The 71,623-nt window shown below is 47.6% G+C and overlaps 3 protein-coding genes across 3 annotated transcripts; all 3 read left to right on the top strand.

Moving 5' to 3' along the window:
- Positions 1 to 15,464: 15,464 nt before the first annotated feature.
- On the top strand, positions 15,465 to 20,189 carry LOC144603127 (E3 ubiquitin-protein ligase TRIM39-like). Its single transcript, XM_078416277.1, has 6 exons — positions 15,465 to 15,872; positions 15,963 to 16,058; positions 16,809 to 17,042; positions 17,674 to 17,696; positions 17,784 to 17,902; positions 18,697 to 20,189. Exons 1-6 carry the CDS (start codon positions 15,465 to 15,467, stop codon positions 19,227 to 19,229), a joined length of 1,413 nt encoding a protein of 470 aa, XP_078272403.1. The 3' UTR covers positions 19,230 to 20,189.
- Positions 20,190 to 25,601: 5,412 nt separating this feature from the next.
- Positions 25,602 to 69,025, top strand: LOC144602836 (uncharacterized). The gene is made up of 14 exons (XM_078415956.1): positions 25,602 to 26,015; positions 26,106 to 26,201; positions 30,786 to 31,019; positions 32,396 to 32,418; positions 32,516 to 32,634; positions 35,974 to 36,656; positions 37,521 to 37,715; positions 40,548 to 40,695; positions 62,546 to 62,973; positions 63,065 to 63,160; positions 64,664 to 64,897; positions 66,089 to 66,111; positions 66,209 to 66,327; positions 68,193 to 69,025. The coding sequence occupies exons 1-14, from the start codon at positions 25,602 to 25,604 to the stop codon at positions 68,723 to 68,725; spliced, it is 3,345 nt and encodes a 1,114-aa protein (XP_078272082.1). The 3' UTR covers positions 68,726 to 69,025.
- Positions 51,574 to 59,900, top strand: LOC144603122 (nuclear factor 7, brain-like). Its single transcript, XM_078416271.1, has 6 exons — positions 51,574 to 51,984; positions 52,081 to 52,167; positions 56,001 to 56,234; positions 56,895 to 56,917; positions 57,005 to 57,123; positions 57,920 to 59,900. The coding sequence occupies exons 1-6, from the start codon at positions 51,574 to 51,576 to the stop codon at positions 58,450 to 58,452; spliced, it is 1,407 nt and encodes a 468-aa protein (XP_078272397.1). The 3' UTR covers positions 58,453 to 59,900.
- Positions 69,026 to 71,623: the final 2,598 nt, after the last annotated feature.

The raw sequence follows: 71,623 nt of genomic DNA, 5'->3' as shown, positions 1-71,623 counted from the left end.
TAAGTCACACCCACAAGCAGGCAAAAAAGACATAAACTAGAAATATTAAAACATAGTCATAACACAATGACAATAACTGAATTAAGCACAAATGGCTCCTACATACCGGCCCCTAATTGTTTTGCGTATATAACGAAGCAATTACTAATATCTATCAAAGGAGCAATAAAAGCTTACTATTCTTCCAATAACAAAACAATACGCATTACATATACATCAGCATACAAATTTATTTCGCAATTCTTCAATCTTCTCCTTCACCTTCCAGAAGCAGGCATATCTTGGTTATTGGTCTTACCAAAATATTGTCCTTAGTTTGAAGTCGTACCGTACGCACAAACCCTTTAACGTCCGGCATAATCTCCATTATCCTGCCCATCAACCAAGAAACTCGTGGTGCAGTAGATTCAACCACCAAAACGATATCACCTGGAATAAAATTTCTTCTCACTCTCAACCATCGTTGACGTTCCTGAATTAAAGGTAAATATTCTCGTGTCCACCGTTTCCAAAAAAGGTCCGCCATATACTGCACCTGCCTCCATTTGCGTCTAACATACAAATCGTCCTTTGGAAAGAGCCCAGATGGTAGCACTGGCATTTCTTTAAAATGGCCGTCATGATGGAGACCCTCGGGTCCTCTGGCTGGCGCCCCTCTTCCCAGACGAAAGCAGACATCGATGGTGAAATCCACCAGCTCCTACTGCGCGCCTGCACAACGTTTGGCCGTCTGAGGAGAAGATTGTTTGATGTGCGGATCTCCAAAGCTCCACAAATCTCGGTGAACGCTGCCCTGGGGATGAGAAGCACAGGTTAGGACCCCGACTGGAGAATCTGGTCTATTTCCCTTCACCAAACACAAGGAATGAATCGGGAGGCTTCGGGAAGTTGCAGGAGATATTTGCTGGAAAGTTTTTGGAGATGACGGGGTTCAGGTTCAGGATATGACCGGAGAAGAGTGTTTGCTTCTCCGGGGAACATAGATAGGGGCTTTCGGGAGATTTGACAGAGGGGTCCAATTTCGGATCCGGAGCAATGGGGGCCAATGATCTTCCCATCTGTGGCGGTCGGTGGGAGGAGCAAAGACCACACCGATTTCAACAGAGACGCAACCAGGTGACGAGTAAAGTTGGGCCGAAGGGCCTGTTTCCACGCTGCATCACTCCATGACTCTGTGACTCCAACAAGGGGAATATGATGGAAAATGACCTGCACTGACGTTGGAAATTCAACAAATTCGATCCGAGGCTTTAGATGCGGAATGTTCACCGGCCCCCACTGTCACTCGTGAGCGGACAAACCTAAATACTCTGGCATAAAGGTTAATGGATCCTATAACACAATTTATCAAGCGATGCGCCGCGTCTCCACCTATAGATTGACCTGGAGACTGGCGCACGAGAGACAGGTGCATTGTTGTGGATTAAAATAAGACCGGAGAGAGGTATCCGTCCATCCTGATCCCGGGCTGGGAACGGAGATGCGCGCGGCGGGTTCCACTGCCCAACGCCTTCTCAGTTACACCCGAGGCCTCGTTAGCACTGGGCCCCGACCATTTATCATCGAGTCCAACTGCACGGACGCAGGTCTTTCGGCCCAACTTGCTCGTATCGACCAATATGCCCCATCTACACTCGTCCCAGCAGCTCGCGTCTGGCCCATTTCCCTCTAAACCTTTCCCATCCCTGTACCTGCTCAAATGCCTTTTAAACATGGTTGTAATGGCAGTTCCTATACCATCTCGAAATCCCACTTCGATAGCCATTACTTCTCGGGGATGAAATGTGATTATAGCTTACGCACCCGTCGCACCCTGATATGACAAAACGAATCTTCCAAACTTCTTTCCTTCATTAATTGGATATATTAAAGTAGCACAAATCATAGAGTAATTCACCAGTTTCCGTACTTTATCAACTGTTCCTTCTTCAAACAATATCTATAAATTCTTGCAGTTATTACCGTATGGTTCTTACAAATATAGCTGGTGCGAGCGCATGGTACGAGCGCGTGGTAAAGAACTGTATGCTCACCATCCTCCGAGTCTAAACTGACCCACAACCTCTGTCAACACACTAACCTCCTCCCGTCTAGACACTCCCAATTACGCATTAAGTCACACCCACAAGCAGGCAAAAAAGACATAAACTAGAAATATTAAAACATAGTCATAACACAATGACAATAACTGAATTAAGCACAAATGGCTCCTACATACCGGCCCCTAATTGTTTTGCGTATATAACGAAGCAATTACTAATATCTATCAAAGGAGCAATAAAAGCTTACTATTCTTCCAATAACAAAACAATACGCATTACATATACATCAGCATACAAATTTATTTCGCAATTCTTCAATCTTCTCCTTCACCTTCCAGAAGCAGGCATATCTTGGTTATTGGTCTTACCAAAATATTGTCATTAGTTTGAAGTCGTACCGTACGCACAAACCCTTTAACGTCCGGCATAATCTCCATTATCCTGCCCATCAACCAAGAAACACGTGGTGCAGTAGATTCAACCACCAAAACGATATCACCTGGAATAAAATTTCTTCTCACTCTCAACCATCGTTGACGTTCCTGAATTAAAGGTAAATATTCTCGTGTCCACCGTTTCCAAAAAAGGTCCGCTATATACTGCACCTGCCTCCATTTGCGTCTAACATACAAATCGTCCTTAGGAAAGAGCCCAGATGGTAGCACTGGCATTTCTTTAAAATGGCCGTCATGATGGAGACCCTCGGGTCCTCTGGCTGGCGCCCCTCTTCCCAGACGAAAGCAGACATCGATGGTGAAATCCACCAGCTCCTACTGCGCGCCTGCACAACGTTTGGCCGTCGGAGGAGAAGATTGTTTGATGTGCGGATCTCCAAAGCTCCACAAATCTCGGTGAACGCTGCCCTGGGGATGAGAAGCACAGGTTAGGACCCCGACTGGAGAATCTGGTCTATTTCCCTTCACCAAACACAAGGAATGAATCGGGAGGCTTCGGGAAGTTGCAGGAGATATTTGCTGGAAAGGTTTTGGAGATGACGGGGTTCAGGTTCAGGATATGACCGGAGAAGAGTGTTTGCTTCTCCGGGGAACATAGATAGGGGCTTTCGGGAGATTTGACAGAGGGGTCCAATTTCGGATCCGGAGCAATGGGGGCCAATGATCTTCCCATCTGTGGCGGTCGGTGGGAGGAGCAAAGACCACACCGATTTCAACAGAGACGCAACCAGGTGACGAGTAAAGTTGGGCCGAAGGGCCTGTTTCCACGCTGCATCACTCCATGACTCTGTGACTCCAACAAGGGGAATATGATGGAAAATGACCTGCACTGACGTTGGAAATTCAACAAATTCGATCCGAGGCTTTAGATGCGGAATGTTCACCGGCCCCCACTGTCACTCGTGAGCGGACAAACCTAAATACTCTGGCATAAAGGTTAATGGATCCTATAACACAATTTATCAAGCGATGCGCCGCGTCTCCACCTATAGATTGACCTGGAGACTGGCGCACGAGAGACAGGTGCATTGTTGTGGATTAAAATAAGACCGGAGAGAGGTCTCCGTCCATCCTGATCCCGGGCTGGGAACGGAGATGCGCGCGGCGGGTTCCACTGCCCAACGCCTTCTCAGTTACACCCGAGGCCTCGTTAGCACTGGGCCCCGACCATTTATCATCGAGTCCAACTGCACGGACGCAGGTCTTTCGGCCCAACTTGCTCGTATCGACCAATATGCCCCATCTACACTCGTCCCAGCAGCTCGCGTCTGGCCCATTTCCCTCTAAACCTTTCCCATCCCTGTACCTGCTCAAATGCCTTTTAAACATGGTTGTAATGGCAGTTCCTATACCATCTCGAAATCCCACTTCGATAGCCATTACTTCTCCGGGATGAAATGTGATTATAGCTTACGCACCCGTCGCACCCTGATATGACAAAACGAATCTTCCAAACTTCTTTCCTTCATTAATTGGATATATTAAAGTAGCACAAATCATAGAGTAATTCACCAGTTTCCGTACTTTATCAACTGTTCCTTCTTCAAACAATATCTATAAATTCTTGCAGTTATTACCGTATGGTTCTTACAAATATAGCTGGTGCGAGCGCATGGTACGAGCGCGTGGTAAAGAACTGTATGCTCACCATCCTCCGAGTCTAAACTGACCCACAACCTCTGTCAACACACTAACCTCCTCCCGTCTAGACACTCCCAATTACGCATTAAGTCACACCCACAAGCAGGCAAAAAAGACATAAACTAGAAATATTAAAACATAGTCATAACACAATGACAATAACTGAATTAAGCACAAATGGCTCCTACATACCGGCCCCTAATTGTTTTGCGTATATAACGAAGCAATTACCAATATCTATCAAAGGAGCAATAAAAGCTTACTATTCTTCCAATAACAAAACAATACGCATTACATATACATCAGCGTACAAATTTATTTCGCAATTCTTCAATCTTCTCCTTCACCTTCCAGAAGCAGGCATATCTTGGTTATTGGTCTTACCAAAATATTGTCCTTAGTTTGAAGTCGTACCGTACGCACAAAACCTTTAACGTCCGGCATAATCTCCAGTATCCTGCCCATCAACCAAGAACCTCGTGGTGCAGTAGAATCAACCACCAAAACGATATCACCTGGAATAAAATTTCTTCTCACTCTCAACCATCGTTGACGTTCCTGAATTAAAGGTAAATATTCTCGTGTCCAACGTTTCCAAAAAAGGTCCGCCATATACTGCACCTGCCTCCATCTGCGTCTAACATACAAATCGTCCTTTGCAAAGAGTCCAGATGGTAGCACTGGCCTAGTTTTCAATAAAAGAATATGATTTGGAGTAAACGCTTCCAAGTCGTTCGGGTCATCAGAACTCTTGGTGATAGGTTGGTCATTCAAAATTGCCTCAATTTTGCAAAACAAGGTTTGCAATCCTTCTTCATCCGTAGTCTGTTGTTTAAGAACCGAACGCAGCACATTTCGGATCATACGAATCAATCGTTCCCAAACACCACCATGGTGGGATCCCGCTGGGGGATTAAAGTACCATCGTATGCCTTGCCGAAGCATATCATTCTGGATCTTGTTCTGATTCAAGCCTTTAAGCGCTTCTCTCAACTCCCTTTCCGCTCCAACAAAATTTGTACCATTATCAGATCTTATTGAAAGAACCTGACCTCGTAGACAAATAAATCTTCGCAGTGCGTGAATACAGGAATCTGTGTCCAGTGTACATGCCATCTCAAGATGCACCGCTCTACCTGCCATGCAAGTGAAGATCACACCATTCCTTTTCACCAGACATCGTCCTCTCTTAACCTCAACAGGACCGAAATAATCAACTCCTACCTCTGTAAATGGAGGATTATCAGGTCGAATCCTTTCCAGAGGCAAGTCTGCCATCTTTTGTTCACCAAATCTTCCTCGCTGACGCTGGCATGCAACACAATTCTTTATAACCTTTCTTGCAGCGGAGTTACCTTTGACAATCCAATATTTCCTACTAAGTCTCGACAACATGTGATTTCTTCCTCCATGTCCGATCTGTTCATGAATATGCCGTAATAGCAACGTTGAAATAAAAAAGTCCTTTGAGAGAATAATAGGATGCTTAGCTTCTTCAGGCATCGATAGTTTACTTAGGCGACCCCCTACTCTCAGAAGTCCTTTATCCAGCATCGGGTCAAGCCTGTATAAATGACTACTTCTTTTAACACCATGCTCACCAGCTTGTAATGCTGATAGCTTATCCTTATATTCTTGTCTTTGACAAAAAGAAATAATAGCATTTTCTGCATTGAAAAGATCATCTGAACATAAGCACTGTCCCCAGTATGCTACCTTAAAAACTTGCATCTCTTTGTCCACCTTGACTTTCAACTTGTCAGGATCCGTTTCCAAACTACTCAGAGCAGTCCGAATCTCCTTTCTCTTACGAGACCACTGCAAAAGCATTGTTCTTAATTTATGAAACCAAGCCACCACAGTCTTCAATCTATTCCATGGTGAAAAGTAAGTACTTAGATAGTTTGTGGAATCTAGCGGATCCTTACTAATGACATTCACTACAATGTCTTGTTTGACCTCCGGATCATTGGTAAGGGTTTCAGTTTCCAGCTTAAACTTTGGCCATTCACTGTCTGGTCTACAGAGAAACTCTGGCCCGCTGATCCATCTCTTATTACTTAAGAAGCGGTCCGCTGTTAATCCTCTAGACGCCTCATCCGCAGGATTCTCCTTGGTATTAATATACTTCCACTGTGATACCTTAGTAGCATCCCTTATTAAAGAGACCCTGTTTGCTACAAAGGTTAGGAAACGTTTGTTTTCATTATTAATGTACTTAAGCACTGTCATGCTATCAGTCCAAAAAGTAGACTCCACCAGCTCAAGCTGCAGCTCCTTATGCAGCAATATGTCAATTCTAACGGCTAAGACTGCGGCTGCAAGCTCCATCCTGGGAATCGTCATTTGCTTCAATGGTGCCACTCTGGCCTTTCCCATTAAGAACGCAGTATGTACTTCACTGTCATCATTTTCCAATCTCAAATACGAAACAGCACCATAACCACTTTCACTTGCGTCAGAAAAGTGATGCAACTGTGCAAATCTGATTCGACCAAAGTTTGTCGGCTTCATACACCGGTCCACTCTGAACTCCGAGATCTTGTTGAGATCTTGTAACCACTCTGTCCATCGCTGAGAGACGATTTGCGTTATACTCTCATCCCATCCAAGTTACTTCTCACAGAGATCCTGCAAAATTAACTTGGCTGGTAGTGTAAATGGTGCAAGAAATCCCAAAGGGTCGTAAACAGAACCAATCACAGACAGGATGCCCCGTCTTGTACATGGTCGATCCTGAATCGAGATTCTGAACTTGAACACATCTGTTTCAACGCACCAGTGCAATCCCAGTGCTCTTTCCATGGGCAGATCGTCCATATCCAAGTCCAACTCCCGAGTCTCCTTAGCTCTGTCCTCCAGTGGAATAGTTTCCAGCACAGCACGGCTGTTGCTGATCCATTTCATTAGCCTGAACCCTCCCTTATTGCAAAGGGAAGTCAAGTGTTTGACCATTTGAATCGCTTCTTCTTCCGTCGTCATAGATTTTAAACAATCGGCCACATAGAAATTGCTCTTTAATGTGTTTGTCACCTCTTCTGAAAAGTAAGCTTTATTATCCTCAGCGGTTTTCCTCAATGCGAAGTTTGCACAACTCGGCGATGACACTGCTCCGAAGAGATGTACCTTCATCCTATATTCAACGAGATCTTGTTGTGCATTACCGTCCGGCCACCATAGGAATCGCAAGTAGTCAAAGTGTTTTTCCGAGACCTTGACCTGATAAAACATTGCGTTGATATCTGCCATCAAGGCTACCAGCTCTTGTCTGAATTTGATAAGAACTCCGATGAGTGAGTTCGTTAAGTCTGGACCCTGTAACAGCTGACAGTTGTGATTTACCCTTGAAAACCGCAGCACATTCGAAGACCACTCTTAATGTTCGCTTCTTTGAATGATACACCCCATGATGTGGGATATACCAAAGTTCTCCATCACTTCTATTCAGCTGGTCTTCCGGCACTCTTTCTGCATAACCATTATTAATAATTTCTGAGAGGAAAGATGTATATTCATCATGAAATTGAGTATTCTTACCAAACTTGCGTTTCAGATTCTGAATACGTTGTTCTGCAATGCATCGGTTATTCGGCAGACTAAGACCTTCTTGTTTAAAGGGTAGATCCAGGCAATAGAGACCTTCTATCATCTTTACTGAGCGACCCAAAATTTCCAAGAATTTCACTTCTTCTCTGGACATTTCTTCTGATTCCTTGCCGGCTCTTTCATTGAAGTCATGATTATATTGCTTAGTCAACAACTCCTCTAGGTTTACGATAGATATCCGGTTGACAGCAGCAGCAGTATAATTATTCCCTTTTCTGCCTTTATTATTCTTTCTCGGGGAGTCACAGATAACCCATCCGAGAATGGTTTTCACAGCAAACGGACCATCTTCTTGACTGGTAATAACCCTTCTAGGTTCTAATGCTTTAGACGCATTCGTTCCGATAAGTAGGTCAATACGAGTTTATTTTGAGTAATTTTACATCCTTCAAGTAAGGCCACTTTTCCAAGTCCTCTTGCTTAGGTATGTTCGAATGAGAGACGGGTATAGTCTCTTGTGTAAACACATCAGATATCTGTATAAAGTTGTCTTCCTCCAGACTAGCTATCTCCATGCTTATGATATGATAACTATCGTAGTATTTTGAGCCATTTATGGTGTTCAAGAGAAGCTTAACCCTTTCTCCTGTAATATCCAGTTTCCTCATCAAGCTTTCTGTGCATAAGGTAGCGGAACTTCCACTGTCCAAAAAGGCATATGTTTGCAACACTGTATTCTCTTCACTGCTTCTTACCTGTACTGGCAGGATGGCGAAAGTACAGGCTTCTACCCCACCCCAATATGTGCAGTTAACTGAGGGGGGGCAACAACGTCACTCGTGGCCGGCTTCTCCGTTTGTTCCAGTTGCTCCGGCATCGCGTCCGTATTCCTCTGTTCGATGTGAAGCAATTCAGGATGATCTTGTTTACATTTGTTACAAATGATCTTATTCCTGCAGTCCTTGACCATGTGTCCTTTCTTCAGACATCCATAGCAGATTCCTTTCTCCTTCAAGAAGTCAATCTTTTTTTTATAATCCCGTTTCTTGAATTTCCGACACCATCTTAATAGTATGGCCAACTTCATTACAGGAAATGCAAAACACCTTGTGGTTTATAATAATAATAATAATAATAATAATAATATATTTATTTTATATAGCGCCTTATCACATGCTCAAAGCGCTTTACAAATACAATTAACATAGAGACAAACTATCCTGACGGAAAAGCGGCGAATACTCAACGCCAGCGTCCTCTCACGTCAGGGTCCGGCAGCAGACATCAAAAAGCACAAGACACACAGATACAATTTTTTACACAAAACAGCCATCACAGTGATTGCTCTAGGCATACCCTCACTGTGATGGAAGGCAAAGTCTTATCTTATTTAACAGTAGATACCTCTTCTTTCACTCCGCCCTTCTTTTCTACATGTATTACAGTGGCAGCAAAACTGCTTTCCTTAGGTCCTAGTCTTCCGAGAATGGTTTTCACAGCAAACGGACCACCTTCTTGACTGGTAATAACCCTTCTAGGTTCTAATGCTTCAAAAGCATTCGTTCCGATAAGTAGGTCAATACTTGAGTTTATTTTGGGTAATTTTACAACCTTCAAGTAAGGCCACTTTTCCAAGTCCTCTTGCTTAGGTATGTTCAAATGAGAGACTGCTTTCCTTAGGTCCTAGTCTTCCACTGCCCTTAGTAAATGTAGAGCCTTTAACAGTTGCTGATTTGGGATCTTGAATATTCCCATAGCGTAGGTTTGACATTAACTTTGTACTTCTCTTTCCATGAAATTCACCAGGTCAGGAAGCATGGCCTTTCTATCGTCAACCTCCTGTATCAGGCCTTCTTTGTCTCTCCATTTCTCTCTGAGCCCATAGGGCAGTTTCAGGACGATAGCCTTCATATTACTAACAACGTTCATCTCTTCCATGTGGCTGCCATTTCTCATGGAATCACAACAACCACTGAGAAACATTGCAAACTCATGCAACGCCTTCACATCCTCCGCCTGAATAACTGGCCAAGCAAAGGCCTTTTTCATGTATGCGTTAGGAATCTTCTGTTGTCACCAAAATGCTCTCCAAGCAATCTTCTTGCCTTTCGATAGCCCGCATCCGCAGGCAAATATCAGCAACTCTTAACAAGCTGCTTCGCGTATCCACTCGTGTTTTGCTCCAGAAATCGCAGACGATCTCTGAAACTCATGGTTTTCATTTCCACTCCTTCTTCGAACGCCGCTATGAAAGCCTCATATTGTAAGGGATCACCATCATAATGAGGAATTTCCATTGGGGGTAAGGTAGCAGAAAGATTTTGTTGGACCATGAGCTCGCTGAGTCTCGTTTGGTTCCTTACTAATTCGTAGAACTCATTTTGAGGTCCCTGGCTTGGTTCAGGGCGATCCTGGTAAACTCTGCCATGAGCCCCATAGTCAGTTGTCTGTCTCTGTCTGGGTGTTGGTAGCTGACGAGCGGGCCTCTGAAAAGAGTATTGGGTTGGCTCATCCCGAGCCGTAACAGGCATCCCAAAGGTAGGTTGCTTCGGTCTAGCACCCGGTTGCTTTGTTAAAGTTTCGTCGACCATCCACTTACTCAGTGCCAGTTCAGCGTCACGAGACCAGGCTGGCCCTGGCTGTGGGTTGGCCTCAGCATTTGGTTCCTACTTAGTAGCTCTTTCTTGGATTAAGGAACCCTTCTTCTGGGAAACTCTCGAGCTGGCCTTAGACCTTCGGCCCTCCAGTACGTCCCTCCTTGCCTCTGCAGCTGCCGGCTTTGTGGCTATTTCCAGCCGTTCCTTCTCTCTCTTCAGCTGTTCTACTTGTCTTTTCAGTTGCACTTCTTGTCTCACAGCCTCTCTCTTCAGCTGTTCTTCTTGTCTCTCTCTTCAGCTGTTCTTCTTGTCTCTCATAGCTGATCCTCGTAGCTGAACTGGCTACAGAACTGGATTTATGTCTAGATCTTCGCGTTGAGACGTTTGAGACACTATCCTGAGGTGTAATCTCTTCTTCCACCTCTACACCTTGTCGCAGCGCACCTTCCACTGTAGGGTGCGATGTTTGAGCCATGGCTTCAGGCATCCATTTATCCACGTCAGCCACGAAACCGTCAAAAATCTTTTTCCTCTCTTGGAACCACTGAGTGTGTCATTCGAGTTGTCCTTCTGGTAATTGCAAACACAATATCGAGTGTTGTTTTTCTCCAATCTCTTGGTGAAGGTTAAGCAGGTAATCCATATTAGATCGTACAGTGTTCGCATTCCCATCTGACTCCATCAGTTCCTTCTGACATTCAATCGATTTGATGACCTTCCTCCACAGCTTGTCTCTCTCCTTCTGGCATTTTTCCAGATCGGCCGCCAGTCCTTTTTCTGAAAGTTGAATGTCTCTTTTTTCATATCTTCTTGCCTTTTGCTCCACATTTCCCTCTTCGTACTTACCTGATGGAAGATCCATGATAATTGGTGCTTATCACAATGTTCCAGCAACACCAGAAGAATTCAAAACAGAATGAGCCTTTTTTCAAAACACATCATTAATTTCAAGGCTGAAAGTCTTCGGCAAGCACCTATGGTAAACAATCGCTGGCTGAGCACTTTATCTTTCAGAAGTTCATAACATCATTCATTTCAAGGTCATGCTCAGCAAGTTGGGCTTCCTTATCCTGTCGTAGCAAAACAAGCTTCTTGTATCAAAATAGTACTTCTACAGAAATTTCCCACAGGCTTTAAAATTTTTTTTTCAACTTCTTAACTTCAAATTACGACTAAACAGTCGTCTACTCACGGTACCCGGTCAATGAAGTCTTCAATCTTCCGAGGATCCAGGGGTAGACCGTGTGAGTTTGCCTTCGACCGGCAGGTTCTTTGTTCCAGGATTTCAGCTCCAATCTCTGGCAGAGATTCAGCGTCTTCTCCAATTCCACTGTAGAATCGGATTTTGTTTGTAGAACAAGTCTTTCTTAAATTCCTTTTACTTTAGTCCATTCAGAGCAAGTTCTTCACTCTAATGTAATCGCAGTTTCTATACCATCTCGTAATCCCACTTCGATAGCCATTACTTCTCGGGGATGAAATGTAGTTATAGCTTACGCACACGTCGCACCCTGATATGACAAAATTAATCTTCCAAACTCCTTTTCTTCATTAATTGGTTTTATTAAAGTACCACAAATCATAGAGTAATTAATCAGTTTCCGTACTTTATCAACTGTTTCTTCTACAAACAATATCTTGAAATTCTTGCAGTTATTACCGTACGGTTCTCACAAATATAGCTGGTACGAGCGTATGGTAAAGAATTGTATGCTTACCATCCTCCGAGTCTAAACTGACCCACAACCTCTGTCGACACACTAGCCTCCTCCCATCTAGACACTCCCAATTACGCATTAAGTCACACCCACAAGCAGGCAAAAGAGACATAAACTAGAAATATTAAAACATAGCCATACCACAATGACAATAACTGAATTAAGCATAAATGGCTCCTACATATTCATTCATTCGTTCATTCATTTATTCATTCATTCATTCATTCATTCATTCATTCACTAACACGCTGACAACAACATGGTGATATTGGTCTCCTTTGATTTATGATTTCACGTGCACCGAGGTACAGTGAAAAGCTTTGCATATGCGCTGTCCATTCAAATCATACTGTATACGAGTACAATCTAGATGTACCAAGTCATACCAGCGGGGAAATTCAAGTTCTGAAAGTGAAATTCTGTAAAGGCTCGTTCTTTTTTACGCACGATTTAATAGACGGGAAGCCAATCGTCCATCAAGCCTGAGGATCACGAGTGGAAACATGAAACATCCATGTCCCTCCACAGATGCTGCCTCACCCGTTGAGTCGACCGGATTTATTTATGTTTTGAGATTCCAGCAACTCCTGGCTCTTGTGAATCAACTCTCTGCTGCTATCCGAGTTATACTATCCGAGCAGATTTGTGTTGATGTGTTAGAAAGACCTGCAGATGCTAGTTGAAATCGAAGGTAGACACAAAATACAGGAGTAACTCAGCGGGACAGGCAGCATCTCTGGAGAGACGGAATGGGTGACGTTTCGGGTCGAGAAGCACCAAGCACATGTTCTAATAAACACAAACTTCCTATTCGGTTCTTGTGAATCTTACTAGTCGTGCAAATTATCCAAATTCAACCAGAGGGTATTTCATTTATCTATTGCACGAACCTATTAATATGTAATAATGTAAGTGGGTATGACTTTTTAATTATCATTAAAAGACAGGTGGGAGACCAAGTTCCTCGTAGAGGGTGAACAGGGAAGGGGAGAGGGTGTGACCGCGGAGCCCTGGATCCAAAGCCTCTCCCCACCCCCCACTTTCAAATATCCCCTCACCCCCACCGTTCCTTCCCCCCCACCCACACTCTCTCATCCCCCCACCATTACCCCCCTCCCCCACCCCTGCTGTCCACTTCCCCCCAACCTCTTCTCCCCACCCCCACTCTTCCCTCCTCCCCACCCACACTCTCCCCACCCCGATTCACCACCACCCCCTTTCCCCCACATTCCTCCCCCACCCCCATTCTCTCCTCCCCCAGCACCACTCTCACTCTCCCCCCTCTCTCCTCCACCCCGCCTCCCCGCTCCCTCCTCCCCCCACCGTCACCCCCTCCTACTCCCACCCTCACCTCCACCCACCCGCTCCACCCCCATTCTCACTGTCCCCCTTCCCCCCACCCCCACTCTCCCCTCTTCCCCACCCCAAACTCTTCCCTGACCCCCACTGTCCCCCTTCCCCACCACCACTCTCTCTTCCCCCCACCACTAACCCCCCTCCCCCGCTGTCCCCCTCCCCAGTCCAACTCTCCCTCCCACCCGCACTCTCTGCTCCTCCCAACCTCCCCCCCACTCTCCCCTCTTCCATGACCCCCACTGTCCCCCTTCCCCCACCACCACTGTCTCTTCCCCCCACCACCACCCCCCCCTCCCCCCACTGTCCCCCTCCCCAGTCCCACTCTCCCTCCCACCCCACTCTCTGCTCCTCCCTCTCCCCCTCCCCCCATTCTCACCTCCCCAGCCCCACTCTCACTCTCCCCATCCCCCCTCTATCCTCCACCCCTCCTCCCCCACCCCCACTACTCACCTCCCCCACCCTCAGCCCCTCCTCCCACCACCCCTCCCCAACACACACTCGCCCCAGCCCCTTCTCACTGTCCCCCCCCTACCCCCACTGTCCCCTCTTTCCCACCCCTACTGTCCCCTATTCCCCACCCCCACTATCCCCATCCCCATCCCACTCTCTCCCCACTCTCTTCCCACCACCACCACCCCCTTCCCCCTACACCCCCTCTCTCTCCTCCAGACTCCCCCTCCTCCCCCACCCCTCCCTCCTCCCACACCCCCTCCTCCCCTTTCACTCTCACTATCCCCTTCCCACCACCCACCTTCCCCCGTTCCCTCCCCTCCACTCTTCGCTGACCCCCACTTTTCCCCTTCCCTCCCACCCCACGCTCTCTTCCCCCAACCACCCCATACACCCCCACTGCCCCCACCCCAGTCCCACTCTACTTCCCACCCCCACTCTCTGCTCCTCCCACCCTCCCCCCACTCTCCCCTCTTCCCTGATCCCCACTGTTCCCCTTACACCCACCCCCACTCTCTCTTCCCCCAACCACCCCCTCCCCCGCTGTCCCCCTCCCCCACTGTCCCCCTCCCCAGTCCCACTCACCCTCCCCCCACTCTCTCCTCCCCACCCCCACTCTCTCTCAACCCCCCCCTTCCCCACCCCCCCTTTACCCCACTCTTTCCTCCCCCCCCATTCTCTCCTCCCCAGCTCCACTCTCACTCTGCCCCGCCCCCTGTCTCCTCCCCTACCCCCCGCCTCCCCCATTCTCTCCTCCCCCCACGATCAACCCCCTCCTAACCCCTACCCTTCCCTCCGCCCACTCGGCCTCCACGTCCACACCCCTCCGTGGAGCCGTTGGCGGGCAGTGCGGGGAGGAGGAGGAGGGAGCACCGGACTACTCGAGTCGGGCAACGGAGGTGGGACTATTCGAGGCGAGCGGCGGCGGGTCTGGGAGAGTGGGGATTGGAATGGATTCACTTTCCAAAACGTCACCATAGAAACGGCGAAACGTAGAAAATAATTGCACGAGTAGGCCATTCGACCTTTTGACGAATCTCTGACGATGTGAGGCAGCAACTCTATCGCTACCACCCCTTAATCTTTTGAACGTTGTTTTTGAGTTGTCCTTTCTGCAAATTGGCGACTGCATTTCCTACACCTTCAACAGTGGCAGGTTTTCATTGACAGGGAGGTGGTGGTTGAGAGGAACCCGTGAACCACTTGCCCTGCGGTTGACAGCAGGGGAACCCCCCACCCCACCCTTGTTGGCGCCGCAGGTGCAATTGTCCAATTTCTTAAAAGTGGTCGCCATGATTGTGGCCCTCGGGTCCTATGCCCGACGACCCTCTGAGACCGACGTTCCATCTTGATCCCGGGCTGTGAACGGAGATGCGGGCGGCGGGTTCCACTGCCCAACACGTGCAACGCCTCCTCAGTTACACCTCCTTAGCGCTGGTCCCTGTCCCTTTCTGTCCTGCCTTACACAATTCCAGGGCAATCTCTCAGCTTTCATCTATATTCAGGCCGGTTTAATATCCAACTGACCCCTCCCTCGAGTGATTAGTTGGAAGTGGCCAGGATACCTTCACACTGAACATTTGCAGCCAAATAAGGTCATTGCCGGAGACGGCAGCGCGCGCAGTGGAAAACACTGGACCAGGAAGAGGCGGAGTTACAATGGCTGCGAAAGACCCGGTCGAGAGTTTAACCGAGGAGGCAGTTTGTCCCATCTGCATGGATTTCTTCACCGATCCGGTGGCACTGGAGTGTGGCCACTACTTCTGCCGCCCCTGTATCACACAGAGATGGGACAGGGAGGAGAGAAACTCCTGCCCGGAATGTAGAGAGGAGTTTGAAGAACGCACCCTCAGGGTTAGTCGGGCCTTGGCGAGAATCGCTGAGAAAGCTCGGAAACTGAGCCTGAATCGGACAAAGGGAAGTAAACTTCACTGCGAGAAACATCAGGAAGAACTGAAGCTGTTTTGTGAAACGGACAAGAAACTGATCTGTGTGGTTTGTGCAGCTGCGCGGGAACACACGTCTCACAGCTTCATGCTGATAGAAGAAGCTGTTGAAATCTACAAGGTAAAAGCAAACCGATTCTGATCACTTCATTATGTCACGTCTTGTTTATTTTCTGACAATTTTATTCTCTGATTTAAAACCCAACCCTAGGGTCAGGTGAAATCTACCTTCGAATCTCTCAGAAACAAAGAATCAGAGATCGGGCGAACGGAGGAGGAACAGAAAGAGAGCTTTTCTGAAGTTCAGGTTTGTACTGTCGATTTAATGTTCTTGTGTACATTTCATCTTGCGATGTGTGTAATAATTTGGCACCTCTATAGAGCTCAGTAGTCGAGGGCCAAAACTCTTGGGAGAGGTTGAGCAGCCAAGGACGTTACTACCTGGAGTGCAGTAGTCTGAAGAATGGACTGTGGCAGGTGTATAATACCACGAAACGGAATGATACGTTGGATGGTCAGTCTTAGTAGGAGGATCGGGAAAGTGAGGGTGTAGGTTTTAGGTGAGAGGGAAAAGATTTCAAATGAACATGAAGGACAAATTTGGTAGTGTGTACATGGAAAGAGCTGCTAGATGAGGTCGTTGAGTCAGGTACCAAAACAACATTTAAAAGGTATAGTGCAGATGGGGCGTCTTGGTCGGTATGACCCCTTGCTGTATGACTCTGTGAAGTCTGACATTCTAAGTGGTGCTGCTGTCTGATAGTTCTGGTGACCCGGTTCTGTCCAGTGAGGGTTAATGGAGAAATTAAATGGAACATGTGCAGAGAATTGAATTGGGGAAATGGGAATGATGTGCTTGTACATTACTTTCACAAAATATTCCAGAATTATCATGATGAGCTCTTTAATTGCCAAGGTAATGAAAGCTATGGTTTAAATACATGTAAATGGGATTTGTGTAGATACATATGAAGCCCAGCATGGACATGATGGACCAAATGGCATATTCTGCGCTCAGAATGATATAACATATATATTATCATCTTTCATCTGACAGGAAGAGTCACACAAACTTCAGTCACAGATCACATCCCAGTTTGCTGAACTGCACCAGATTCTCACTGAGAAAGAACAGTGCTTACTGGGAGAGATCCGGGAGGAAGAGAAGACGATTGTAAAAACAATGCAGAAAAATCTTCAAGAGATTCAAGAGAATTTAAAGTCCATTCAGGAGGAACTCTCAAAGTTACAGGAACAGATAGATCACAAGGACGGCGTGATATTTCTGAAGGTGAGGGGTTACACTACAGTTTGGTGAAGTGAAAGTGCACAGGCACAAAATGGTGGGTTAAATTTTCTGAAATAAATGCCGCGTTTACCAGTAATTCAGAACTGGGTCAATGTTCCGTCTGTTCCAACTACTCACCACATCCTACAGCAATGCCCCAAATTCCAGGAATCCTCATGTATTTATCTAACTTCAACTTAAATTTATCTGCAATATTGTCTTCAGGCCGTCCTGTGAGTTCCATGTTCTGTTTACTGCATTTCTTATGGAATTTATCAAAAGGTCATCTTACATTTCAGCTTTGATTTTTGTTCCCCCCACAAGTAGTGATAATATTTCCATCCCCCACCCATTTAAATCCTACGCTGATCCTAAAATATTCCAGCCCATTTTCTCTGACCGGTCTGACTCGTAGGTTGCATGATCGCGCCTATTTTCATCAACATTCCTAATGCTTTGCCCCGTGTTCGATGTCTCTACCAGAATATCCACTTCCTGTCTGTGTGGCACAGGCAAAGAGTTTGGAAATGGGAATTATCAGTGAGTTATTGTGTAGCAATTTGGCGAAATACCCGCTGTCGGGATCATGACGATCCATCTCAGACTATTGACATTTGTGTTTTATTTATTTCAGGAGGTAGCTGGTCGCAAGACATGGTAGGACATGCTTTTAACTGAAACAATGTATATTTTATAAGAACAGCTCAAATGCTCCGTTTATAACCAGCTGTTAAATATTTGCAGGTTCAGTGATGAAGCCAAACCAATGTTGGTGGTCAGAGGCAAGTTGCCAAATGAAAAGTTTGATCACACCTTTTTCTACAACATGGCATTGAGCGAAACATCTGATATCATCAAACGAGGTAAAACTGATACCTCTTAACAACTCTTTGTGTGAAGAAAACTGTGTCCTCCAGAATTTGTATCCCCGCATGAAAATAATGTTTTGATGATCTAGCCTAGATCTTTCTGCAAACTTTGACAGACTTCCTCGCAACCCATAACATTTCCCATTCCCCACAAACGTACTATACACACCTCCTACATTCAGATCCAGGCCACGAAAATATATAATAAACAACAAAGGTTGCAGCAGCGATATGTGATACACACCACCAGTCACAGACCTCCAGGCAGAAAAATCACCCTCCTACCGCTACCTTCCACCTCCAATCACCAAGCCAATTATGGGTCCATTTTACCAACTCCTCTTGTATCCCACCTGCCTTCGCTTTCTGGACCAGCCTTACATGCGGAACATTATCAAGTCCCTCAGTGAAGTTCATATATTGGTTCACAACGAGATCAGAGTGTTCTTGGTTGCACAGACGCATCAAACCCACCCTCCAATAAATAAACCAAGTAACCAGTAGCAGATTGCCTCGCCCGTCCAGTCCACTCCCGTTCAGTGTAATCACGGCAACTCCATCCCACATCACTACCTCCTCTTTAACCACCTCCAATTACCCCTCACACCAGTCTCCTCAAAGGTGCCTGTTCTCCACTCGATGAGGTTGTGGGTGAAACCCCGGGCAGGGTATCCGTTGCCCGCCCGCCTGTGCCTGAGGCCGAGCGGCCTCTCCACCGGTCCTGGGGCAGTGCTGCCCGACTCTCCCCGGACCACCGGGACTCTCTGATTCCCTGCTTCTCCCCCCAGTCTCCGTCACCCTGGATGTGGAAACAGCGCATCCGGAGCTCGAGGTGTCTGAGGATCGGAAGAGGATGAGATGGACCCGGACCCGGAGGAGTCTCCCTGACACCGGGAAGAGGTTTACAGGCAGTGAGTGTGTGCTGGGATCGGAGGGATTCATATCGGGGAGAAATTACTGGGAGGTGGAGATGGCGGGGAGTCCAGGCTGGTGTCTGGGAGTCGCCGCAGAGTCTGTGGAGAGGAAGAGAGAGGACGAGCTGACCCCGGAGACTGGAGTCTGGAGCATCAGTTGGTGGGATGATGAGTTTGAAGCAGATACCGACCCTCCATCCCGTCTCCCCACCCGTCCCATCCCCGGGAGGGTGGGAGTTTATCTCAGTTACGAGTCCGGAACAGTTTCATTTTACGACGCGGACACCAAGTCCCATCTCCACACCTTCACTGGGAATAAATTCACGGAGAAACTTTATCCTTTCTTCTGGTCTTGGGAGGAAGACCACTGGCTGAGAATCTGCTCCGGTTCCGCTCCGGGTGTGTAAAGGGTCGGGTCCCGGGACCGGCGTTAGGAGCGGGGCTCAGGGGCTGTGGGGCAGAAACCCGGAGAACAACAGGTCGGCGCTGAACGGCTCCCATTTAATCCCCAAATTCCACGTCGTAAAAACCCCAGTGAGCGCGGAAATAAAACCAGGGGGAATGTAAATGTGAGAAGAGAGAAATAAACAGCAAGTGGAATCAGAGCTGTCGATCCGTTCATTTCAACACGTTAACCGCGTCACCTCTTGGTCCCGCCACTAGATGGCAGCAACGTCACGCGGTGCGACCACAGACCAGCTGTAACTTTGAGAATTAACTTTGACAATTGCAGAAACAGCGGTAATCTGATTTAATAAGTGACTTTTGTGCCTGTTACCACACCTGCGACCCAAACAACATGCATGGCTTAAAATGTGTAATAAAGGCAGAAATTGCCCCCAAAACTCAGCGGGTCAGGCAGCATCTGCAAGGTGAAACAAACCTTACATTTCAATTGACAATAGGTACAGGAGTAGGCCATTCAGCCCCTCGATCCACCACCGCCATTCAATGTGTTCATGGCTGATCAGTCACAACCAGTACCCCGTTCCTGCCTTCTCCCCATACCCCCTGACTCTGCTATCATTAAGAGCTCTATCTCCCTCTCTCTTGAAAGCATCCAGAGAATTGGCCTCTACTGCTTTCAGAGGCAGAGAAATCCACAGTTTATAACTCTCTGACTGAAATAGTTTTTCCTCGCCTCCGTTCTAAATGTCTCACCCCTTATTCTTAAACTGTGGCCCCTGGTTCTGGACTCCCCCAACATTGGGAACATGTTACCTGCTTCTAACGTGTCCAACCCCTTAATAATCCTACATGTTTCAATAAGATCCCCTCTCATCCTTCTAAATTCCAGTGTATACAAGCGTAGTCGCTCCAGTCTTTCAACATACGACAGTCCCGCCTTTCCGAGAGTTAACCTAGTGAACCGACGCTGCACGCCCTCAAAGGCAAGAATGTCCTTCCTCAAATTTGGAGACCAAAACTGCTCACAGTACTCCAGGTGCGGTCTCACTAGGGTCCTGTACAACTGTAGAAGGACCTCTCGGTGTTGGGTCCCTTACTGTTTGTAATCTACATAAATGATCTGGATGTTAACGTACAGGGCATGATCAGCAAGTTTGCAGATGACACAAAGGTAGGGGGGTGGTGAATAGCGAGGAAGGGATCTGCAAGCTGCAGGAAGATATAGATGAGATGGTCAGATGGGCGGAGCAATGGCAGATGGAATTTAATCCTGAAAAGTGCGAGGTGATGCACTTTGGCAGAAATAACTTGGAGAGGGAGTACACCATGAATGGAAGGACCCTAGGGAAGACAGGGGTACAGAGGGACCTTGGAGTACAGGTACACAAGTCCTTGAAGGCAGCAGGACAGGTGGACAGGGTGGTCAAAAAGGCATATGGATTACTGGCCTTCATTAGCCGGGGCATCGAATATAAAAGTAGGGGGGTAATGATGGAATTGTACAGAACACTGGTGAGGCCACAGCTGGAGTATTGTGTACAGTTCTGGTCACCACATTATAGAAAGGATGTGATAGCTTTGGAGAGGGTGCAGAGGAGATTCACCAGGATGCTGCCAGTGATGAAGGGCCTCGGCTATGAGGAGAGACTGAGCAGACTGGGGTTGTTTTCCCTGGAGCAGAGAAGGCTGAGAGGGGACATGATCGAGGTGTACAAGATCATGAGGGGCATAGATAAGGTAGATGGCGGGGAACTTCTTCCACTGGTGGAAGGTTCAACAACAAGGGGACATAGATACAGGGTAAGGGGAGGGAGGTTTCATATCATCATATATATACAGCCAGAAACAGGCCTTTTCGGCCCACCAAGTCCGTGCCGCCCAGCGATCCCCGTACATTAACACTATCCTACACCCACTAGGGACAATCTTTACATTTACCCAGCCAATTAACCTACATACCTGTACGTCTTTCGAGTGTGGGAGGAAACCGAAGATCTCGGAGAAAACCCACGCAGGTCACGGGGAGAACGTACAAACTCCTTACAGTGCAGCACCCGTAGTCAGGATCGAACCTGAGTCTCCGGCGCTGCATTCGTTGTAAAGCAGCAACTCTACCGCTGCCCTACCGTGCCGCCCTTTCGGGGGGATGTGAGAAAGAACTTTTTCACCCAGAGGGTGGTTGGAGTCTGGAACTCACTGCCTGGGGTGGTGGTGGAGGCGGGAACACTCACAATGTTTAAGAGGCATTTGGATGGGCACTTGAAATGCTACAACATTCAGGGCTACGGTCCAAATGCGGGAAAATGGGATTAAAATGAGACTGTGTTTGGTAACGGGCGGCGCGGACACGAAGGGCCGAAGGGCCTCTTTCTGTGCTGTAGGATTCTATGACTCTTTGCTCCTATACTCAACTCCACTTGTCACAAAGGCCAACATTCCATTAGCTTTCTTCACTGCCTGGTGTACCTGCATGCCAGCTTTAAGTGACTGATGAACAAGGACCCAGATCTCTTTGTACTTCCCCATTTCCTAACTTGACACCATACAGATAATAATCTGCCTTCCTGTTCTTACCACCAAAGTGGATAACCTCACATTTATCCACATTAAATTGCATCTGCCATGCATCCGCCCACTCACACAACCTGTCCAAGTCACCTTGCATCCTCATAGCATCCTCCTCACAGTTCACACTGCCACCCAGCTTTGTGTCATCCGCAAATCTGCTAATGGTACTTTTAATCCCTTCATGTAAGTCATTAATGTATATTGTAAATAGCTGCGGTCCCAGCACCGAGCCTTGCGGTACCCCACTAGTCACTGCCTGCCATTCTGAAAGGGACCCATTTATCCCGACTCCTTGTTTCCCGTTTGCCAACCAATTTTCTATCCAGGTCAGCAACCTGCCACCTATACCATGTGCTCGAATCTTGCCCACTAATCTCCTACGTGGGACCTTATCAAAGGCTTTCTGAAAGTCCATGTACACTTCATCCACTGGCTCTCCCTTGTCCATTTTCCTACTTACATGCTCAAAAAATTCCAAAAGATTAGTCAAGCATGATTTCCCCTCCGTAAATCCGCTGACTCAGACCGATCCTGTTACTGCTATCCAAACCTTTTTCAGATATGATACTGATGACAAATGATGATCAACCTGAGTTATTAACTCCGTTTCTCACTCTACAGACGCTAACCATCCAGCTGAGTATTTCTCGGATTTTATTTTTGATTTTTAGCATCTCCTTATTCCTTCTCTCCAGAGATGTTGCCTGACCTGCCGAGTTACTCCGGCACTTTGTGTCTCTCCGTCCAAACCTTTCCTGTCTGTGTGTCTGCCCGAATTTCTTTTCATTGTTGTCCATTTGGGAATGCTTGTGCCTCTGATGGATATTAGGTTGCCATCTGTACGGAGTACGTGTGTTCTCGCCGTGACCTGCGTGGGTTTTCACCGGATGCTCAGGTTTCCATCCACACTCCAAAGACGTGCAGGTTGTGGGTTAATTGGCTTCGGTAAAATTGTAAATTGTCCCTACTGTGTGTGGGATAGTACTGGTGTGCGGGATCGGTGGTCGGTGCGGATTCGGTGGGCCGAAGGGCCTGTTTCTGTGCTATAAAGTGGAAGATAATAAAGAGGACGAAGGTTGGACTTTTTTTTTCCTTCCATCACAGTGAGGAATGTGGGAAATCCGCTGTGGTGGATGTTTATGTTAACTTCTATGTAATTCTGTGTCTTGATATTTTTTTGTCTGGCTATATGGTAATTCGCATATCACTGTACCTTAATTGGTACATGTGACAATAAAAGACCTTCGACTCTAAAACTTACTGAAGCTTACTTGGAGAATTTAATCATTTTAAACTAACTCTTGTTCACACCTTATCTTTTTTTCTGATTATTGTGTAATCAGGATCTGTGATGCCATCTGCCAGCCTGATTCTCTCCTCACTTACACCTCAATCATCCCCTCTAACATCTTCAGAATTTAAACTCAAAGCTTGTCGCCGACTGATTGCTGAAGATAGACACAAAATCTGGAGTATCTCAGCGGGACAGGCAGCATCACTGGAGAGAAGAAATGGGTGACGTTTCGGGTCGAGACCCTTCTTCAGACTCAATCTTCGGTTTAAACGAGCATCTGCAGTTCCTTCCAACGCACGGGTCGATTCTGACAGTTTGAAGATGGGTCTTGACACGAAACGTCACCCATTCCTTCTCTCCAGAGATGCTGTTTGTCCCGCTGAGTTACTCCAGCATTTTGTGTCTGTCTTCGGTTTAAACCAGCACCTGCAGTTCCTTCCTACACATAGCGACTGATTACTGTTCACTTCAGCTTTGATGGCAACCGGTATTATGGAAGCAAGACCCCATGGCGCTGATGGCGGCGGCAACCCGAGACCCGCTGTTGAGGCGGCTCCTCATCCTCCTCCACCACCCTCTCCCCCTCCCTCTCCGCCGGTCCAGCAGCGGCGGCACCGACCCCGACCCCGCCCGGCAGCGGGGAGCGGCGGCGGCTGCGGAGAGAGGCGGCCTTGGAGGCCCGGAGTGGAGGAGGAGAGAGAAATGGAGGGGTGAGGGAGAGGAGGAGAGAGAAATGGAGGGGTGAGGGAGAGGAGGAGAGGGAGTGGAGGAGAAAAAATGGAGGGCTGAGGAGGCGAGGGAGAGGCGGGGTGAGGGGCAGGAGAGGGATGAGGGAGAGGTGGAGAAGAAGGAGAGGTGAAGAAGAGGAAGGGAGGGTGAGGAGGAGGTGCAGGGAGAGGGAGAGGATGAGAGGGAGTGGTGGAGAGAGAGAGGGGGATGAGAGGGAGTGGAGGAGGGGTGAAGGAGAGGAAGAGGAGGGATGAGGGGGAGGAGGAACTAGAGGTGAAGGGGTGATTCGGAGGTGTCCTCGTTGTTCAGGAAACGGGGCTTCAACTCCACTCCGCGTTGTTGTCCAGCCTCACTTACCCCCTCTGGCAGCTTGTTCCAGACACCCACGACCTTCTGTGTGAAAATGTTGTTCCTCAGCTTCCGATTAAATCTTGCACCTCTCACCACAAACCTGTGTCCTCTTGTTCTCGATTCCACTGCTCCGGGTAACAGACTGTGCATTCACCCTGTCTATTCACCCCTTGATCTTATGCACTTCAGCCTCCTGCGCTCCAATGAATAAACCCTTCCCTGCCCAACCTCTCCCTTTCGCTCAGACAATCAAATCCTGGCTCCATCTTCGTGAATCCACTCTGCAGATGTTTCCAACATTTTATCCTGCCTTACACTGTCCCAAGCGCTACTCTCCGCTTCCATTAATATTCAGGACAGTTTAATGTGTAACTGCCCCCTCTCTGTGTTAGTGAGTGGGGGGACCCTCCATAGTTTCCGCGGGTGGATTTGTCCCCTTCCTTTAAAATGGTCGTAACGATGGTGACCCTCGGGTGCTCTGGCCGGCGCTCCTCTTCCCAGAGGAAGGCAGACATTGATGGTGAAACTCACCAGCGCCTTCAGTGCACCTGCACAACCATTGGCCGTCTGAGGAGAAGACTGTTTGAGGATCAGGACACAATTCGCAAGTCCTCAATCATTTTGTCACACACCTTCTGTCTTCTCATCTCTGGCCTTTGTCCAACCGTCTGCCTATCAACGGCAAAACCCGCCTCTCGCAATGTAATCAGTGTTTTGGGGGAACAGTAGGTGTAATGATGCCATTAAAATGCAGAATATATCTTATCTATCAATTCACAGATTTTAGTTATTTTTCTTTTTAAATGTTTCTGCAAGTTTCTGCTACTAAAATGCCGCCATGACCTTCTACGGTTTAAAGGTCCGAAATTCCCGGAATGGCGGGACTGTCATATGTTGAAAGACTGGAGCGACTAGGCTTGTATACACTGGAATTTAGAAGGACGAGAGGAGATCTTATCGAAACGTATAAGATTATTAAGGGGTTGGACACGTTGGCGGCAGGAAACATGTTCCCAATGTTGGGGGAGTCCAGAACCAGGTGCCACAGTTTAAGATTAAGGGATAGGCCATTTAAAACTGAGATGAGGAAAAACGTTTTCAGTCAGAGAGTTGTGAATCTGTGGAATTCTCTGCCTCAGAAGGCAGTGGAGGCCAATTCTCTGAATGCATTCAAGAGAGAGCTAGATAGAGCTCTTAAGGATAGCGAAGTCAGAGGGTATGGGGAGAAGGTAGGAACGGGGTACTGATTGAAAATGATCAGCCATGATCACATTGAATGGCGGTGCTGGCTCGAAGGGCCGAATGGCCTCCTCCTGCCCCTATTGTCTATTGTCTAAGAATGTAGTGGTCTATCTTGGTCCTCTAGTATCTTTGATCAGCAGCTGCGCGAAAGGGAATGCGTTTTGAACCAGGAAGAGGCGGAGTTAAAATGGCTTCGAAAGACCAGGTCGAGAGTTTAACCGAGGAGATAATTTGTCCCATCTGCCTGGATTTCTTCACCGATCCGGTGTCACTGGAGTGCGGGCACAACTTCTGCCGCTCCTGTATCACACAGAGTTGGGACAGGGAGGGGAGAAACTCCTGCCCGGAATGTAGAGAGCAGTTTGCAGACCGCACCCTCAGGGTGAGTCGGGCCTTGGCGAGATTGGCTGAGAAAGCTCGAACACTGAGCACTGAACATCGGACAGAGAAGGAAAGTAAACTTCACTGCGAGGAACATCAGGAAGAACTAAAGCTGTTTTGTGAAACTGATAAGAAGCTGATCTGTGTGGTTTGTGCAGCTGGGCGGGAACACAAGTCTCACAGCTTCATGCCGGTTAAAGAAGCTGTTGAAAACCACAAGGTAAAAACAAACTCGTTTTTAATCACATCATTTTAATTACATTTTTTCTGTTCAACCATTTAATTTTCTGATTCCCAAACACAATTCCAGGGTCAGGTGAAATCTTCCATCCAGTCTCTCACAAAAGATAAATCAGGGATCCAGCAAATGGAGCAGCAACAGAAAGAGAAGATTTCTGGAGTTCTGGTGAGGCTTTTAAGTTTCGATTTCCTGATCTTGTGCAGGTTTGATCTCTGTGATGCGTGTAATAACAGGGCAGCGCAATGACACAAGTAGTGCTGCTGTCTCCTAGTTCTGGTGAGCGGGTTCGATCCTGACCTCGGGCGCTGCCCGTGTGGTTCACGCCTTCTCCCTGTGACCGCGTCGGATTCCTTCCACGTCCCCAACAAACATACTAGAGGATTTATTCACAAGATGCTGGAGTAACACAGCATCAGGCAGAGAGAAGGAATGGGTGACGTTTCGGGTCGAGACCCTTCTTCAGACTGATGTCGGGGGTGGGACAAAGGAAGGGTATAGGTGGAGACAGGAAGATAGAGGGAGATCTGGGAAGGAGGAGGGGAAGGGAGGGACAGATGAGCTATCTGAAGTTGGAGAAGTCGACGTACATACCACCGGGCTGCAAACTGCCCAGGCGAAATATGAGGTGCTGCTCCTCCAATTTCCGGCGGGCCTCACTATGGCACTGGAGGAGGCCCATGACAGAGAGGTCAGACTGGGAATGGGAGGGGGAGTTAAAGTGCTGGGCCACCGGGAGATCAGTTTTGTTAATGCGGACCGAGCGCAGGTGTTCAGCGAAGCGATCGCCGAGCCTGCGCTTGGTTTCGCCGATATAAATAAGTTGACATCTAGAGCAGAGGATGCAATAGATGAGGTTGGAGGAGGTGCAGGTGAACCTCTGTCTCACCTGGAAAGACTGTTTGGGTCCTTTGATGGAGTTGAGGGGGGAGGTAAAGGGACAGGTGTTGCATCTCGTGCGGTTGCAGGGGAAAGTGCCCGGGGTTGGGGTGGTTTGGGTAGGAAGGGACGAGTGGACCAGGGAGTTACGGAGGGAACGGTCTCTGCGGAACGCAGAGAGGGGAGGGGATGGGAAGATATGGCCAGTGGTGGGGTCCCGTTGTAGGTGACGGAAATGTTGGTGGATGATATGTTGTATCCGCTGGCTGGTGGGGTGGAAGGTGAGAACGAGGGGGATCCTGTCCTTGTTGCGAGTGGGGGGGGGGGGGGGGGGAGCAAGAGCGGAGCTACGGGATGTAGAAGAGACCCTAGTGAGAGCCTCATCTATAATGGAGGAGGGGAAGCCCCGTTTTCTGAAGAACGAGGACATCTCGGAAGCCCTAGTCTGAAACACCTCATCTCTGTATACTAGAGAAGCAAGATGAACCACTCCGTCGACATCTCGTATAGTGAAGTGTAGTACGCAACGGAGAGGAACGTCCGCAATTTTAGTAAGCAAAACCCCATTTTACATCATTCAAAAATGCACTTCAGAAACAAGGATAACATTTTTTATTTCTGTCATTCATGGTAAGATTAACGTCATTTTGTGTGCGGGATATTCAGGGTTGCACTGTTTCGCATATCACCTAACCAATGAAATGATCAGGTCTTGATTTTTCCAGCACTTCACCTCCCCCCCCCCCCCTCCCCTTGTCTGAAGAAGGGTCCCAACATGAAACATCACCCATCCTTTTTCTCCAGAGATGCTGCCTGACCCGGTGACTTACTCCAACACTGAGTCTATTTGAATTGGATTCAAGCTTCTGTATCACGTCAAGCAGCATTGGTCATTTTAGAGACTGTCAAGGGTTTTCGACAATAGACAATAGGTGCAGGAGGAGGTCATTCGGCCCTTCGAGCCAGCACCACCATTCATTGTGATCATGGCTGATCATGCTCAATCAGTACCCCGTTCCTGCCTTCTCCCCATACCCCCTGACTCCACTATCCTTAAAAGCTCTATCCAGCTCTCTCTTGAATGCATTCAGAGAATTGGTCCCCACACCTTCTGAGGCTGAGAATTCCACAGATTCACAACTCTCTGACTGAAAACGTTTTTCCTCATCTCAGTTCTAAATGGCCTACCCCTTATTCTTAAACTGTGGCTCCTTGTTCTGGACTCCCCCAACATTGGGAACATGTTTCCTGCCTCTAACGTGTCCAACCCCTTAATAATCTTATACGTTTCGATAAGATCTCCTCTCATCCTTTTAAATTCCAGTGTATACAAGCCTAGTTGCTTCATTCTTTCAACATATGATAGTCCCGCCGTTCCTGGAATTAACCTAGTAAACCTACGTTGCACGCCCTCAATAGCAAGAATATCCTTCCTCAAATTTGGAGACCAAAACTGCACACAGTACTCCAGGTGTGGTCTCACTAGGACCCTGCACAGCTGCAGAAGGACCTCTTTGCTCCTATACTCAACTCCTCTTGTTATGAAGGCCAACATTCCATTGGCTTTCTTCACTGCCTGCTGTACCTGCATGCTTCCTTTCAGTGACTGATGCACTAGGACACCCAGATCTCGTTGTACGTCCCCTGTTCCTAACATGACACCATTCAGATAATACTCTGCCTTCCTATTCTTACCACCAAAGTGGATAACCTCACACTTATCCACATTAAACTGCATCTGCCATGCATCCGCCCACTCACACAACCTGTCCAAGTCACCCTGCAACCTCATAGCATCTTCCTCACAGTTCACACTACCACCCAGCTTTGTATCATCTGCAAATTTGCTAATGGTACTTTTAATCCCTTCATCCAAATCATTAATGTATATTGTAAATAGCTGCGGTCCCAGCACCGAGCCTTGCGGTACCCCACTAGTTACTGCCTGCCATTCTGAAAGGGACCCATTTATCCCCACTCTTTGCTTTCTGTCTATCCATGTCAGTACCCTACCTCCAATACCATGAGCTCTAATTTTGCCCACTAATCTCCTCTGTGGAACCTTGTCAAAGGCTTTCTGAAAGTCAAGGTACACCACATCCACCGGCTCTCCCCTGTCAATTTTCCTGGTTACATCCTCAAAGAATTCCAGAAGATTAGTCAAGCATGATTTCCCCTTCGTAAATCCATGCTGACTCGGAACAATCCTGTTACTAGTATCCAACTGATCAATTCACCAATTCAAATTTTCTTGGCTTCAAGTATAAAGTTCAATGTATTTTCGAATATATTGTGGATACAGTAGAGTTCTATTGTTTGCAAATGCCTAATCTCTGCTTCCATGACTTTTTAAAAATAAAACAAAAAGAGATATAGCTGGTGGAGGTGAAATTGAAATTAACTGAGCAAGCAAAGAAGAACAGTTCATTAAATATGATCAATTGGCCAGATACAGACAGAGTGGATCTCTCGTGCAAATATTCTATCAGTAACATCCAAAGTTTAAAGATCACGAAGCAGCATCTCGTCAAGATATAGCTATAAATGTCAACTATCAACTTATCCAAGAAATTGGAAAAAAATAATTGTTTGCAAACATTTCATGTACGAAGTTATTGCAGAGAGTTGTGAACACATCCCAGTCTGGCACACAGAATCTGCTTCCTAAAATGGCGCTGAAATTTACCCATGACCTACTACAGTTTTTAGAGTCGAGTGGTCCATCTTGCTCCTCTAGTATCTTTGGTCCCCAATACAAGCTGGTTCAATGGTCAATCGGTGACTGTAAATCATCCCTGCGAATGTTTGTGGTGGATGAATGAGAATTAATGGGTACGTGAAAAGGAATAGGCAGCAGGGAATTAAAGTCATAAGGAACAAGAGTAGAATGAGGCCATTCGGCCCATCACATCTACGCCGCCATTCAATCATGGCAGACCTATTTCTCCCTCCTAACCCCATTCTCCTGCCTTTTCCCCATAATCTCTGAAACCTGTACTAATCAAGAATCTAACTATCTTTGCCTTAAAAATATACATAGCCTTGTGTGGGAAACTGTTCCACAGATTCACCACCCTCTGACCAAATAAATGTTTTGTCATATAACCATATAACCATATAACAATTACAGCACGGAAACAGGCCCGTTCGGCCCTACCAGTCCATGCCGACCACTTTCTCTGACCTAGTCTCATCTACCTACTCTCAGACCATAACCCTCCAATCCCCTCCCATCCATATACCTATCCAATTTACTCTTAAATAATAAAATCGAGCCTGCCTCCGCCACTTCCATCATTTTCCTAAAAGAGCATCCTTTAATTCTGAGGCTATGACTTTGAGTCCCGGATTCTCCCACTAGTGGAAACATCCTCTCCACATCCATTCTATCCAAGCCTTTCACTATTCTGTATGTTTCAATTAGGTCCCCCTCATTCTCCGAAACTTCAACGAGTACAGGCTCAGTGCTGACAAATGCTCATCATAGGTTAACCCACTCATTCCTGGGCTCATTCTTGTAAACCTGGTCTGGACCCTCTCCAGAGCCAGCACATCTTTCCACAGATATGGTGCCCAAAATTGCTCACAATATTACAAATATGGCCTTACCAGCGCCTTATGGAGCCTCAACATTACATCCCTGTTTTTGTATACAAGCCCTCTTGAAATAAATGCTTTCCTTACTATCCATTCGACTTTCAGATTAACATTTTGGGAATCCAACACCAGCACTCCCAAGTCCCTTTGCACCTCCGTTTTCTGGATTCTCACCCCATCTAGAAAATAACCTATGCTTTATTCCTTCGCCAAAAATGCACAACTCCACACTTTGAGATATTGAGGAAATATTGATCTTCACCTTTCATTTCACAGGAACAGTCACACAACCTTCAGTCTAAGATCACATCCCAGTTTGCTGAACTGCACCAGATTCTCACTGAGAAAGAGCAGCACGTCCGGGCAAATATTCGGGAGGAAGAGAAGAGGATTCTAAATGTAATGGAGAAAAATCTTCAAGAAATTGAGGAGAATTTAAATTCCATTCAGGAGGAACTCTTTAAGTTGCAGCAACAGATGGATCAAAAGGACAGTGTGATGTTTCTGAAGGTGAGTGGTTTCACTACAGTCTGGTGAAGTGAAAGTGCAGTCACAAAATGGTGGGTGACATTTCTGAAATGAATGCTGTATTTACCAGTAATTCAGAACGGGGTAAATGTTTCATATGTTCCAGTTGTTGTTGTTCCCAAACTAATTGGCCTCCCGCGTAAACTATGAGATCTCAGGACTGCCTGGCCGAAATGTAGAGTGGTGTTTGTATTCTGTGGTGTTCAGAACTACGACGGGTGATCCTAATCTGAACCCAAGGACCACGAATGGACAGAGGGCAGTAAATCTCTGGGACTCTCCAACCAAGAGACTGAGAGGTTTAACCTGTTAAACGTATTTATACCAGAGGAAGATACATTTTTGAACATTCAGGGAACTGAAATCAAAGGGAATAGGACAAAGCAGAGGAGTTCAGTCCTGGGCTGGATCAGCCATGACCTCATAGTGGGGATTAACATCAAAATCTAAAACATGGCGCACACAGCAGATTGATCATCTACATCCGGTTCCCATCATCAGTGGGCGGTCACCTTGGGGGAATTTGCTCTGTTTGTTTTACCCACCTTTGTTCACCATGGAATGACATCCCATTCTACATAATAGACATGCCATTTGGTCCATTCTATCCAGTCAAGATTTCTGCTCCACTCAACATCCCTCCCATCTACTCACCACACCCGGTTACAATACCCCGAATTCCGGGAGTGCTCACGTGTTTATCCCGATCGCCCTTAAATTATCTCTGCTGTTGGCTTCAGTCCCTCCAATGCAAGTGAGGTCCATGTTCTCATGACTGCATTCCTTTCAGTATTTGTATTCAAGAGAGAGCTAGATAGAGCTCTTAAGGATAACGGAGTCAGGGGGTATGGGGAGAAAGCAGGAACGGGGTACTGATTGAGAATGATCAGCCATGATCACATTGAATGGCGGTGCTGGCTCGAAGGGCTGAATGGCCTCCTCCTGCACCTATTGTCTATTGTCTATTGTTGAAGACCGCGTTACATGTCAGCTTTGATTTTTGCTCTCTCATCGATTAGAGATATTATTTCATCCTCACCCATTTAAATCCACCGATAAACTTAAATTCTATCTCTTCACTCCTGACATCTTCTCCAGATAAACTCCCACGACCTGCCCAGTCTTTGCATTGAGTTCCATCCTCTCAGTTATGGCGTCATTCTCATGAACATTCCTCATGCTTTTCCCCATCGTTCTACGTCTCGACGGCAATGTCCGCTTTCTATCTTCATGACAGCGGTGATAAGAGTTGGGAAATGGGAATTATCAGATGGTTGTAGAAATGTGGAGAAATTCCCGCTGTCGGGATGAGGACGGTCCATCTCAGTCAATTGAGATTTGTGTTTTATTTCTTTCAGGAGGAAGCTGGTCGCAATCGAAGGTAGGACATGCTCTTGACGGAAACATTGTAAGGTTTTGTTGAACAGTCCAATATATTTCTAACACTCAGTTTATAACCAGCTGTTAAATATTTGCAGAGTTGGTGATGAAGCCAAACCACAGTCGGTGGTAGATGATAACTTGCTGATTGAAAAGTTTGAAACTCCTTTTTTGTACAACATGGTATTGGCAGAAACATCTGATGCCATCAAGCAAGGTAAAGCTTGTAAAGCTTATACTTTTTCCATTGTTCTTGTTTCTGACATCTTTAAGCAATGTGTAGATGCAAACATTAATGGTATTTTGGACTGAAGGGAAATTGAAGATTTGATCTTCCACCAAACACAGCTGCAGAAAAGCATGACAGAGTCAGAGAGCTGTGTCACACAGAAACAGGCCCTTTGACTCGACATGACCATGCCAACCAAGTTGCCCAACCGAGCTTGTCCCACTTGCCTGAGTCCGACACATATTCTTCCAAGTCTTTCTGATCCACGTATCCACCCAACTGTCTGTAAAAGGTCGTCATTCTACCTCCCTCCACCATTTCCTCTGTCAGTTTGTTCCGTACATACACAACGCATTGACTGAAAAGGCTGCTCCTTTTTACTGTTTCCACTCTCACCTTGAACTGATTCACTCTAGGTTTAGACTCTCGTACCTTGGGTAAAATACTGTGGCTATTCACCTCATCTGTGCACCTTATATAGATCTTATACACAACTGCTAAAGCACCCTGATGGGCTCCAAAGACAAATGTCCCTGCCTGTCCAACGTCTCCCTTCAGACCTGATGAAATTGTCGTAGATCGTTTTGCACCCTTTCCAATTTACAAACAACCTCATTGTGTCAAACGCTGTATTTAATATCCTGACCTATGAAAGCATGAGCGATAAACACATTCTTCACCTCCCTGCCTGTCACTGTTGCATCTTCCATGGCACTGTGTACCTGCACCCCGACATCTCTCCGTGCTATAAAGCTCCCCGTTTACTCTATGTCCTGCCCTGGTTTGTCTCAGTAAAGTGCATCGCCTCACCTTCACATGAATAAATCCCACCTGCCGTTCCTCAGCCCATTGGCCCAGTTCACAGGGATCCCATTTACTCTCAGGTAACATTCTTCACTCTCCACAATGTCACCAATTTTGCTTCCATCTGCAAGCTGACTAACCGTGCAACCTACATACACACCCAATCGTGTATATAAACAAGGAACAACAGTGGACTCTGTCTCCAGTCTGGAAAAACAACCCTCTACCAACATCCTCTGTCTGCGACCTTCAGGTAATGTTGTGTTCCATCCGCTAGTTCGCCCCGGATTCCATGAGATCCAACCTTCCAGAGCGGCCTCCCATGCGGTGTGTAGAAGTTGCATCTCTCGGAGGGCAGTGAATATCTGGCATGTTGTGCCCAGGGTGGTGGTAAAAAGCTGAGTTGTTGGATATGTGCAACTTGGCTACAAATAAATATTTGATAGATCAAAAATATAAGATAATGGGGAACTCACACAAAAGAGGAATTGGTGCCAGCTTAGATCAGCCATGATCACATTGAATGGAGGGGCAAGCCTGAGGAGCAGATCCTAATCCTGCTCCTGTTTTCTTGTGTTCCTTTCCTCCTGTGTACCGACAAATTGACAGACTTGACACAGAGGAAATGCCGCAAAGATTAACAATATTTGTCCCTGGGACAATGAGTTTGTTGTGCGGGGTGAGATTGAGTCTACTAGGCCTGTGTACTCGAGTGTTTCAGTGTATTAGAGGAGATCTCAGTGAAACACAGAGTCCTTACAGGGCTCAGTGGGCTGGATGCAGGGAGGATGGTTCCCCTGTCAGAGGGGTCTGGAGAGCGGGCACTCTCTCAGAATGTGGGCTGCACCGTGTAGCACAGAGATAAGGAGACATTACTGCACACAGAGACTGGGGAACAACCCTGCACCGGTGGCTGTGGAGACTCAGTCATTCAGTGCTCTTGGAGCTGAGAGCCGTGGTTGTCCATTACAGAGTCTGGCCCTTCGGCCCATTGTGTCCATGACCATCTTTTCCCAGTTATACTTATCGATTTATCCATATTCCATCGGCATTCTTCTGCACCTCACCTATTTAAGTACCTCCAATATATTGATTATATCTCACTCCACCACCTCCTCTGTAGCATGTTCCAGATATCACCCACTCAGTGTAAATCCATGTACTAAACCTCTCGTTTGTTTGTTTGTTTGTTCCGGAACTACAGCCAAAACGGTGCACGAAAGCATGACGACTTTAAGCCCACCTTACTCACCGTCATCCCTTTGGTGCTAATGGAAGAAGTTTCATTGAAATCGGTGTTATATTTTTAAAGTTATTCGCATTTTTAAGTTTAAATCTATCTCCTATGGAGGTAGGGGGGATGGAGGGAGAGGGGGAAGTGAGGGAGGAGGGGAGGAGGGGAGGAGAGGGTGCTGCACCAATGCAGGAGATGTTTGGGCCCTCTTGGTCTAGTAAAACCTAAATCTCAGATATACTTTAAAATTCTTTGCTCTCAGAATATACCTGCACTCTCGTGATTTGATATCCCTGCACGCGAATAAGGTTTAGATAATTACCCTGCACCCTGCTGCACACTTTGTCAACCTTCACCACGATCCACAATTTTCGCTTCCTCCCCAAACTTACTAATCACACCTCCGACATTCACATCCAAGCCATGATCATATAACATAAACAGCAAAGGTTGCAGCACCGATCTCTGCTGCACACCACCAGCCACAGACCTCCAAGCAGAAAAATCATCCTTCTACCGCTACCTTCTACCTCCAACCACCAAGCCAATTGTGGATCTATTTCACCAGCTCGCCTTTGATCCCACCTGCCTTCGCTTTCTGGACCAGCCTTTGCACGCGGAACATTGTCAAGTCCCTCAATGAAGTTCATATATTGGTTCACAATGAGATCAGTGTGTTAGTTGTACACACCCATCAAATCCACCCTTTGAATCCGCTCACTTTCAACGACCCCACAACCACAAGTCTCCACCCATTCTGTCCAACACCCGATGATTCAACCTCTGCTTCCTTCCATGGTCCAAGCCACCCCTCCCTCTCCCTCATCCTCCACTCTAAGAAACAGGGGCAGGTCATCTGGCCCCTTGTGTCTGCCCCCTTTCACTGTGATCATGACGAGCTCACCGCGCACCTCTATAAACTCCACAAATTACCGCTAACCTCAATATCCTCTTGCTCCGATCTGCCTCCATATGTGAGTCCCCCCCCCCCCCCCTTCGGTTCTCCTTCACCACCGCAATCTCGCAATCCTCCTCACTCTCCGCATTCGTCCTCCCCGTCCACCCTCCCCCACCTCACGAAATTCCCCTCTCCATCTCTGGATTAAAAACCCCAGGAGAGATGTCTGTTGTCCACCCGATGTGGTTGTGGGTGAAACCCCGGGCAGGGTTTCAGTTGTCCGCCCGCCTGTGCCTGAGGCCGAGCGGCCTCTCCCCCGGTCCAGGGGCCGCGCTACCCGAGTCTCCCCCCGACCCCCGGGGACTCTCTGATTCTCTGCTTCTCCCCCCAGTCTCCGTCACCCTGGATGTGGAAACAGCGCATCCGGAGCTCGAGGTGTCTGAGGATCGGAAGAGGGTGAGATGGACCGGGACCCGGAGGAGTCTCCCTGACACCGGGAAGAGGTTCACAGGCTGGGAGTGTGTGCTGGGATCGGAGGGATTCACATCGGGGAGACATTACTGGGAGGTGGAGGTGGCGGGGAGTCGGGGCTGGAGTCTGGGAGTCGCCGCAGATTCTGTTGAGAGGAAGGAATGGGCCAGATTTACCCCGGAGACTGGAGTCTGGAGCATCAGGTGGGGGGGTGACGGGTTTGTTGCATTCACCTCCCCTCGATCCCGTCTCCCCGCACGTCCCATCCCCGGGAGGGTGGGAGTTTATCTCAGTTACGAGTCCGGGACAGTTTCATTTTACGACGCGGACACCAAGTCACATCTCCACACCTTCACTGGGAATAAATTCACGGAGAAACTTTATCCTTTCTTCGAGACTTGGGATGAAAACCACTGGCTCCGGGTGTGTGAAAGGGTCGGGTCCCGGGACCGGCGTCAGGAGCGGGGCTCAGGGGCTGCGGTGCAGAAACCCGGTGGACAACAGGTCGGCGCTGAACGGCTCCCATTTAACCCCCAAATTCCGGGTCGTAAAAAACCCAGTGAGCGCGGAAATAAAACCAGGGGGAATGTAAATGTGGGAAGAGAGAAATAAACAGCAAGTGGAATCAGAGCTGTCGATCCGTTCATTTTAACGCGTTAACCGCGTCCGGCAACGGAACAGAAATTACTTTTGTGAAAATATTTTTTAAATGTAATGGCATTGGACCCTTCTGGTCAAAAGTTGTTACGGTATTATTAACTCCGTTCAATGACTAGTTCAATGTAATAGATACATTTCATGTTACTTCAGTGATTTGGAAAATGTACACAACCATTGACACACACGACAAGCTAATTGAAAGATCGCGCATTGTTGCATCGCGCAATGATGTGCATTGTTGCTTCTAATACTGTCATTGAAATAAACTCAAAATTACTTGCACTGTACAGCTTGCTTTTGAATTCTTTTGAAATCTGCTGAACGGGGAGACAGCAGTTCTGTTTGCTTTAGTTTAGATTGGAGATACAGCACTGAAACAGGCCCCTCGGCCCACCGATTCCGCACCGACCAGCGATCCCCGCACATTAACACTACCTTACACACACTAGGAACAATTTGCACTTATACCAAGCCAAATGACCTACAAACCTATACCTCTTTGGAGTGTGAGAGGAAACCACAGAACAGGCAGCTCACGGGGAGAACGTACAAACTCTGTACAGACAGCACCCGTAGTCCTGATGGACCGCAGATCACTGGCGCTGTGAGGCAGCAACTCTACCGGTGCCACCCCTTAATCTTTTGAACTGTGTTATTGAGTTGTCCTTTCAACAAATTGGCGACTGCATTCCCTACACCTTCAACAGTGGCAGGTTTTCAGTGACAGGGAGGTGGTGGTTGAGGGGGACCCGTGAACCACTTGCCCTGTGGTTGACCGCAGGGGAACCACCTCTGTTGGCGCCGCAGGTGCATTTGTCCCATTTCTTTAAAATGGCCGTCATGATGGAGACCCTCCGGTCCTCTGGCCGGCGCCCCTCTTCCCAGACGAAAGCAGACATCGATGGTGAAATCCACCAGCTCCTACTGCGCGCCTGCACAAAGTTTGGCCGTCTGAGGAGAAGAGTGTTTGATGAGCGGATCTCTAAAGTTCCACAAATCTCGGTGAACGCTGCCCTGGGAATGAGAAGCACAGGTTCGGACCCCGACTGGAGAATCTGGTCTATTTCCCTTCACCAAACACAAGGAATGAATCGGGAGGCTTCGGGAAGGTTTAGATATTTGCTGGAAAGGTTTTGGAGATGACGGGGTTCAGGTTCAGGATAAGACCGGAGAAGAGTGTTTGCTTCTCCGGGGAACATAGATAGGGGCTGTCGGGAGATTTGACAGAGGGGTTCAATTTCGGATCCGGAACAATGGGGGCCAATGATCTTCCCATCTGTGGCGGTCGGTGGGAGGAGCAAAGACCACACCGATTTCAACAGAGACGCAACCAGGTGGCGAGTAAAGTTGGGCCGAAGGGCCTGTTTCCACGCTGCATCACTCCATGACTCTGTGACTCCAACAAGGGGAATATGATGGAAAATGACCTGCACTGACATTGGAAATTCAACAAATTCGATCCCAGGCTTTCGATGCGGAATGTTCACCGCCCCCCACTGTCACTCGTGAGCGGACAAACCTAAATACTCTGGCATAAAGGTTAATGGATCCTATAATTTTTTTTTGGTGTTTTTTTTGTCATTGTCGTTCTTAAATGTACGTTTTGTTTTATTTTTAATTCTGTGTATGTGGGGGGGGGGGGGGGGGGTGGTGGGGGGGTTGGGGGAAACCTTTTTTTCAATCTCCTCCTCAACGGAGATGCGACCTTTACCGTGTCGTATCTCCGTTCGCGCTACGGCCTAACATCGTGGAGTTGGCGGCCTCCAGCTGGGATCGACCTCGAAGACTCCGGTCGCAGGGCCTGGACTTACCATCTCGGAGGCTTCGGTCGTGGGCCCTGCAGACCGCAACATCGGGAGTTCGCAGGTCCCTGGCTGGCGACCGGCTTTTGGGAGCTCCAGCCGTAGCAGCTTCGACCGTCCCGAAGCGCGAGGTACGATCGACCCGCCCGCAGGCCCTTCATCGCCCTGCGTGGCCTGGCCGCAGCACTTTACATCGCCCGGTGGGGGCTCAGGACTCTCATCGCCCTGCGTGGCTCGGCCCTGGGACTTTACATCGCCCGGTGGGGGCTTCAAGGGGTTGGGAGCCTCGACTGCCTCGTGGCGCCACGGGAGAAGAATGAGGAGGAGATAAGACTTTGCCTTCCATCACAGTGAGGGTATGCCTAGAGCAATCACTGTGATGGCTGTTTTGTGTAAAAAATTGTATCTGTGTGTCTTGTGCTTTTTGATGTCTGCTGCCGGACCCTGACGTGAGAGGACGCTGGCGTTGAGTATTAGCCGCTTTTCCGTCAGGATAGTTTGTCTGTTTGTCTCTATGTTAAATGTATTTGTAAAGCGCTTTGAGCATGTGATAAGGCGCTATATAAAATAAATATATTATTATTATTATTATTATAACACAATTTATCAAGCGATGCGCCGCGTCTCCAAATATAGATTGACCTGAAGACTGGCGCACGAGAGACGGGTGCACTGTTGTGGATTAAAATAAGACCGGAGAGAGGTCTCCGTCCATCCTGATCCCGGGCTGGGAACGGAGATGCGGGCGGCGGGGTCCACTGCCCAACGCCTTCTCAGTTACACCCGAGGCCTCGTTAGCACCGGGCCCCGACCATTTATCATCGAGTCCAACTGCACGGACGCAGGACTTTCGTCCCAACTTGCTCGTGTCGACCAATATGCCCCATCTACACTCGTCCCAGCAGCTCTCGTCTGGCCCATTTCGCTCTAAACCTTTCCCATCCCTGTACCTGCTCAAATGCCTTTTAAACATGGTTGTAATGGCAGTTTCTATACCATCTCGAAACCCCACTTCAATAGCCATTACTTCTCGGGGATGAAATGTAGTTTTAGCTTACGCACACGTCGCACCCTGATATGACAAAACGAATCTTCCAAACTTCTTTTCTTCATTAATTGGTTTTATTAAAGTAGCACAAATCATAGAGTAATTCATCAGTTTCCGTACTTTATCAACTGTTTCTTCTTCAAGCAATATCTATAAATTCTTGCAGTTATTACCGTATGGTTCTTACAAATATAGCTGGTGCGAGCGCATGGTACGAGCGCGTGGTAAAGAACTGTATGCTCACCATCCTCCGAGTCTAAACGGACCCACAACCTCTGTCGACACACTAGCCTCCTCCCATCTAGACACTCCCAATTACGCATTAAGTCACACCCACAAGCAGGCAAAAAAGACATAAACTAGAAATATTAAAACATAGTCACAACACAATGACAATAACTGAATTAAGAAAAAATGGCTCCTACATACCGGCCCCTAATTGTTCTGCGTATATAACGAAGCAATTACTAATAGATATCAAAAGAGCTATAAAAGCTTACTGTTCATCCAATAACAAAACAATACGCATTACATATACATCAGCGCACAAATTTCTTTCGCAATTCTTCAATCTTCTCCTTCACCTTCCAGAAGCAGGCATATCTTGGTTATTGGTCTTACCAAAATATTGTCATTAGTTTGAAGTCGTACCGTACGCACAAACCCTTTAACGTCCGGCATAATCTCCATTATCCTGCCCATCAACCAAGAACCTCGTGGTGCAGTAGAATCAACCACCAAAACGATATCACCTGGAATAAAATTTCTTCTCACTCTCAACCATCGTTGACGTTCCTGAATTAAAGGTAAATATTCTCGTGTCCACCGTTTCCAAAAAAGGTCCGCCATATACTGCACCTGCCTCCATTTGCGTCTTTCCAAATCGTCCTTTGGAAAGAGCCCAGATGGTAGCACTGGCATTTCTTTAAAATGGCCGTCATGATGGAGACCCTCGGGTCCTCTGGCTGGCGCCCCTCTTCCCAGACGAAAGCAGACATCGATGGTGAAATCCACCAGCTCCTACTGCGCGCCTGCACAACGTTTGGCCGTCTGAGGAGAAGAGTGTTTGATGAGCGGATCTCCAAAGCTCCACAAATCTCGGTGAACGCTGCCCTGGGGATGAGAAACACAGGTTAGGACCCTCGACTGGAGAATCTGGTCTATTTCCCGTCACCAAACACAAGGAATGAATCGGGAGGCTTCGGGAAGTTGCAGGAGATATTTGCTGGAAAGGATTTGGAGATGACGGGGTTCAGGTTCAGGATAAGACCGGAGAAGAGTGTTTGCTTCTCCGGGGAACATAGATAGGGGCTGTCGGGAGATTTGACAGAGGGGTCCAATTTCGGATCCGGAGCAATGGGGGCCAATTTTCTTCCCATCTGTGGTGGTCAGTGGGAGGAGCAAAGACCACACCGATTTCAACAGAGACGCAACCAGGTGGCCAGGTGGCGAGTAAAGTTGGGCCGAAGGGCCTGTTTCCACGCTGCATCACTCCATGACTCTGTTACTCCAACAAGGGGAATATGATGGAAAATGACCTGCACTGACGTTGGAAATTCAACAAATTCAATCCCAGGCTTTCGATGCGGAATGTTCACCGCCACCCACTGTCACTCGTGAGCGGACAAACCTAAATACTCTGGCATAAAGGTTAATGGATCCTATAACACAATTTATCAAGCGATGCGCTGCGTCTCCAAATATAGATTAACCTGAAGACTGGCGCACGAGAGACAGGTGCACTATTGTGGATTAAAATAAGTCTGGAGAGAGGTCTCCGTCCATCCTGATCCCGGGCTGGGAACGGAGATGCGGGCGGCGGGTTCCACTGCCCAACGCCTTCTCAGTTACACCCGAGGCCTCGTTAGCACCGGGCCCCGACCATTTATCATCGAGTCCAACTGCACGGACGAAGGTCTTTCGGCCCAACTTGCTCGTGTCGACCAATATGCCCCATCTACACTCGTCCCAGCAGCTCGCGTCTGGCCCATTTCGCTCTAAACCTTTCCCATCCCTGTACCTGCTCAAATTCCTTTTAAACATGGTTGTGATGGCAGTTTCTATACCATCTCGAAATCCCACTTCGATAGCCATTACTTCTCGGGGATGAAATGTAGTTTTAGCTTACGCACACGTCGCACCCTGATATGACAAAACTAATCTGCCGAACTTATTTTCTTCATTAATTGGTTATATTAAAGTAGCACAAATCATAGAGTAATTCATCAGTTTCCGTACTTTATCAACTGTTTCTTCTTCAAACAATATCTAGAATTTCTTGCAGTTATTACCGTGTGGTTCTTACAAATATAGATGATACAGGCGTATGGTACGAGCGCGTGGTAAAGAACTGTATGCTCACCATCCTCCGAGTCTAAACTGATCCACAACCTCTGTCGACACACTAGCCTCCTCCCATCTAGACACTCCTAATTACGCATTAAGTCACACCCACAAGCAGGCAAAAAGTACCATCGTGTGCCTTGCCGAAGCATATCATTCTGGATCTTGTTCTGATTCAAGCCTTTAAGCGCTTCTCTCAAATCCCTTTCCGCTCCAACAAAATTTGTACCATTATCAGATCTTATTGAAGGAACCTGACCTCGTAGACAAATAAATCTTCGCAATGCGTGAATACAGGAATCTATGTCCAGTGTACATGCCATCTCAAGATGCACCGCTATACCTGCCATGCAAGTGAAGATCACACCATTCCTTTTCACCAGACATCGTCCTCTCTTAACCTCAACAGGACCGAAATAATCAACTCCTACCTCGGTAAATGGAGGATTATCAGGTCGAATCCTTTCCAGAGGCAAGTCTGCCATCTTTTGTTCACAAAATCTTCCTCGCTGACGCTGGCACGCAACACAATCCTTTATAACCTTTCTTGCAGCGGAGTTACCTTTGACAATCCAATATTTCCTACGAAGTCTCGACAACATGTTCATGAATATGCCGTAACAGCAATGTTGAAATAAAAAAGTCATTTGAGAGAATAATAGGATGCTTAGCTTCTTCAGGCATCGATAGTTTACTTAGGCGACCCCCTACTCTCAGAAGTCCTTTATCCAGCATCGGGTCAAGCCTGTATAAATGACTACTTCTTTTAGCACCATGCTCACCAGCTTGTAATGCTGATAGCTCATCCTTATATTATTGACTTTGACAAAAAGAAATAATAGCATATTCTGCATTGAAAAGATCATCTGAACATAAGCACTGTCCCCGGTACGATACCTTAAAAACTTGCATCTCTTTGTCCACCTTGACTTTCAACTTGTCAGGATCCGTCTCCAAACTACTCATAGCAGTCCGAATCTCCTTTCTCTTATGAGACCACTGCAAAAGCATCGTTCTTAATTTAAGAAACCAAGCCACCACAGTCGTCAATCTATTCCATGATGAAAAGTAAGTAATTAGATAGTTTGTGGAATCTAGCGGATCCTTACTAATGACATTCACTACAATGTCTTGTTTGACCTCTGGATCATTGGTAAGGATTTCAGTTTCCAGCTTAAACTTTGGCCATTCACTGTCTGGTCTACAGAGAAACTCTGGCCCGCTGATCCATCTCTTATTACTTAAGAAGCGGTCCGCTGTTAATCCTCTAGACGCCTCATCCGCAGGATTCTCCTTGGTATTAATATACTTCCACTGTGATACCTTAGTAGCATCCCTTATTAAAGAGACCCTGTTTGCTACAAAGGTTAGGAAACGTTTGTTTTCATTATTAATGTACTTAAGCACTGTCATGCTATCAGTCCAAAAAGTAGACTCCACCAGCTCAAGCTGCAGCTCCTTATGCAGCAATATGTCAATTCTAACGGCTGAGACTGCGGCTGCAAGCTCCATCCTGGGAATCGTCATTTGCTTCAATGGCGCCACTCTGGCCTTTCCCATTAAGAACACAGTATGTACTTCACTGTCATCATTTTCCAATCTCAAATACGAAACAGTACCATAACCACTTTCACTTGTGTCAGAAAAGTGATGCAGCTGTGCAAATCTGATTCGACCAAAGTTTGTAGGCTTCATACACCGGTCCACTCTGAACTCCGAGATCTTGTTGAGATCTTGTAACCACTCTGTCCATCGCTGAGAGACGATTTGCGTTATACTCTCATCCCATCCAAGTTTCTTCTCACAGAGATCCTGCAAAATTAACTTGGCTGGTAGTGTAAATGGTGCAAGAAATCCCAAAGGGTCGTAAACAGAACCAATCACAGACAGGATGCCCCGTCTTGTACATGGTCGATCCTGAATCGAGATTCTGAACTTGAACACATCTGTTTCAACGCACCAGTGCAATCCCAGTGCTCTTTCCATGGGCAGATCGTCCTTATCCAAGTCCAACTCCCGAGTCTCCTTAGCTCTGTCCTCCGGTGGAATAGTTTCCAGTACAGCACGGCTGTTGCTGATCCATTTCGTTAGCCTGAACCCTCCCTTATTGCAAAGGGAAGTCAAGTGTTTGACCATTTGAATCGCTTCTTCTTCCATCGTCATAGATTTTAAACAATCGTCCACATAGAAATTGCTCTTTAATGTGTTTGTCACCTCTTCTGAAAAGTAAGCTTTATTATCCTCAGCGGTTTCCCTCAATGCGAAGTTTGCACAACTCGGCGATGACACTGCTCCGAAGAGATGTACCTTCATCCTATATTCAACAAGATCTTGTTGTGCATTACCGTCCGGCCACCATAGGAATCGCAAGTAGTCAACATGTTTTTCCGACACCTTGACCTGATAAAACATTGCTTTGATATCTGCCATCAAGGCTACCGGCTCTTGTCTGAATTTGATAAGAACTCCGATGAGTGAGTTCGTTAAGTCTGGACCCTGTAACAGCTGACAGTTAAGTGATTTACCCTTGAAAACCGCAGCACAGTCGAAGGCCACTCTTAATGTTCCCTTCTTTGAATGATACACCCCATGATGTGGGATATACCAAAGTTCTCCATCACCTCTATTCAGCTGGTCTTCCGGCACTCTTTCTGCATAACCATTATTAATCATTTCCGAGAGGAAAGATGTATATTCATCATGAAATTGAGTATTCTTACCAAACCTGCGTTTCAGATTCTGAATACGTTGTTCTGCAATGCATCGGTTATTCGGCAGACTAAGACCTTCTTGTTTAAAGGGTAGATCCAGGCAATAGTGACTCTCTATCATCTTTACTGAGCGACCCATAATTTCCAAGAATTTCACTTCTTCTCTGGACATTTCTTCTGATTCCTTGCCGGCTCTTTCATTGAAGTCGTGATTATATTGCTTAGTCAACAACTCCTCTAGGTTTACGATAGATATCCAGTTGACAGCAGCACAGTATAATTATTCCCCTTTCTGCCTTTATTATTCTTTCTTGGGGAGCCACAGATAACCCATCCGAGAATGGTTTTCACAGCAAACGGACCACCTTCTTGACTGGTAATAACCCTTCTAGGTTCTAATGCTTCAAAAGCATTCGTTCCGATAAGTAGGTCAATACTTGAGTTTATTTTGGGTAATTTTACATCCTTCAAGTAAGGCCACTTTTCCAAGTCCTCTTGCTTAGGTATGTTCGAATGAGAGACGGGTATAGTCTCTTGTGTAAACACATCAGATATCTGTATAAAGTTGTCTTTCTCCAGACTAGCTATCTCCATGCTTGTGATATGATAACTATCGTGGTATTTCGGACCATTTATGGTGTTCAAGAGAAGCTTAACCTTTTCTCCTGTAATATCCAGTTTCCTCATCAAGCTTTCTGTGCATAAGGTAGCGGAACTCCCACTGTCCAAAAAGGCATATGTTTGCAACACTGTATTCCCTTCACTGCTTCTTACCTGTACTGGCAGGATGGTGAAAGTACAGACTTCTACCCCGGCCCCAATATGTGCAGTTAACTGAGGGGGGGAAACAACGTCACTCGTGGCCGGCTTCTCTGTTTGTTCCACTTGCTCCGGCATCGCGTCCGTATTCCTCTGCCCTTCTTTTCTACAGGTATTACGGTGGCAGCTTTCCTTAGGTTCTGATCTTCCCCTGCCCTTAGTAAATGTAGAGTCTTTAACAGTTGCTGATTTGGGATCTTGAATATTCCCATCGCGTAGGTCTGACATTAACTGTACTTCTCTTTCCATGAAATTCACTAAGTCGAAAAGCATTGCCCCCCTGGCTTCGACCTCCCATATCAGTCCAGCTTTATCTCTCCATTTCTCTCTCAGCCTATTGGGCAGTTTCAGGACGATAGCCTTCATATTACTAACAATGTTCATCTCTTGCATGTGGCTGCCATTTGTCATGGAATTACAACACCAACTGGGAAACATTGCAAACTCATGCAACGTCTTCACAACTTCCGCCTTAATAACTGGCCAAGCAAAGACCTTTTTCATGCATGCGTTAGCAATCTTCATTTTGTCACCAAAATGCTCTCCAAGCAATCTTCTTGCCTTTCGATAGCCCGCATCCGCAGGCAAATATCGGCAACTCCTAACAAGCTGCTCCGGTTTATATAAGGCAGAGATAGCTAGATTTTTGAATAGTACGGGTGTCAGAGGAAATGGGGAGAAGGCAGGAGCATGGGGTTAGGAGGGAGAGAAAGATCAACCATGATTGTGTGGCTGTGCGGACTTCATGCGATGAATGGCCCAATTCTGATCCTATCACTTATGAGTAACTCTATTTAAGGTGCGTTAGGAGACTTCAATTTGTGTCTCTGGGTTCCTCATTCAATAAATAAATCGCTGCCTCAACACCTCACGCCGACTGCCAGTTGCTGCCTCGAGTTCGCCAGTTTCTGTGGAATTGCGGCCCTTTAGTTAACAATCATGCTTAAAACCGGGATTACGACTGGCCGGCCAATGTAACGTTACACAGCGATGTAGTTCATTGTCACGTGAACTGAGGTACAGGGAAAAGTCATTGGGGAAGCTCCCGGCAGGCGCCGAGGAGTCGTCTGGAGAGGACCCAGCGGCGGTGTGGGCGGGGCCGGTGGTCGAGGACCGACGCCGGCGGTCGAGGACAGGCCTGCAGAGGGCGCCATGAGGTCGACAGGCTCGTGTGCGTGCAGAAGGGTGGAGGTGTCACAAAATGCTGGAGTAACTCAGCAGTCAGGCAGCATCTAGGAGAGAGGGAATGGGTGACGTTTCGGGTCGAGACCCTTGGTTGGACGCGCGGCCGAGAACAAATAGGGACCGGCGTGTTGAGGGGGGGGGGGGGGCTGCGAGAACAGAGGGACCATTGGGGACTAAGTGGAATACTTTGTAACTCTGCCGGTGCAGTTTGTGTGGCGACTCTTTGCATACTTGTGCATAGAAAACAATGAATCCCACTCTGACATGTCACATGTGATAATAAACTGTCATCCAATCATTCATTCATTCATTCATTCATTCATTCATTCATTCATTCACTGACACGCTGACAACAACATGGTGGTTTCGTTTGGTTTATGATTTCACGTGCACCGAGGTACAGTGAAAAGCTTTGTCTGCGTGCTGTCCATTCAAATCATACTGTACACGAGCACAATCTAGATGTACCAAGTCATACCAGCGGCCGTGCGGTTCAAGGGGAAATTCAAGTTCTGAAAGTGAAATTCTGTAAAGGCTCGTTCTTTTTTACGCACGATTTTAAAGACGGGAAGCCAATCGTCCATCAAGCCTGAGGATCACGAGTGGAAACATGAAACATCCATGTCCCTCCACAGATGCTGACTCACCCGTTGAGTCGAGCGGATTTTTAAAATTTTGTTCCAGATTCCAGCAACTCCTGGCTCTTGTGAATCAACTCTCTGCCGCCACTCACTGTATTCCCATCAGCCCCACTGCTTGCACTCATTTCTCGCACTCGTACCATCACCCCTCAACCTCCCCTCACCCTACACTATTACCCCTTGCCTCCACCCCCACACTAACCTACGCTGGGGTCACATCAAGCAGCCGGTTCACCGAGAGCCCCTCACGCCCTCTGGAAGTGGCAGGAAACCGGAGCACCCGAGGGGAAAGCACGCGGTGACGGGTTGAATGAACAAAGTCCACACAGGCAGAACCGGAGGCCAAGATCGAACCCTGGTCGTCGGATCTCGCTAGTAATCACTGGAACACCCCGCCAGCCACGGCAGCGTTTGTGATGGGGTAGTGCAACGAATTTGTCGACTAAACCAGTTAAATAATTATCGATTTATATTCCAAATATGTAACTTTCTTCACAGAATGTCCAAAACTCTCTGTGAGTGAGGCCACCATCATTACTCGGCGGCCCTACGGATCACGGACAACACGGGGGCAGAACATAAACACCGGATGGTGTGAAACCCCCGCCCACCCCAACCCGCCCGCCTCCCACCCCCGGCACTCCCCCGCCCCCACCTGCCGCAGTGTCTCCAGTCCCAAACCGGTTTAGGTTTATTATTTTCACGTGTACAAAGATTTACTTTCGCACACTATCCAGTCAAATGAGCTAATACCAAAGATAAATGCAGTCAAGTCAAACACAAGTACAATAGATAGGGAAACTGGAAGTTAAAATGTGCACTTCAGCGGGTAGTCCATAGAGCTCAGAGGACTATCGGAACACAGCTACCAGCCTTGGAGGGCATCTACAACACACCATGCCTCAGAAAAGCCACCAGCATCCACAAAGACTCCTCACACCCCTGCAATAGTCTGTTCGAACTTCTACCATCGGGCAGACGCTATAAGGCCTTCTACGCCCGCACCTCCGTACTCAGGAACAGCTTCATCCCCAAGGCCATAGCTGCTATGAACCGGTCCTACTGAGCCGGATGGTCACATCGCACAGCGAACCGGTACAGATCTACTTGCACTTTATTCTGTTTTAAAACTGTTTTAATTTTGTTTCATTGGGTTGTCTAAATTTATACTGATTAGCCAATTGATTTATTGCATCGTATGGAAGGCGCATTCGCAATCTCGTTGTACCACTCCTTGTACAATGACAATAAAGATATATTGTATTGTATTGTATTGTATTGTAGCATATAGTTCTCAGCATTGCAGCGTCACAACCCGCTAACATTTATACAATGTCCTCGCATCTCTTTTAGGAGACCCCAGAGTGCTTTGCGGGCGTAAATCGCATTGAAGTGCAGCCAGTAATTGTAACAAGAATGGAGAATCGATTTACAGACAGGAACATTGACAAACAGACTTTAAAAGCAAGTTATACTATCCGAAAAGATTGTGTTGATGTGTTGGAAAGACCTGCAGATGCTGGTTTGAAATCGAAGGTAGACACAAAATGCAGGAGTAACTCAGCGGGACAGGCAGCATCTCTGGAGAGAAGGAATGGGTGACGTTTCGGGTCGAGAAGCACCAAGCACATGTTCTAATAAACACAAACTTTCTATTCGGTTCTTGTGAACCTTACTAGTCGTGGAAATTATCCAAATTCAACCAGAGGGTATTTCATTTATCTATTGCACGAACCTATTAATATATAATACTGTAAGTGGGTATGAGTTTTTAATTGTCATTAAAAGACAAGTGGGAGACCAAGTTCCTCGTAGAGGGTGTACAGGGAAGGGGAGAGGGTGTGACCGAGGAGCCCTGGATTCAAAGCCTCTCCTGTATTGGTGTAGCACCCTCAACCCACTACTCAATCCCCCTTATCCCCCCCACTCTCCCATCTTCCCTGACCCCCACCGCCCCCTTCCCCCCTCACCCACACTCTCTCATCCCCCCACCACCACCCCCACCCCTGCTGTCCCCTTCCCCCCAACCCTCCTCCCTACCCCCACTCTTCCCTCCTCCCCACCCCGCTCTCCTCCCACCCCCACTCTCCCCACCCCCCATTAACCACCACCCCCCTTTCCCCCACTCACTCATTCCCCCACCCCCATTCTCTCCCCTCCATCCCCTCCTCCCCCACTGTCCCCCTCCCCAGTCCCACTCTCCCTCCCACCCCTACTCTCTGCTCCTCCCCCTCCCCTCCATTCTCTCCTCTCCCAGCCCCACTCTCACTCCCCCACCCCCCTTTCCCCCACTCTCTCCTCCCCCACACCCTCCGCACCCCCATATTCTCTCCTCCCCCAGCCCCACTCTCACTCTCCCCATCCCCCTCTCTCCTCCACCCCGCCTCCCCCGCTCTCTCCTCCCCCCACCGTCACCCCCTCCTACCCCCACCTTCGCATCCACCCACTCGCTGCACCCCCATTCTCACTGTCCCCCTCCCCCCACCCACCCCCACCCCCACCCTCCCCCCCACTCTCCCCTCTTCCCCACCCCAAACTCTTCCCTGACACCAACTGTCCCCTTCCCCCACTCTCTCTCCCCCCCACCACTATCCCCCTTCCCCCGCAGTCCCCCTCCCCAGTCCCACTCTCCCTCCCACCCTCACTCTCTGCTCCTCCCAACCTCCCCCACTACCCCCTCTTCCCTGACCCCCAATGTCCCCCTTCCCCACCACCCCCACTCTCTCTTCCCCACCACCACCCCTCCTCCCCCACTGTCCCCCTCCCCAGTCCCACTCTCCCTCCCACCCCTACTCTCTGCTCCTCCCCTCCCCCCATTCTCTCCTCCCCCAGCCCCACTCTCACTCTCCCCTATCCCCCCTCTCTCCTCCACCCCTCCTCCCCCATCTCCCGCTCCTCTCCTCTCCCCACCCTCAGCCCCTCCTACCCCCACCCCTCCCCTCCACACACTCGCCCCACCCCCATTCTCACTGTCCCCCTCCACCCTACCCCCACTGTCCCCTCCACCCTACCCCCACTGTCCCCTCTTCCCCACCCCACTGTCCCCTTCCCCCACCCCACTCTCTTTCCACAACCACTACCCCCTTCCCCCCACACCCCCTCTCTCCCCCCAGCATCCCCCTCCTGCCACATAGAGACAGACAGACAGACAGACAGACAGACAGACAGACAGACAGACAGACAGACAGACAGACAGACAGACAGATAGATAGATAGATAGATAGATAGATAGATAGATAGATAGATAGATAGATAGATAGATAGATAGATAGATAGATAGATAGATAGATAGATAGATAGATAGATAGATAGTCCCCCCCACCCACATCAGTCTGAAGAAGGGTCTCGACTCGAAACGTCACCCATTCTTTCTCTCCTGAAATGCTGCCTGACCTGCTGAGTTACTCCAGGACTTTGTGAATAAATACCTTAGATTTGTACCAGCATCTGCAGTTATTTTCTTACGACAGACAGACAGATAAACTGCCCTGGCCTGTCTTACCAACTTGCATCACCTTTAACCGAGTCAAATAAATCAGCCGTTAATCCGCCCATTGGCCCAGTTCATGGAAATCTTGCTCCATCCCAGATGAATGGATTCACTCTCCAAAACGTCACCATAGAAACGGCGAAACGTAGAAAATAATTGCACGAGTCGGCCATTCGGCCTTTTGACGAATCTCTGACGATGTGAAGCAGCAACTCTACCGCTACCACCCCTTAATCTTTTGAGCATTGTTTTTGAGTTGTCCTTTCTACAAATTGGCGACTGCATTTCCTACACCTTCAACAGTGGCAGGTTTTCATTGACTTGAGAGGTGGTGGTTGAGAAGAACCCGTGAACCACTTGCCCCGTGGTTGACAGCGGGGGAACCCCCCACCCCACCCTTGTTGGCGCCGCAGGTGCATATGTCCAATTACTTAAAAGTGGTCGCCATGATTGTGGCCCTCGGGTCCTATGTCAGACGATCCTCTGAGACCGGGTGGAAGTCTCGTTCTATCTTGATCCCGGGCTGTGAACGGAGATGCGGGCGGCGGGTTCCACTGCCCAACAGGTGCAACGTCTCCTCAGTTACACCTCCTTAGCGCTGGTCCCTGTCCTTTTCTGTCCTGCCTTACACAATCCCAGGGCAATCTCCGCTTTCATCTATATTCAGGCCGCTTTAATGTCTAAGTGACCCCTCCCTCGAGTGATTAGTTGGAAGTGGCCAGGACACCTTCACACTGAACACTTGCAGCCAAATAAGGTCATTGCCGGAGACGGCAGCGCGCGCAGTGGAAAACACTGAACCAGGAAGAGGCGGAGTTACAATGGCTGCGAAAGACCAGGTCGAGAGTTGGACCGAGGAGGCAGTTTGTCCCATCTGCCTGGATTTCTTCACCGATCCGGTGTCACTGGAGTGTGGCCACTACTTCTGCCGCTCCTGTATCACACAGAGTTGGGACAGGGAGGAGAGAAACTCCTGCCCGGAATGTAGGGAGGAGTTTGAAGACCGCACCCTCAGGGTTAGTCGGGCCTTGGCGAGACTGGCTGAGAAAGCTCGAACACTGAGCCTGAATCGGACAGAGAAGGAAAGTAAACCTCACTGCGAGAAACATCAGGAAGAGCTGAAGCTCTTTTGTGAAACGGACAAGAAGCTGATCTGTGTGATTTGTGCAGCTGGGCGGGAACACAAGTCTCACAGCTTCATGCCGGTAGATGAAGCTGTTGAAATCTACAAGGTAAAAGCAAATCGTTTTTGATCACATCATTGTGTAATCTATTCTTTAATGTCTGACATGTTTATTCTCTGATCTGAAACCCAACCCCTGGATCAGGTGAAATCTTCCGCATCTCTCGCAGAAAAGAAATCAGAGATCGAGAAAATTGAGCAGAAACAAAAACGGAGCATTTCAGGAGTTCAGGTGAGGATTTGTCTTATCGATTTAAGGTTTTATGTGTAGATTTAATCCCTGTGTGGCGTGTAATAAGTGGGCACCTGCATGGAGCTCAGTGGTCGTGGGCCCGAACTATTGGGAAAGGTTGGGCAGGCAAGGACTTTACTAATGGGAGCGCAGGAGTCTGAATAAAGATTTATTGCACGTGTATAATATCATGAAACGAAATGTTCGGGAGAATACTCCGTCTTTTATCCTGAGTAGGGCGTGGAGAGTGCGAGGGCATGGGTTTAAGGTGAGAGGGAACAGTTAATAGAACATTAAGGGCAACTTTGGTAATGGGTATATGGAACGAGTTGCCAGAGGAGATAGTTGAGTCAGGTACCATAACAATAGATAATAGGTGCAGGAGTAGGTCATTCGGCCATTCGAGCCAGCACCGCCATTCAATGTGATCATGGCTGATCATTCTCAATCAGTACCCCGTTCCTGCCTTCTCCCCATACCCCCTGACTCCGCTATCCTTAAGAGCTCTATCTAGCTCTCTCTTGAATACATTCACAGAATTGGCCTCCATTGCCTTCTGAGGCAGAGGATTCCACAGATTCACAACTCTCTGACTGACTGATTCATAACTCTCTGACTGGACGGTGGCGCAGCGGTAGAGTTGCTGCCTTACAGCGAATGCAGCGCCGGAGACTCAGGTTCGATCCTGACTACGGGCGCCATCTGTACAGAGTTTGACATCTTGTTGTACATCCCCTTTTCCTAACTTGACACCATTCAGATAATAATCTGCCTTCCTAATCTTATCACCAAAGTGGATAACCTCACACTTATCCACATTAAACTGCATCTGCCATGCATCCGCCCACTCACACAACCTGTCCAAGTCACCCTGCAACCTCAGAGCATCTTCCTCACAGTTCACACTGCCACCCAGCTGTGTATCATCTGCAAATTTGCTAATGGTACTTTTAATCCCTTCATCCAAGTCATTGATGTATATTGTAAATAGCTGCGGTCCCAGCACCGAGCCTTGCGGTACCCCACTAGTCACTGCCTGCCATTCTGAAAGGGACCCATTTATCCCCATTCTTTGCTTTCTGTCTGTCAACCAATTTTCTATCCATGTCAGTACCCTACCTCCAATACCATGTGCTCTAATTTTGCCCACCAATCTCCTATGTGGGACCTTGTCGAAGGCTTTCTGAAAGTCGAGGTATACCACATCCACCGGCTCTCCCCTGTCAATTTTCCTCGTTACATCCTCAAAAGATTCCAGTAGATTAGTCAAGCATGATTTCCCCTTCGTAAATCCTGCTTACTCGGAACAAGGGGTCACAGTTTAAGGATAAGGGGGAAGTCTTTTAGGACCGAGATGAGAAAGTTTTTTTTCACACAGAGTGGTGAATCTGTGGAATTCTCTGCCACAGAAAGTAGTTGAGGCCAGTTCATTGGTTATATTTAAGAGGGAGTTAGATCTGGCCCTTGTGGCTAAAGGGATCAGGGGGTATGGAGAGAAGGCAGGTACGGGATACTAAGTTGGATGATCACCCATGATCATATTGAATGGCGGTGCAGGCTCGAAGGGCCGAATGGCCTACTTCTGCACCTATTTTCTATGTTTCTATGATCCTGTTACTGCTATCCAAATGCTCTGCAATTTTGTCTTTTATAATTGACTCCAGCATCTTCCCCACCACTGATGTCAGACTAACTGGTCTATAATTTCCCTTTTTCTCTCTCCCTCATTTCTTAAAAAGTGGGATAACATTAGCTACCCTCCAATCGACAGGAACTGACCCTGAATCTATAGAACATTGGAAAATGATCACCAATGCATCCACAATTTCTAGAGTCACCTCCTTAAGTACCCTGGGATGCAGACCATCAGGCCCTGGGGATTTATCAGCCTTCAGTCTCATCAGCCTACCCAAAAGTTTTTCCTGCCTAATGTGGATTTCCTCCAGTTCCTCCGTCATCCTAGAATCTCTGGCCACTAGAACATCTGGGAGATTGTTTGTATCCTCCTTAGTGAAGACAGATTCAATGTACCGGTTCAACTCGTCTGCCATTTCCTTGTTCCCCACAATAAATTCCCCTGCTTCTGTCTTCAAGGAACCCACATTTGCCTTGACTATTTTTTTCCTATCCTCCTTTATATTATTGGCTAGTTTACCCTCGTACCTCATCTTTTCTCCCCGTATTACCTTTTTAGTTATCTTCTGTTGCTCTTTAAAAGAGTACCAATCCTCTGGCTTCCCACTCTTCTTTGCTATGTTATACTTCTCTTTTATTTTTATGCTGTCCTTGAGTTCCCTTGTCAACCACGGGTGCCTCTTACTCCCGTTTAGAATCTTTCCTCCTCTTTGGGATAAATTGATCCTGCAACGTCTGCTTTATTCCCAGGAATACTTGCCATTGCTGTTCCACCGTCTTCCCTGCTAGGGCCTCCTTCCAGTCAATTTTGGCCCGCTCCTGCCACATGCCTATGTAATCCCCATTGCTATACTGTAATACTGACACTTCCGATTTTCCCTTCTCCCTCTCAATTTGTAGAGTAAAACTTATCATATTGTGGTCACTGCCTCCTAATGGCTCTTTTAATTAGAGTCCCCTTATCAGATCAGGTTCATTACACATCACTAAATCCAGAATTGCCTTCTCCATGGTAGGCTCCAGTACAAGCTGTTCTAAGAATCCATCTCGGAAGCACTCCACAAACTCTCTTTCCTGGGGTCCATTACCAACCTGAATTTCCCAGTCTACCTGCATGTTGAAATCTCCCATAACCGGAGCATTACATTTACGACATGCCAATTTTAGCTCCTTATTCCACTTGCACCCTATGTCGAGGCTACTCTTTGGGGGCCTGTAGATGACTCCCATTAGGGTCTTTTTACCCTTGCAATTCCTCATTTCTATCCATACTGATTCTACATCTCCTGATTCTATGTCACCCCTTGCGAGGGAGAGAATATCATTCCTCACCAACAGAGCGACCCCACCCCCTCTGCCCACCTGTCTGTCTTTTCTATATGTTGTGTACCCCTGAATATTCAGTTCCCAGCGCTGTTTCTCTTGTAGCCATGTCTCAGTGATTCCCACAACATCATACTTGCCAATGTCCAACTGAGCCTCAAGCTCATCCACTTTATTTTTTGTTATGAGCTTTTCTGACTGACTACTCGCGTCCTCTTGGCGCTCTTTTTAAACTGCCTTTTCACACTGCAATTACCACTTACTTTGCTCTCAGCCAACGGTCGTCCTTGCCCTGCACCCTACCTTTTCTGACTGACAGACAACTCGCGTCCTCTTGGCGCTCTACTGACTACAGTTAAAAAGTCTTTGAACAAATTCTTAGGAGAACTATTTTAGAACTATCTGGTCCAAATGCGGACTGTAGGAAATAGCGCAGATGGGGCGTCTTGGTCTGTATCTAACACCCCTTGCTGTATGACTCTGTCTGTCATTCCAAGAGGTGCTGCTGTCTGCCAGTTCTGGTGACCTGGTTCTGTCCAGTGAGGGTTAATGGACACACGGAATGGAACAGGTTGCAGGGAATTGTACTGGGAAAATGGGAATGATGTGCTTGCACATTACTTTCACAAAATATTTCAGAATTATCAAGACGAGCTCTGGAATTGCCGTACATTAGGGAAATGAAAGCTACGGATTAAATACAAGTAAATGGAGTTAGTGTAGATACGTACAGAGCCCAGCATGGACATGTTGGGCCGAAGAGCCTATTTCTGCACTGCAGGACTTGACATTGACTAGCCAAATGTCACCTGCCATGCCATGTGGAAACACAGCAGAGTAACACAATATATTGATTCTCATCTTTCATCTGACAGAAAGAGTCACACAACCTTCAGTCACAGATCACATCCCAGTTTGCTGAACTGCACCAGATTCTCACTGAGAAAGAGCAGCGCTTACTGGGAGAGATCCGGGAGGAAGAGAAGAAGCTTGTAAAAACAATGGACAAAAATCTTCAAGAGATTCAAGAGAATTTAAAGTCCATTCAGGAGGAACTCTCAAAGCTACAGGAACAGATAGATCACAAGGACGACGTGATATTTCTGAAGGTGAGGGGGTTACACTACAGTTTGGTGGTGAAAGTGCACAGTCACAAAATAGTGGGTTACATTTCTGAAATAAATGCTGCATTTTCCAGTAATTCAGAACTGGGTCAATGTTCCGTCTGTTCCAACTACTCACCACATCCGCGAACATTGCCCCAAATTCCAGGAATCCTCATGTATTCATCCCACTTCAACTTAAATTTATCTGCAATATTGTCTTCAGGCCGTCCTGTGAGTTCCACGTTCTCTTTGCTGCATTTCTAATGGAATTTGTTAAAACGTCATCTTACATTTCAGCTTTGACTTTTATTCCCCCCAAAAGTAGTGATAATATTTCCATCCCCCACCCATTTAAATCCGACGCTGATCCTAAAATATTTCATCCCATTTTCTCTGACATCTTCTCCAGGTAAAATCCCACGACCTGCTCGGTCTTACTCATAAGTTGCATGATCGCGCCCATTTTCATCGACATTCCTAATGCTTTGCCCAGTGTTCGATGTCTTTACCATAATATCCACTTTCTGTCTGTGTGGCACAGGCAAAGAGTTGGGAAATGGGAATTATCAGTGGTTTTTTTTGTAGCAATTTGGCGAAATACCCACTGTCGGGATCATGACGATCCATCTCAGTCTATTGACATTTGTGTTTTATTTATTTCAGGAGGTAGCTGGTCGCAAGACGAGGTAGGACATGCTTTTGACAGAAACAATGTATGTTTTCAAAGAACAGTTCAAATGCTCAGTTTATAACCAGCTGTTAAATATTTGCAGGTTTAGTGATGAAGCTAAACCAATGTTGGTGGCAGATGAAGCATTGATGATTGAAACGTTTGATCGCACTTTTTTCTACAACATGGCATTGAGAGAAACATCTGATATCATCAAGCGAGGTAAAACTGATACCTCTTATCAACTCTTTGTGTGAAGAAAACTGTGTCCTCCAGAATTGATATCCCCGCATGAAAATAATGTTTCGATGATCCAGCCGAGAACTTGTTGCAAACTTTGACAGACTTCCTCGCAACCCATAACATTTCCCATTCTCCACAAACGTACTATACACACCTCCTACATTCACACCCAAGCCACGAAAACATAAAATAAACAGCAAAGGTTGCAGCACCGATCTGTGATACACACCACCAGTCACAGACCTCCAGGCAGAAAAATCATCCTTCTACCGCTACCTTCCACCTCCAACCACCAAGCCAATTATGGGTCCATTTTACCAACTCGTCTTGGATCTCACCTGCCTTCGCTTTCTGGAACAGCCTTACATGCGGAACAAATTTCAAGTCCCTCAGTGAAGTTCATATATTTGTTCACAACGAGATCAGAGTGTTCTTGGTTGCACAGATGCATCAAATCCACCCTCCAATAAATAAAGCAAGTAACCGGTAGGAGATTGCCTCGCCCGTCCAGTCCACTCCCATTCAGTGTGATCATGGCAACTCCACCCCACATCTCTACCTCCTCTTTAACCACCTCCAATTACCCCTCACACCAGTCTCCTCAAAGGTGTCTGTTGTCCACCCGATGTGGTTGTAGGTGAAACCCCAGGCAGGGTAGCAGTTGTCCGCCCGCCTGTGCCTGAGGCCGAGCGGCCTCTCCCCCGGTCCTGGGGCCGCGCTGCCCGAGTCTCCCCCGACCCCCGGGGACTCTCTGATTCTCTGTTTCTCCCCCCAGTCTCCGTCTCCCTGGATGTGGAAACAGCGCATCCGGAGCTCGAGGTGTCTGAGGATCGGAAGAGGGTGAGATGGACCCGGACCCGGAGGAGTCTCCCTGACACCGGGAAGAGGTTTACAGGCAGTGAGTGTGTGCTGGGATCGGAGGGATTCACATCGGGGAGACATTACTGGGAGGTGGAGGTGGCGGGGAGTCCGGGCTGGTGTCTGGGAGTCGCCGCAGAGTCTGTGGATAGGAAGAGAGAGGACGAGCTAACCCCGGAGACTGGAGTCTGGAGCATCTGGCGGCGGGATGACGAGTTTGAAGCAGATACAGACCCTCCATCCCGTCTCCCCACCCCTCCCATCCCCGGGAGGGTGGGAGTTTATCTCAGTTACGAGTCCGGAACAGTTTCATTTTACGACGCGGACACCAAGTCCCATCTCCACAGCTTCACTGGGAATAAATTCACGGAGAAACTTTATCCTTTCTTCTGGACTTGGGAGGAAGACCACTGGCTGAGAATCTGCTCCGGTTCTGCACCGGGTGTGTAAAAGGGTCGGGTCCTGGGACCGGCGCCAGGTGCGGGGCTCAGGGGCTGTGGGGCAGGAACCCGGTGGACAACAGGTCGGCGCTAGTGAACCTCCGCTGCACGCTCTCAATAGCAAGAATGTCCTTCCTCCTTCCTCAAATTTGGAGACCAAAACTGCACACAGTACTCTAGGTGCGGTCTCACTAGGGCCCTGTACAATTGTAGAAGGACCTCTTTGCTCCTATACTCAACTCCTCTTGCATAAAGGCCAACATGCCATTAGCTTTCTCCACTTCCTGCTGTACCTGCATGCTAACTTTAAGTGACTGATGAACAAGAACACACAGAACTCTTTTTTGTACTTCCCCATTTCCTAACTTGACACCATTCAGATAATAATCTGCCTCCCTGTTCATACCACCATAGTGGATAACCTCACATTTATCCACATTAAACTGCATCTGCCATGCATCTGCCCACTCACACAACCTGTCCAAGTCACTCTGCACCTCATAGCATCCTTCTCACAGTTCACACTGCCACCCAGCTTTGTGTCATCCGCAAGTTTGCTAATGTTACTTTTAATCCCTTCATCTAAGTCATTAATGTATATTGTGCTCGAATCTTGCCCACTAATCTCCTATGTGGGATCTTATCAAAGGCTTTCTGAAAGTCCAGGTACACTACATCCACTGGCTCTCCCTTGTCAATTGTCCTCGTTACATCCTCAAAAAATTCCAGATTACTCAAGCATGATTTCCCCTTCGTAAATCCATGTTGACTCCGAACGATCCTGTTACTGCTATCCAAATGTTTTTCAGATATGGTACTGATGACAAATGATGATCAACCTGAGTTATTAACTCTGTTTCTCTCTCTACAGACGCTAACCGTCCAGCTGAGTATTTCTCGGATTTTATTTTTGATTTTCAGCATCTCCCTATTCCTTCTCTCCAGAGATGCTGCCTGACCTGCCGAGTTACTCTGGCACTTTGTGTCTATCCGTCCAAACCGTTCCTGTCTGTGTGTTTGCCCGAATTTCTTTTCATTATTGTCCATTTGGGAATGCTTGTGCCTCTGATGGATATTAGGGTGCCGTCTGTACGGAGTAGGTGTGTTCTCGCCGTGACCTGCGTGGGTTTTCACCGGATGCTCAGGTTTCCATCCACTCTCCAAAGACGTGCAGGTTGTAGGTTAATTGGCTTCGGTAAAATAGTAAATTGTCCCTACTGTGTGTGGGATAGTTCTGGTATGCGGGGATCGGTGGTCGGTGCGGATTCGGTGGGCCGAAGGGCCTGTTTCTGTGCTATAAAGTGGGAGATAATAAAGAGGACGAAGGTTGGACTTTTTTGCCTTCCATCACAGTGAGGAATGTGGGGAATCCACTGTGGTGGATGTTTATGTTAACTTCTATGTAATTCTGTGTCTTGTTGTTTTTCTTTTGTCTGGCTATATGGTAATTCGCATATCACTGTACCTTAATTGGTACATGTGACAATAAAAGACCTTTGACTCTAAAACTTACTGAAGCTTACTTGGAGAATTTAATGCTTTTAAACTAGCTCTTGTTCACACCTTATCTTTTTTTCTGATTATTGTATAATCAAGATCTGTGATGCCATCTGCCAGCCTGATTCTCTCCTCACTTACACCTCAATCATCCCCTCTAACATCTTCAGACTTTAAACTCAAAGCTTGTCACCGACTGATTGCTGAAGGCAGACACAAAAGCTGGAGTAACTCAGCGGGACAGGCAGCATCTCTGGAGAGAAGGAATGGGTGACGTTTCGGGTCGAGACCCTTCTTCATACTCAATCTTCGGTTTAAACCAGCATCTGCAGTTCCTTCCAACGCACGGGTCGAATCTGATCGTTTGAAGATGGGTCTTGACACGAAACGTCACCCATTCCTTCTCTCTGGAGATGCTGTTTGTCCCGCTGAGTTACTCCAGCATTTTGTGTCTGTCTTCGGTTTAAACCAGCACCTGCAGTTGCTTCCTACACATAGCGACTGATTACTGTTCACTTCAGCTTTGATGGCAACCGGTATTATGGAAGCAAGACCCCATGGCGCTGATGGCGGCGGCAACCCGAGACCCGCTGTTGCCGCGGCTTCTCATCCCCCTCCACCACCCTCTCCCCCTCATCCCCCTCCCTCTCCGCCGGGCCTGCAGCGGCGGCCCCGACCCAGACCGGCAGCGGCTCCACAAGGAGCGGCGGCGGCTGCGGAGAGAGGCGGCCTTGGAGGCCCGGAGTGGAGGAGTAGAGAGAAATGGAGGGGTGAGGGAGAGGAGGAGAGAGAAATGGAGGGTGAGGGAGAGGAGAAGGGAGAAATGGAGGGGTGAGGGAGAGGAGGCGAGGGAGTGGAGGAGAGAAAAATGGAGGGGTGAGGAGGAGAGGAAGTGGACAATGCGAGGGAGAGGAGGGGTGAGGGGAAGGAGAGGAATGAGGGAGAGGTGGAGAGGAAGAGGGTGACGAGGGAAAGGAGGAGGAGAGGTGAAGGAGAGCAAGAAGGGGAGGAGGAGGTGACGTGAAGGAGAGGAAGGGGGTGAGGAGGAGGTGCAGGGAGAGTGAGAGGAGGGTGAAAGGGAGAGGAGGAAAGGGAGAGGAGGAGATGGAGAGGAGGAGGGGTGAAGGAGAGGAAGAGGATGGGTGAGGGGGCGGAGGAGAAAGAGGAGGAGGGGTGATTCGGAGGTGTCCTCTTTGTTCAGGAAACGGGGCTTCAACTCCACTGCACGTTGTTGTCCAGCCTCACTTGCCCCCTCTGGCAGCTTGTTCCAGACACCCACGACCTTCTGTGTGAAAATGTTGTTCCTCAGGTTCCCGATTAAATCTTGCACCTCTCACCACAAACCTGTGTCCTCTAGTTCTCGATTCCACTGCTCCGGGTAACAGACTGTGCATTCACCCTGTCTATTCACCTCTTGATCTTATGCACTTCAGCCTCCTGCGCTCCAATGAATAAATCCTTCCCTGCCCAACCTCTCCCTTTCGCTCTGACCCTCAAATCCTGGCACCATCTTCGTGAATCCACTCTGCAGTTGTTTCCAACATATTATCCTGCCTTACACTGTCCCAAGAGCTACTCTCCGCTTCCGTCTATATTCAATGCAGTTTAATGTGTAACTGACCCCTCCATGTGTTAGAGAGCGGGGGAACCCTCCATAGTTTCCGCGGGTGGATTTGTCTCCTTCCTTTAAAATGGTCGTAACGATGGTGACCCTCGGGTTCTCTGGCCGGCGCTCCTCTTCCCAGAGGAAGGCAGACATTGATGGTGAATCTTACCAGCGCCTTCAGTGCACCTGCACAACCTTTGGCCGTCTGAGAAGACTGTTTGAAGATCAGGACACAATTCGCAAGTCCTCAATCATTTTGTCACACACCTCCTGTCTTCTCATCTCTGGCCTTTGTCCAACCGTCTGCCTATCAACGGCAAAACCCGCCTCTCGCAGTGTAATCAGTGTTTTGGGGGAACAGTATGTGTGATGATGCCATTAAAATGCAGAAGAAATCTCATCTATCAATTCACAGATTTTAGTTATTTTTCTTTTTAAATGTTTCTGCAAGTTTCTGCTACTAAAATGACGGGACTGTCATATGTTGAAAGACTGGAGCGACTGGCTTGTATACACTGGAATTTAGAAGGATGAGAGGAGATCTTATCGAAACGTATAAGATTATTAAGGGGTTGGACACGTTAAAGGCAGGAAACATGTTCCAAATGTTGGGGGAGTCCAGAACACGGGGCCACAGTTTAAGAATAAGGGGTAGGCCATTTAGAACTGAGAAGAGGGAAAAAAATTCAGTCAGAGTGTTGTGAATCTGTGGAATTCTCTGCTTCAGAAGGCAGTGGAGGACAATTCTCTGAATGCATTCAAGAGAGAGCTAGATAGAGCTCTTAAGGATAGCGGAGTTAGGGGGTATGGGGAGAAGGCAGGAACGGGGTACTGATTGAGAATGATCAGCCATGATCACATTGAATGGCGGTGCTGGCTCGAAGGGCCGAATGGCCTCCTCCTGCACCTATTGTCTATTGTCTAAGAGTCGAGTGGTCTATCTTGCTCCTCTAGTATCTTTGATCAGCAGCTGCGCGAAAGGGAATGCGTCTTGAACCAGGAAGTTGCGGAGTTAAAATGGCTTCGAAAGACCCGGTCGAGAGTTTAACCGAGGAGATAATTTGTCCCATCTGCCTGGAATTCTTCACCGATCCGGTTATACTGGACTGCGAGCACAACTTCTGCCGCTCCTGTATCACACAGAGTTGGGACAGGGAGGGGAGAAACTCCTGCCCGGAATGTAGAGAGGTGTTTACAGACCGCACCCTCAGGGTGAATCGGGCCTTGGCGAGACTGGCTGAGAAAGCTCGAACACTGAGCCTGAATCGGACAGAGAAGGAAAGTAAACTTCACTGCGAGGAACATCAGGAAGAACTGAAGCTGTTTTGTGAAACTGACAAGAAGCTGATCTGTGTGGTTTGTGCAGCTGGGCGGGAACACAAGTCTCACAGCTTCATGCCGGTTAAAGAAGCAGTTGAAAACCACAAGGTAAAAACAGACCGATTTTAATCCCATCATTGTTTAATTCCATTTTTATTGTCTAACGCTTTTATTCTCCGATTTTCAAACGCAATTCCAGGATCAGGTGAAATCTTCCATCCAGTCTCTCACAAAATATAAATCAGGGATCCAGCAAATGGAGCAGCAACAGAAAGAGAAGATTTCTGGTGTTCTGGTGAGGCTTTTAAGTTTCGATTTCCTGATCTTGTGCAGGTTTGATCCCTGTGATGTGTGTAATAACAGGGCAGCGCAGTGACACAAGTAGTGCTGCTGTCTCCTCGTTCTGGTGAGCGGGTTCGATCCTGACCTCGGGTGCTGCAGAGAAAACAGGTGCAGGAGTAGGCCATTCGGCCCTTCAAGCCAGCACCCGTATTCAGTATTATCATGGCTGATCATCCAAATTCAGTATCCCGTTCCTGCTTTTTCTCCATATTCCTTGATTCAATTAGCCCCAACAGCTACGTCTAACTCTTGAGGACATCCAGTGAATTGGCCTCCACTGCCTTCCGAGGCAGAGAATTCCACAGATTCACAACTCTTTGGGTGAACATTTTCCCCTCATCTCATTGTAAATTCCCCCCGTGTGGAATGAATAAAGGAATATATTATTATTATATCAGTCCTAAATAGAAAATAGAAAAATAGGTGCAGGAGTAGGACATTCGGCCCTTCAAGCCAGCACCACCATTCAATATGATTATGACCTACCCCTTATTCTTTAACTGTATCCCCTGGTTCTGGACTCGCCCAACATAAGGAACATTTTTCCTGCATCTAGCCTCTCCAATCAGTAAAGAATTTTACATGTTTCTATAAGATCCCCTCTCATCCTTCGAAATTCCAGTGGATACAAGCCCAGTCGACCAATTCTTTCATTAGGTGTCAGTCCTGCCATCCCGGTAATTAACCTGATGAACCGACGCTGCACTCCATCAATAGCAAGAATTAGGAGACCAAAACTGCACACAATACACCAGGTGAGGTCTCAACAGGAACCTGCACAACTGCAGTGGGACCTCATTGCTCCTAAACCCAAATCCTTTCACAATGAAGGCCATTAGTTTTCTTCACTGCCTGCTTTATCTGCATGCTTACTTTCATTGACTGATGTACAAGGACACCCAGGTCTTGTTGCACCGCCCCTTTTCCTAATCTGACACCATTCAGATAATAATCTGCCTTCTTGTTCTTGCCACAAAAGTGGATAACATCACATTTATCCACATTTTACTGCATCTGCCATGCATCTGCCCACTCACCCAACCTATCCAACTCACCCTGCAGCCTCACAACATCCTCCTCGCAGCTCACACTGCCGCCCAGCTTTGTGGCATCCGCAAACTTGGAGATATTACATTTAATTCCCTCATCTAAATCGTTAAGATATATTGTAAATAACTGCGGTCCCAGCAATGAGCCTTGCGGCACCCCACTAGGGGGTGGTGGACGGATAAATGGGAATTAATGGACACGTGAGAAGGAATAGGCAGCTGGGAATTGTATTAGGGGTAGAGGATTGATGGGTTGTAAGATTACCCTCACGATATTTTAGAAGCATTTAGAAAAACAATTGAATTGCCAAAGCAAATAAAAATGCACAGGCCAAATGTCACCAGTAAAGACGCGAGGAACCATAATCAGTGACATGAAATATTGATTTTCACCTTTCATTTCACAGAAACAGTCACACAACCTTCAGTCCAAGATCACATCCCAGTTTGCTGAACTGCACCAGATTCTCACTGAGAAAGAGCAGCGCGAACTAGCAGACGTCCGGGAGGAAGAGAAGAGGATTCTGAATAGAATGAAGAAAAATCTTGGAGAGATCAAAGAGAATTTAAAATCTATTCAGGAGGAACTCTTTAAGTTGCAGAAGCAGATGGATCAAAAGGACAATGTGGTGTTTCTGAAGGTGAGGGGTGACACTACAGTCTGGCGAAGTGAAAGGGCACAGTCACAAAATGGTGGAGACATTTCAGAAATAAATGCTGCCTTTACCAGTAATTGAGTACTAGGTAAATGGTCTTTCTGTTCCAGGTGTTGTTGTTCCCAAACTAAATTGTCTCCCGCATAATCTATGGGATCTCAGGACTGCTTGGCCGGAATGTAGAGAGGTGTTTGTATTCTGTGGAGTTCAGAACTACGACGGGTGATCCTATATCTGATCCCAAGGGCCACGAATGGACAGAGGGCAGTAAATCTCTGGGATTCTCCAACCCAGACACTCTGAGAGGTTTAACCTGTTAGACGTACTTATACGAGAGGAAGATACATTTTTGAAAATTTGGGGAACTGAAATCAAAGGGAGTGGGACAGAGCGGAGGAGTTCAGTCCTCGGCTAGATCAGCCATGACCACATTGTGGGGATCAACATTGAAATCTAGAGCGTGGTGCACACAGCAGATTGATCATCTACATCCGGTTCCCATCAGCAGTGGGCGGTCACCTTGGGGGAATTTGCTCTGTTTGTTTTATCCACATTTGTTCACCATAGAATGACATCCCATTCTACATCATAGACAGACCATTCAGCCCATCCTATCCAGTCAAGATTTCTGCTCCACTCAACATCCCTCCCATCTACTCACCGCATCTCGAATGCCAGGAGTGCTCACGTGTTTATCCCGCTCGCCCTTAAATTATCTCTGCTGTTGGCTTCAGTCCTTCCAATGCAAGTGAGGTCCATGTTCTCATGACTGCATTCCTTTCGGTATTTGTTGAAGACCGCGTTACATTTCAGCTTTGATTTTTGCTCTCCCATCGATTAGAGATATTATTTCATCCTCATCCATTTAAATCCACCGATAAACTTAAATCCTATCTCATCATTCCTGATGTCTTCTCCAGATAAAATCCCACGACTTTGTCTTTGCATTGAGTTCCATCCTCTCAGTTATGGCGTAATTCTCATGAACTTTCCTTGTGCTTTTCCCCATTGTTCTACATCACTACGGCAATATCCGCTTTCTATCTGCATGACAGCGGCGATAAGAGTTGGGAAATGGGAATTATCAGAGGGTTGTGGGAATGTGGAGAAATTCCTGCTGTCGGGATGAGGACGGTCCATCTCAGTCAATTGAGATTTGTGTTTTATTTCTTTCAGGAGGAAGCTGGTCGCAAGCGAAGGTAGGACATGCTCTTGACGGAAACATTATTAGTTTTGGTGGAACAGTTCAAAATATTTCTAATGCTCAGTTGATAACCAGCTGTTAAATATTCGCAGGGTTCGTGATGAAGCCAAACCATTGTCGGTGGTAGATGAAGCCTTGCCGATTGAAAAGTTTCATTGCCCTGTTTCATTCAACACAGTATTTAAAGAAACATCTGATGACTTCAAGCAAGGTAAAGCTAATACCTTTTCCATTGTTCTTGTTTCTGACATCTTTAGGTAACATGTGTACGAAAGAACTGCAGTTGCAGGTTTGAATCGAAAGTAGACACAAAATGCTGGAGTAAATCAGCGGAACAGGCAGCATCTCTGTAGAGAAGGAATGGTTGACGTTTCAGGTCGAGAACCTTCTTCAGTCTGAAGAAGGGTCTCAGCCTGAAACGTCACCCATTCCTTCTCTCCAGAGCTGCTCCCTGTCCCGCTGAGTTACTCCACCATTTTGTGTCTACCTTTGATTGTGTCTATCTTTAAGTAATACTAAGATGCAAAGGTTAATGGTATTTTGGACTGAAGGGAAATTGAAGATTTGATCTCCCACCAAGCTCATCTGCTGGGAAGCATCACAGAGTCAGAGAGCTTTGTAGCACAGCAACAGGCCCTTTGACTCGACTCGACCATGCCAACCAAGTTGCCCAACCACTTGCCTGAGTCTGGCTCATAACCTTAAAAGTCTTTCTTATCCACGTATCTACCCAATTCTCTGTAAACTGTTGTAATTGTACCTGCCTCGCCCACTTCCTCTGTCAGATTGTTCCACATCTACACAACCCACTGACTGGAAAACCTGCTCCTCAGGTCATTTTTATTGTTTCCACTCTCACCTTAAACTGATGCACTCGAGGTTTAGACTCTCCGACCTTGGGTGAAGTATTGTCACTAATCACCTTATCTGTGCATCTTATGCACATCTATAATGTCACTCTGACAGGCTCCCATGAAAAAATATCCCAGTCTGAATAGTCTGTTTCAGGAATGAGTAGATTAACCTATGATGAGCGTTTGTCGGCATTGGGCCTGTACTCGCTGGAGTTTAGAAGAATGAGGGGGGACCTCATTGAAAAATACAGTACAGTGAAAGGTTTGGATAGAATGGACGTGGAGAGGATGTTTCCATTAGTGAGAAGAGTCCAGGACTGGAGATCATCACCTCAGAATTAAAGGATGTTCTTTTAGGAAGGAGATAAGGGGAAATGCTTTTAATCAGAGGGTGGTGAATTTGTGGAATTCATTGCCACAGAAGGCTGTGGAGGCCAAGTCAGTGGATATTTTTAAGGCAGAGGTAGCTGGATTCTGGATTAGTACAGGTGTCAGAGGTTATGGGGAGAAGGCAGGAAAATTGGGTTAGGAGCGAGAGATAGATCAGCCATGATTGAATGATGGAGTAGAATTGATGGGCCGAATGGCCTCATTCGAATACTTTCATTTATGACATTATGACCTTATGACTGTCCAAATTCACCTGATAGCCCAGCCCTTCAGACCTGATGAAGTTGTTGTAAACCCTTTTGCACCCACTCCAATTGACTAACAAACCCACCCTTCCCTTTGTCTCACCCTCCACTCAAAAAACAAAGGAGCAGGTCATCTGGCCCCTCGTGTCTGCCTCCTTTCACTGTGATCATGACGACCCCACCACGCACCTCTACCTCCTCTTTAACAACCTCAAATTACCACTCACCTCAATATCCTCCTGCTCCGATCTGCCTCCATATCTGAACAACCCACTTCATTCCTCCATCCCCACCGCAATCTCGCAATCCTCCTCACTCTCCGCACTCGTCCTCCCCGTCCACCCTCCCCCACCTCACAAAATTCCCCTCGTCATCTCTGGATTAAAAACTCTGGGAGAGATGTCTGTTGTTCACCCGATGTGGTTGTGGGTGAAAGCCCGGGCAGGGTTTCAGTTGTCCGCCCGCCTGTGCCTGAGGCCGAGCGGCCTCTCCCCCGGTCCCGGGGCCGCGCTGCCCGAGTCTCCACCCCCCCCCCCCCCCCCCCCCCCCCCCCCGGTGACTCTCTGATTCTCTGCTTCTCCCCCCAGTCTCCGTCACCCTGGATGTGGAAACAGCGAGTCCGGAGCTCGAGGTGTCTGAGGATCGGAAGAGGGTGAGATGGACCCGGACCTGGAGGAGTCTCCCTGACACCAGGAAAAGGTTTATGTACTGGGAGTGTGTGCTGGGATCGGAGGGATTCACATCGGGGAGACATTACTGGGAGGTGGAGGTGGCGGGGTGTCTGTGCTGGGGTCTGGGAGTCGCCGCAGAGTCTGTGGAGAGGAACGAAAAGGTCACACTGTCCCCGGAAACTGGAGTCTGGAGTATCAGGCGGTTGGATGACAGGTTTGATGCAGATACCGACCCTCCACTCCCTCTCCCCGCCCGTCCCATCCCAGGGAGGGTGGGAGTTTATCTCAGTTACGAGTCCGGGACAGTTTCATTTTACGACGTGGACACCAAGGCCCATCTCCACACCTTCACTGGGAATAAATTCACGGAGAAACTTTATCCTTTGTTCTGGCCTTGGTATGACGACCACTGGCTGAGAATCTGCTCCGGTTCCGCTCCGGGTGTGTAAAAGGGTCGGGTCCCAGGACCGGCGTCAGGAGCGGGGCTCAGGGGCTGTGGGGCAGAAACCCGGTGGACAACAGGTCGGCGCTGAACGGCTCCCATTTAATCCCCAAATTCCTAGTCGTAAAAACCCCAGTGAGCGCGGAAATAAAACCAGGGGGAATGTAAATGTGGGAAGAGAGAAATAAACCGCAACTGAAATCAGAGCTGTCGATCCGTTCGTTTTAACGCGTTAACCGCGTCCGGCAACGGAACAGAAATTACTTTTGTGAAAATATTTAAAAAATATAATGTCGTTGGACCCATCTGGTCATAAGTCGTTACGGTATTATTAACTCCGTTCAATGACTAGTTCAATGTAATAGATATATTTCATGTTCAGTGATTTGGAAAATGTACACAACCATTGACACTCACGACAAGCTAATTGAAAGATCACGCGTTTATTTGAATGATGTGCATTGTTGCTTCCAATACTGTAATTGAAATAAACTCAAAATTACTTGCACTATGCAGCTTGCTTTTGAATTCTTTTGAAATCTACTGAACGGGGAGACAGCAGTTTAGTTTGCTTTAGTTTAGATTGGAAATACAGCGCGGAAACAGGCCCCTCGGCCCACCGAGTCCGCACCGACCAGCGATCCCCGCACATTAACACTACCCTACACACACTAGGGACAATTTGCACTTATACCAAGCCAATTGACCTACAAACCTATTCCTCTTTGGAGTGTGAGAGGAAACCACAGAACACGCAGCTCACGGGGAGAACGTACAAACTCTGTACAGACAGCACCCGTAGTCCTGATGGAACCCAGATCACTGGCGCTGTGAGGCAGCAACTCTACCGGTACCACCCCTTAATCTTTTGAACTGTGTTTTTGAGTTGCCCTCTCTACAAATTGGCGACTGCATTTCCTGCACCTTCAACAGTGGCAGGTTTTCAGTGACAGGGAGGTGGTGGTTGAGGGGGACCCGTGAACCACTTGCTCTGTGGTTGACCGCAGGGGAACCACCTCTGTTGGCGCTGCAGGTGCATTTGTCCCATTTCTTTAAAATGGTCGTCATGATGGAGACCCTCGGGTCCTCTGGCCGGCACCCCTCTTCCCAGACGAAAGCAGACATCGATGGTGAAATCCACCAGCTCCTACTAGGCGCCTGCAAAAAGTTTGGCCGTCTGAGGAGAAGAGTGTTTGATGAGCGGATCTCCAAAGCTCCACAAATCTCGGTGAACGCTGCCCTGGGCATGAGAAACACAGGTTAGGACCCCCGACTGGGGAATCTGGTATATTTCCCTTCACCAAACACAAGGAATGAATCGGGAGGCTTCGGGAAGGTGTAGGAGATATTTGCTGGAAAGGTTTTGGAGATGACGGGGTTCAGGTTCAGGATAACACCAGAGAAGAGTGTTTGCTTCTCCGGGGAATATAGATAGGGGCTGTCGGGAGATTTGACAGAGGGGTCCAATTTCGGATCCGGAGCAATGGGGGCCAATGATCTTCCCATCTGTGGCGGTCAGTGGGAGGAGCAAAGACCACACCGATTTCAACAGAGACGCAACCAGGTGGCCAGGTGGCGAGTAAAGTTTGGCCGAAGGGCCTGTTTCCACGCTCCATCACTCCATGACTCTGTTACCCCAACAAGGGGAATGTAATGGAAAATGACCTTCACTGGCGTTGGAAATTCAACAAATTCGATCCCAGGCTTTCGATGCGGAATGTTCACCGCCCCCCCACTGTCACTCGTGAGCGGACAAACCTAAATACTCTGGCATAAAGGTTAATGGATCCTATAACACAATTTATCAAGCGATGCGCTGCGTCTGCAAATATAGATTAACCTGAAGACTGGCGCACGAGAGACAGGTGCACAGTTGTGGATTAAAATAAGTCCGGAGAGAGGTCTCCGTCCATCCTGACCCCGGGCTGGGAACGGAGATGCGGGCGGCGGGTTCCACTGCCCAACGCCTTCTCAGTTACACCCGAGGCCTCGTTAGCACCGGGCCCCTACCATTTATCATCGAGTCCAACTGCACGGACGCAGGTCTTTCGGCCCAACTTGCTCGTATCGACCAATATGCCCCATCTACACTCCTCCCAGCAGCTCGCGTCTGGCCCATTTCGCTGTAAATATTTCCCATCCCTGTACGTGCTCAAATGCCTTTTAAACATGGTTGTAATGGCAGTTCCTATACCATCTCGAAATCCCACTTCGATAGCCATTACTTCTCGGGGATGAAATGTGATTATAGCTTACGCACACGTCGCACCCTGATATGACAAAACGAATCTTCCAAACTTCTTTTCTTCATTAATTGGATATATTAAAGTAGCACAAATCATAGAGTAATTCATCAGTTTCCGTACTTTATCAACTGTTTCTTCTTCAAGCAATATCTATAAATTCTTGCAGTTATTACCGTATGGTTCTTACAAATATAGCTGGTGCGAGCGCATGGTACGAGCGCGTGGTAAAGAACTGTATGATCACTATCCTCCGAGTCTAAACGGACCCACAACCTCTGTCGACACACTAGCCTCCTCCCATCTAGACACTCCCAATTACGCATTAAGTCACACCCCAAGCAGGCAAAAAAGACATAAACTAGAAATATTAAAACATAGTCATAACACAATGACAATAACCGAATTAAGCACAAATGGCTCCTACATACCGGCCCCTAATTGTTCTGCGTATATAACGAAGCAATTACTAATAGATATCAAAGGAGCTATAAAAGCTTACTATTCATCCAATAACAAAACAATACGCATTACATATACATCATCGTACAAATTTATTTCGCAATTCTTCAATGTTCTCCTTCACCTTCCAGAAGCAGGGATATCTTGGTTATTGGTCTTACCAAAATATTGTCCTTAGTTTGAAGTCGTACCGTACGCAC

Source organism: Rhinoraja longicauda, chromosome 19 (assembly GCF_053455715.1).
Source record: "Rhinoraja longicauda isolate Sanriku21f chromosome 19, sRhiLon1.1, whole genome shotgun sequence".
In the NCBI taxonomy this organism is placed as follows: domain Eukaryota; kingdom Metazoa; phylum Chordata; class Chondrichthyes; order Rajiformes; family Arhynchobatidae; genus Rhinoraja; species Rhinoraja longicauda.
Note: the sequence above shows the minus strand (reverse complement) of the source record. Positions and strands in the feature narration are given on the sequence as shown.

Bases quoted from the DNA above. Each gene is read 5' to 3' on its own strand.
- LOC144603127 (XM_078416277.1), top strand. From the start codon at position 15,465: ATGGCTGCGAAAGACCCGGTCGAGAGTTTAACCGAGGAGGCAGTTTGT. The intron at 17,043-17,673 runs GTGAGGGGTTAC...TATTTATTTCAG, and splicing joins ACGGCGTGATATTTCTGAAG to GAGGTAGCTGGTCGCAAGAC. The intron at 17,697-17,783 runs GTAGGACATGCT...AAATATTTGCAG, and splicing joins GTAGCTGGTCGCAAGACATG to GTTCAGTGATGAAGCCAAAC.
- LOC144603122 (XM_078416271.1), top strand. From the start codon at position 51,574: ATGGCTGCGAAAGACCAGGTCGAGAGTTGGACCGAGGAGGCAGTTTGT. The intron at 51,985-52,080 runs GTAAAAGCAAAT...CCCCTGGATCAG, and splicing joins AAGCTGTTGAAATCTACAAG to GTGAAATCTTCCGCATCTCT. The intron at 57,124-57,919 runs GTAAAACTGATA...TTCTCCCCCCAG, and splicing joins ATCTGATATCATCAAGCGAG to TCTCCGTCTCCCTGGATGTG.
- LOC144602836 (XM_078415956.1), top strand. From the start codon at position 25,602: ATGGCTTCGAAAGACCAGGTCGAGAGTTTAACCGAGGAGATAATTTGT. The intron at 32,419-32,515 runs GTAGGACATGCT...AAATATTTGCAG, and splicing joins GAAGCTGGTCGCAATCGAAG to AGTTGGTGATGAAGCCAAAC. The intron at 40,696-62,545 runs GTTAGGACCCTC...GTCTTGAACCAG, and splicing joins CCTGGGGATGAGAAACACAG to GAAGTTGCGGAGTTAAAATG.